This window comes from Ipomoea nil, unplaced genomic scaffold (assembly GCF_001879475.1).
Source record: "Ipomoea nil cultivar Tokyo-kokei standard unplaced genomic scaffold, Asagao_1.1 scaffold1179, whole genome shotgun sequence".
Classification (NCBI taxonomy): domain Eukaryota; kingdom Viridiplantae; phylum Streptophyta; class Magnoliopsida; order Solanales; family Convolvulaceae; genus Ipomoea; species Ipomoea nil.
In genome coordinates this window covers 1,571,504-1,628,179 of record NW_017617607.1, presented here as the reverse complement: position 1 = coordinate 1,628,179, position 56,676 = coordinate 1,571,504, and the positions used below count along the sequence as shown (strand labels likewise).

At 39.1% G+C, this 56,676-nt stretch overlaps 5 protein-coding genes and 2 long non-coding RNA genes across 7 annotated transcripts; 3 read left to right on the top strand and 4 right to left on the bottom strand.

Moving 5' to 3' along the window:
* Positions 1–1,149: 1,149 nt before the first annotated feature.
* On the bottom strand, positions 1,150–2,000 carry LOC109183814 (uncharacterized oxidoreductase At4g09670-like). Its single transcript, XM_019333876.1, has 2 exons — positions 1,545–2,000; positions 1,150–1,209 (listed from the first exon to the last, which is right to left on the bottom strand). The coding sequence occupies exons 1-2, from the start codon at positions 1,998–2,000 to the stop codon at positions 1,150–1,152; spliced, it is 516 nt and encodes a 171-aa protein (XP_019189421.1).
* Positions 2,001–5,019: 3,019 nt separating this feature from the next.
* Positions 5,020–7,127, top strand: LOC109183841. The gene is made up of 3 exons (XR_002054639.1): positions 5,020–5,356; positions 5,784–5,785; positions 7,047–7,127. It is a non-coding gene; the product is annotated as an uncharacterized LOC109183841 (long non-coding RNA).
* A 12,279-nt stretch (positions 7,128–19,406) lies between these two features.
* On the top strand, positions 19,407–21,579 carry LOC109183839 (50S ribosomal protein L29, chloroplastic). Its single transcript, XM_019333896.1, has 2 exons — positions 19,407–19,807; positions 21,161–21,579. Exons 1-2 carry the CDS (start codon positions 19,490–19,492, stop codon positions 21,332–21,334), a joined length of 492 nt encoding a protein of 163 aa, XP_019189441.1. The 5' UTR covers positions 19,407–19,489; the 3' UTR covers positions 21,335–21,579.
* A 236-nt stretch (positions 21,580–21,815) lies between these two features.
* Positions 21,816–22,748, bottom strand: LOC109183813. The gene has a single exon (XM_019333875.1). It carries the CDS (start codon positions 22,746–22,748, stop codon positions 21,816–21,818), a length of 933 nt encoding a protein of 310 aa, XP_019189420.1.
* A 4,648-nt stretch (positions 22,749–27,396) lies between these two features.
* LOC109183844 lies at positions 27,397–33,411 on the bottom strand. The gene is made up of 3 exons (XR_002054642.1): positions 33,402–33,411; positions 32,695–32,697; positions 27,397–27,482 (listed from the first exon to the last, which is right to left on the bottom strand). It is a non-coding gene; the product is annotated as an uncharacterized LOC109183844 (long non-coding RNA).
* LOC109183840 lies at positions 29,712–35,819 on the top strand. The gene is made up of 6 exons (XM_019333898.1): positions 29,712–29,763; positions 33,645–33,692; positions 33,915–34,094; positions 34,206–34,288; positions 35,423–35,478; positions 35,569–35,819. Exons 3-6 carry the CDS (start codon positions 33,923–33,925, stop codon positions 35,645–35,647), a joined length of 390 nt encoding a protein of 129 aa, XP_019189443.1. The 5' UTR covers positions 29,712–29,763; positions 33,645–33,692; positions 33,915–33,922; the 3' UTR covers positions 35,648–35,819.
* Positions 35,820–49,788: 13,969 nt separating this feature from the next.
* Positions 49,789–52,066, bottom strand: LOC109183812 (vitellogenin-2-like). The gene is made up of 3 exons (XM_019333873.1): positions 51,820–52,066; positions 50,640–50,857; positions 49,789–50,253 (listed from the first exon to the last, which is right to left on the bottom strand). Exons 1-3 carry the CDS (start codon positions 52,064–52,066, stop codon positions 49,789–49,791), a joined length of 930 nt encoding a protein of 309 aa, XP_019189418.1.
* Positions 52,067–56,676: the final 4,610 nt, after the last annotated feature.

The window sequence follows — 56,676 nt, the reverse complement described above, 5'->3', positions numbered from 1 at the left end:
TATCTCTTCTCTCACTGGTCACTTGATGTGAAACTCTATGAATGTTTGTATACTTAGAAATTTTTCAAATTGACCAGCTCCTTCTTTTGTCTTGAATGAAGGTATTTATAGGCTTTTTAGAATTTTTTCTGTTGGTGGGAAAACCCAATTCAAACGTCTATTATCCAGTGAGTAAAGACTAGCGTATAATTCGAAAAAAAGATGACTTTAGCGTGTCAAATTTTTCAGCCGTTAGTTTCCTTGTTTTACGCTGAACATATCTTTTTGCTCTGCAAAAGTTGACTAACCTTTTTAGGGAAAATCTTTTTGGGATATGTACCTAGGACTCACTTTGTCTTGGTCACATTTTACCATAAGACACTAGCTAGTGTTTTAGGGTTTTGAACTGTTGGCTCTGAGAATGTCTCGAGCAATCCTTTTCGAGTGGTTAACTTCCACTATTCGAGTTAACGTTTCGAACATTAACACTTTTAAAGGCTTTCGGTTATGAATGGTTGACTTTACCATTCGTTCATTTCTACACATCGAAATGTAGGCCCTTCCACCATTCGGCCTTTGCAACCTTTTGGTCTTGTAGTCTTGAACTCTTCGACTCTTCTGATCTTCTATCTTTCGAAGCTTCTTCCTGGTTGTCCAAGATGTAACCATTCGGGTTACTACTTTAACTGAATCTGACTATCCGAGACATAACGACTCGGATCACTCATTCGGACCATTAGAAGGAGAAAAAAAATAAAGATCCTAAGTCTACGAAATAAAAAATAATTGGGGGTCTAAAATTCCTATTCTTTTGATATCATCAAAATCTAAATACAAATGTTCCTAAAAATTCCCCCCATTTTTGATGATGTCAAAACTTATACCCAAATTATAAGGCTGTTTTGAAACTTGAATTGATTTTTCATTACAATTCAGCCCATAATTGAGTTTGACAAATATGAGTAAAAGACATTTTTGGTCCTAGACTTATAGTGGCACGGACAATTTTAGTCCTTTATAAAAAAATCAGACAATTTGTAGACACTCTTATTGTGATGAAGACAATTTTGGTCCTCCGTCACTTTTCACGTTAGATGTCCCGTTAAGGAGGGGGTATTTGCATCTTTTCGTCATACCTCCTCTTTATTCCCTCACTGAGTTCTGTGTTCTTCATTGCAGATTGACGAAGAAGAAATTGAAGTCGGCGTTTAGAGAACTTATAATAAGGGCCTGAAAGAACATGGGTATTAAATTAGCTAGCATATCAGATATGGGTTCAAGTTCATCTAAAATTGCACACGATTTCTTCCCCTTTGTAGGTCTGAAGATTAGAACAGGTTTAATTTTCACCTTGAAAATTTTGTTTTGGGTGAAATCTCAATACAAATATATTTTTGCTTTCTGGTGGGAATCTGAGAGTTTGAATAATTGTGAGAGAGAGAGAGAGAGAGAGAGAGAGATCTTTTTAAGGATTGATTGAAAAATGAAATAATCAAGTGAAGTTTAAACCACTACATGTCTACATGAGACAAGTAGTACAAAGTTCGTTTTTTTAATCTCTGTACCGATATGAGTTCACCGAACAGGTCCGGGTTGGAGATGAATTCCTTCATCTTAGCGGCGCGAGGGTGGTGCATCAACATGGTAGCGTCCATAAGTTGCAACCCATTGGATTCGAATGCTTCCAAAATTGTATCGAATTCCTTGGAATTCAGCGCCACAAGCTTCTCGAGCAACAAGTGTTTCTGCTTCTGGGCAGCCAAGACAGCCCACTTGGAGTGCAGAGCCGTCGGGAGGGGCATATAGACGGCGTCGACATCCGGACCATCAAGAACGGCTTCGTAACTGCCGTAGACCTTAGCGGAAGCCGGGAAACCATCATCGGCGGCAAATTTCTTGGCCTTTTCGAGACTGCGACTGCCGACGGCGTGAAGGATGGCACTCTGTGATAGACTGCGGCTGCCGACGGCGATTTCGACACACCCGATGATTCCGATTTGGATCAGCGGCGAAACCAACATTTTCTATGCGAGTGGTTTAAGGTGCTCAGTGAGTGGAGTGCTCGAGATTCGAGAAACGGAGCAGGATTGAAATTGTGAAGACCACTGCCTAATTTTACTGCAATTGCAACAACTATAGTGGTGTGGGGTATGTGGTATTAGCAGTGTGGTCGGCAACTTCAATTTCTTCTTCGTCAATCTGCAATGGAAGAACACAAAACTCAGTGAGGGAATAAAGAGGAGGTATGACGAAAAGATGCAAATACCCTCTCCTTAACGGGACATCTAACGTGAAAAGTGACGGAGGACCAAAATTGTCCTCGTCACAATAAGAGTGTCTACAAATTGTCTGATTTTTTTATAAAGGACTAAAATTGTCGTGCCACTATAAGTCTAGGACCAAAAATGTCTTTTACTCGACAAATATTGTTCTAGAAATTTAAAACACTACGCAACACACATACTGAAAATATTTCATTAATAGTTCAAAAATATTACAGATTACAGTCAGTGAGTGCAAAAGCGAAAAGTAAATAAATATTACAAAATATCATTCATTACGCAACTTCAATCCTTGCTCTTCTTGTTGTTCCTTGCTTTCTCCGCTGCTTTGTCTAACACGCTATTTATTTGCCTTCGAGTGGTCACAATGTTGCCTTGTACCACTAAGTGATCATACATGTACGAGATCCCTGAGGCTGTGATAGTTGTTGAAGGTTTCATAAATATTTCTCCCCTTCAATCACACTGCAACGCCACCATATGATCAACTCTTAAGTGTTCATTCCATCAGCAAAGGAAATTGAATTGTCTCTCATCATATCGAACACTATGCTGGTAAGAGTTGCATCGGATTCATTCCATGTGATCCTTCAGAATGAATCGAGGCGTTCCTTCATGCGCCTCTCGACTTATTCAGCATTTGTCTTCCTTCTCTTCTTCTCGCATTCATTCTTTTCATCCAATTTACGTTGACGCTCAATGGCTTGACTGCGAGAAAAGATGTAATCTATCTTTCGTTGTTTGTCCAATTTCCTAGTCTAGATAGGTAGATTTTTTCCTCGGAACCTCTTACCACTTATTTCTTGGTAAGGTATATAAGGTACTACTTCACCACTCTGGGTTATGGTAGTTCTTCCTTTACGCTTTTGGCCTCTACTGGAACTAGCTATACCAAGCAGTCATTGTCCTCCTCCTTTGTTTGTTTCTCCCTTTTTAGCATCATCACCATCAGCGCCATAGCATCTAAGGGAGGAAATGCCATGATTGGAGACATCTACCTTGGTATGGAAATCACCGAGGCTCTGATGAATAGTCTTCATATCGCCTTTGAGCTCTTTGGTGACATTTTTGATGGCACGTTGATTGACCAGAAGCTGTCCTTGGTTACTATATAGTTGATGTAGACCTCCAAGGACAATCTTCAAGAATTTTGCACATTTTGTCCATCATCATGTCGTTGTGAGTCAAGGACTCCACAACCGAATCTTTGAAGTCGTCATCCAGGTCCGTTGATGGCATGGTTGGAGGACCTTGTGAGTGGATGACCTCCCTTGTGGCAGCAGCTTCAATGATCACAACACCCTTGATTGATCACCCTTGATCTCAACATTTTCTCTCCTTGTTTTCTTCACCACCTTCTTCACATTTCGGAATAAGGACTTTTGCTCCTTAGCCAGGCCAGGCCCAGGGGCATGGGCAGCCTGGGCACCTGCCCAGGGCCCAAGTCTATAGGGGGGCCCATAGATAATATATTTAACATATTATATATATTATAATACTTCGTACTTAATAGTTAATATATATTGAAAAATGAATAACAGAGGAAAAAAGTGGAAGACGGAAGACGAAAATACGGGAATATGAAGAAGAGACGCCGCCCTCTGCCTCGCCAGTCGCACCTACACCACAGTCCACAGCAACCCTTCAATTCTTCTCAACGGTAATAATGGAGTTATTAAAAGCACAAAAACCAACTAAGTGGTTTGTGTTTCATTGGTATCCGGTCCCTCCCTTATGTGGGAGGTTTAGGGTTTGAGCCTCGATGTAGGCGTAGATTGAATATGAAAAAAACTCAGAAACTAAATAACAGAAGAATTTTTTTTTGAATGTAATCTGAATTTAGGAATTGTTAGATTACATTCTAAATTAGGAATTGTTATTTGAGAAAGATTTTTTTTTTTTGAATGTAATCTGAATTTAGGAATTGTTATTTGTGAATGAAATTAGAAAGTGAAGATTACATTCTAAAAAAAATGAAATTAATTTGTCGGGCCTGCTACTACTTGTCCTCATAAATTATCAAGCTTCAGTTCAATCTGGTTGTCTCAAACTCCTTTGATCTCATCTCCGCATTCTCCACTGTGGCACTGTAGACATAGCTAGACTACTATAGTTTGTTTGTTTAGTAGAAAAAATAAATGTAATGTTCATCTTACAGGCCCGACATTACATATTATAGCAGATTACATTTTGAAATTGATTTGAATATTACATTTTGAATAGCAAATTACATTAAAAAAAAGTAAAAAAAAAATGAAATTGATAAATGAATTGCAGATTACATTTTGAAATTAGGAATTATTGATTTGTTGTTTAAGAGTTGGGAATTAGGAATTTTATTTGTCTTTTAATTCTATTTCTTAGGATTCCTATGTATAATGAAATTGTAAGTTTATTATATGAAGACTGCTTTTATTTTATTTTATTTTATTTTGTAAGTTGTGTAATGTGTTTATTCATTTATTTATGTAGGGATTGAAGATACATGTTTACCCGTTGGTAGAAATAAAGATTGTTGATTGTCTATTTCAGTATTCACAAGTGCCATGTGCTTTTGTTCCTTTTTTTTTTTTTTTTTTTTTTTTTTTTTTTTTTTTTTTTTGTTAAGATCAATTTTATTTGTAATAATTTTTTGTTTTTATATATAAGCTTGCCTAATAAACATTTATCTGGAAGTGAAAAGAGAAAAAAAAAATGAACAGTTAATAGACTCACAAAGAGGAGCTATGAATAAATTTATTAAAATAGTAGGATCATCTAATGAAAATTTGGAGAGACCAAACGTAGATAATCTTGAACCATCTAATGAAAATTTGAGGAATCAAGATCATATTGATGAGGATATTGGTAATTTGAATGGACAAGATAACGTAACAAATAATAGTCCTTTGGGTGAACATGATAATTTATCAAATGAGTATAATGTTGAAAATATATTGATTGATGAACAAATTACTCCTTATTTTGATATTTATAACCCTATAAATTGGTCTAATCTTGATAATAAATCAAAATATATTTTGGTTGAAAAGGGACCTATTAGGGAATTAAATAATGTGTTTCCTTTGGATAATAACTCTAGGCATTTTTCATATGTTCACTATATTAGGAAGTTGAGTAATAGAGAAACTAGTGATCAAAAATGTTTAGTTTACTCAAAACATGTGGATAAAGTGTATTGTTTTTGTTGTAAGTTGTTCAAATCTAATAACAATACAAGTCCTTTAGCGAATGATGGATTTAGATATTGGAAGCATCTTAGTGAGAGACTCAAACATGAGAATAGCATTGAACATATGACAAATTGGAATGAACTAAAAATAAGATTAAATAATAATCAAACTATTGATAAACATCTACAATATGAAATTTCAAAAGAAAAAGAACGTTGGAGACAAGTTTTGAGGATAGTTTGGCTTTTCGAGGATCCAATGAAAAAATTTACTGTGATAATAATGGTAATTTTTTGGGATTGATTGAGATGATTGCAGAATTTGATTTGATAATGCAAGATCACATTAGACGTATTCACAACCATGAAATTCAGCATCATTATCTTGTTCATAAAATTCAAAATGAGTTAATTTCTATTTTGGCCCAAAGTGTTAAAAGTTCCATCATAAATATTATTAAAGAGGCTAAATATTTTTCTATAATTCTTGATTGTACCCCTGATGTGAGTCATCAAGAACAAATGAGTTTAGTAGTACGATGTGTTAATATGTTTAGTAATAAAATAAAAATAGAAGAATACTTTTTAGAGTTTTTGAAAGTGGACGATACATCTAGTTTATGACTTTTTAATGAATTGTTAGATGCAATTAAAACTTTAGGTCTTAAAATTGATGATGTGAGAGGTCAAAGTTATGATAATGGTCGAATATGAAAGGAAAACATCAATGTGTTTAAAAATAATTACTTGAAATAAATTCGAGAGCATTGTATATGTCATGTGCTTGTCATAGCCTTAATTTTACTGTTAGTGATATGACACATTCTTGTATTAAAGTAGTTTCATTTTTTGGAGCTATGCAAGGTATATATGCTTTATTTTCAAGTTCAACAAAAAGGTGAAAAATTTTTCACTTGATAATGTTCCAAACTTGACTGTAAAATATTTATCAAATATTTACTTGGAATTGTTATTTGGTATGATATTTTATTTGCTATTAATATGGTAAGTAAAAAGTTGCAATCAAAATCTATGTGCATTGAAACTACAATGACCCAATTAGAAGGTGTAATGAATTTTTTTTTTTTTTTTTTTTTAGAAATATAGAAATGAAGGGTTTGCTACTAGTATGAATATTGCCAAAAATATTGCATGTGATATGGACATAGAGCCTACATTTCCAATTAGACGACGTATTATTAGGAAAAAGCAATTTGATGAAAATGATAATGAAGAGGAAATTCAATCACATAAGGAGTCTTTTAGAGTCAATTATTTTTTAACTGTTGTGGATGTGACAATTACTTCATTGAATAATAGATTTGAACAACTAAAGATATTTGAAAATATTTTTAGATTTTTATATAATTCAAAAATATTGAAGTCATTGGATAATAATAAACTAAGAGAATGTTGCAATAATTCTGATGATCTTTTCTCTGAATTAAAAATGTTACAGATGAATTTGCTAGACACATTAATGTCAGCGATTGAGATTCTTGAGTTTGTCAAAGTCACGGATTGCTACCCAATGATTTCTCTTGCTTATCGAATATAATTGACAATACCCATGATTGTAGCATCAGGCGGAGAGAAGTTTTTCAAAATTGAAGTTATTGAAAACCTACTTGAGATTTTCAATGCCACAAGAAAGATTGAATGGTTTGGCGATTTTGTGTATTGAGAAAGATATGCTAGAGAATATTAATATTGATGCAATTATCGATGATTTTGCATCGAGTAAAGCACGTAGAAATTTGTTGTCATGATTATTTTTGTATTTAAAAAATTGTTAAAAATTTGCTAATCTTATTTCTTTTTATTTGATATTCTAATTTTTTTTAGTATTATTAAATTTAAATTTAAAATTTTCATATAGGGACCCTTTTTAAAAATTTCGCCTTGGGCCTATAAAATGTTTGGACCGTCCTTGTCTTTAGGGCTCAAAAGATCAACCATCTAGATTTCTAGAAAACAAGTTGTTAGGGCTCATACCATGTGGCGCTTCCTTGTTCCACTAGAACTGGTTGAGCCGGAAGCTAATTCGAAAATGAATCTTTCGTTGGCAACAACAAGTGGTTGGTCGAATGGTTCCTGCCCACAAGTGGTCAGTTGCTCAGCCTCACCACTCGGTTCTACATCCTCTCGAGTGATTGGCAAAAGAGGCAAGCTAATAGGAACTTCAACTCCTCGAGGTAGTTCACTACTTGATTCCACTGCCTCTCAAGTAGTTGGAGAACTACTCAATATTTTAGTGTGCTCAGCAGCCTCTCTGCTAGGTTCTGCAACCTCTCGAGCAAGTTTGTATGTAATAGGTGACAACCTGGCTACTTCTACCACTCGGACAAAGATGTCACCAACCATTTAGTGCATAACCTCTTCAGCCTCTCGAGGTATCGCCTCGGCTTCAACTCGTGTTGCTTCCTCGGCCTATGGAGCTGGAACTTCTGTTGATAGTTCGGCCTCAGCAGTTGCGGTTGAAAACACGGCTTCGGCTATTCGGTCAATGCCATCTCAAGTTGTTTCATCTCCGACCTCTCTTGCTGGACTATTCGGTTGATCAAGAGCTCTTGTGTTTGGCCCAGCTTGAGGATTCGGATCCACAAACTCTGTTTCAATGCAAATTATGCTGTGCAACCGTGTGCACCAAGGTTGCAAAAACGATGTCATTTTGACTAAAAACGCGCGTCCCACTTTTAAAAAAAAAAAAAAATTCAGGTTCAATTCACGGCAATAGCATTTTTTGTGCATAATTTGAATTATATATCCACAAATTCATAACTATATATCCAGAGTGAATGAATAACACAAAATCCAGAATGAATGAACTAAATATCCACAATGAATAAACTAAATATCCATAAAATCATAACTATATATCCACAAATTCATAACTAAATATACACAAATTCATAACTATATATCCACAATAATGCTGTTGAGTGGAATCGAAACTGAATTTTTTTTAAATGGGACACGCGTTTTTAATTAAAACGACATCGTTTTACAACCGTGTGTACCATGCATGGTGTACACGGTTGCACAGCATAATTATTGTTGTTTCAAATCGAGAGAAGGCTTGGGCTCTTCTCATTTCTTTGGTAAAGGCCTTTCCTTACTGCCTTTGAGGTGGTGCTTGCACTTCTTCCTCAGTTAGTTTGGCCTTTCGCTTGGCAGCTTCTCTCTTAGCCATTTACTTTGTGTAGATGCGGTGGATCTTATATGTGTTGGTGGCGAGAGGAATGGAGGAGGTTCTTTGCCATTCTAGAGAGAAGTTTTTTTCTGGCCGAATGCGTTGCAAACCTTCCTCAATGATATCTAGGTTTGACATGTGTCCCTTCTGCCAGGTAGTTATTCTAATCAGCTCGGCCAGTAGGTCTTCATCTATTGAAATGATATTGTCCTCTCCAGCATATACGGCCTCAACTATGTCTTCATCGGCCATTTGTTGAGCCAATTGGGCACCAACATTAATTTCTTATTGAGCTTCTAGGTCCCCGGCAATAGCCTCTGTAACATCCCCGATTTTCACAATTTTCAAAAACATTTAAAGCTTAGTAAAGAGACAAAGTCTACTCATCGAGATTAAAGTAACGCGGAAGCAAAAGACATAATACGGGAGATGTTATGCCACACCTATACATCTATAGGTGCACAGGCTAAATCTAAACGAACATACAAGTCATGATCATAACAATCCATGACTCACAGGCCCAAAACTATAACTAAAACAGTCAAGGGAGCTACACTATCTAACAACAGCTAGCGCGCACTCCAAAAGCTACTCAACTCCAATGTTTTGATTTCTAGTGGCAATACACCGTGGGCCTATGTATATATCAAAGACCTGTAAAGCAACATAAAGAAAGGGGATGATGCCCGGTCAGCGAACATTGCTGGTAACCCATCAATACGTGTTAAATAACATATATAGATAGTATAAATCAAAACCATTTTCGAAACGGAATACAATATATATCAGTTCAAAAGTCATAGAGGAAAGTCAACTGCAAAGACTCAATTTCACTCTCAAAGGAACAAGGAAAATCAACATCCCAAGACAACAACAAGACAAGAATACCAAAAGTACAATACAACTCAAGATGTATTCTACTGATCACAAAGTAGAATACATCAAGACATGCTCTATAGCAAAGAAACACATACACACATTGGCAACTACATGCCATAGTGACAACTACATGTCACAAGAACACAATTCCAAGTTCCAACCTTATGCCATGTTCCAACCTTATGGCTACCCCCGACCTTATTACAGTTCCAACCTTTACCTCCTAGTGCCACGCTGTACTTCCGAGTCTAACCTTTTGCCTCCGAGGGCCGTCCCCCTCCCCCCCCCCCCCCCCCCCCCCCCCCCCCCGCCCCCCAACACCGCCAACATTTCCACCGATCTCTCAGTACACGAGGGTACCATTCAATATCATAACACAAACCACCAATCTCATGAGCGCGCAAAGCTCAAATAGCAAACCACCAATCTCAATCTTGGCCACACGAGGACTGCATCAGTACCTTGGAGATTAAGGCCCCATAAACCATAATCGTGCAATCAAGGTACATCAAGTACATACATTTACATCACAGGAATCAATTAATGGATCACAACAAAGATATGAAACCATACTCAACAAGAAAGGATTACAATCCGACACCAACGATGGTCAACACAAGTTGTCAATCTCAATAGGAAAGTACAAACCTCACACACTAGCATTTCAACATCAAACGAGCATGCTTATCAAACGGGTAAACCAAAGATAGTTCCATAGAACATACAAGACTCACCATAGTCCAACAAATCACAAAGTTGGACACTTAGCACGATTCAAGACACCAAATCCTATATGGAATCCTAACATACCATTCTAGACATACGAAACATCAAGAAGACACTCAAAAAGCCCAATTAAAACAACATCGGGAGGTCAAAACATCAATACCGAGTCAAAAGGATCACGGGGTACAAATTCCCGACCTACATCAATATTGTACCCCGTGGGTGGGGCCACGGGTGGACCTCCACCCGTGGTTCCGCCCGCGGGTAACCCCTGTACCTCAAAATAATCCATTCGGGGATTTTCAACAAGAAGTCCAAATTCAAGTCCAAAACATCCAAAATCTTACACAATATAACAATATGACTTGAACCCAAGAAATAGCCAAGCAATGGCATACAAGAACCCTAATAACAAGCTCTAGACATGCATCACCACAAGATAATGCATCAAATCTCACATTTCATCACAAAAATCACAAGTAGAAACCAAGAAATCATCATATAGGTAAGAAAATAGGTTTTGTAAAGCATGGGTTACCTTTGTAGCCTAACACTTCACTTTTCTCACCCTTAAAAGCTTCTCCTAAAGCTCTTCTTCAACTCCAACTTCACAAACAACCCAAAAGACAACAAAGATTCAATTTTTATGAAAAGACATCTAAAAAGATATTAAAAACACCAAGAGATCAAGGATCTTACCCTCCCCTATGCTCAAGGTTAGGAAAGTATGAATCTTGGAGGCCAACTTGTAGGATTTAGGATACCCAAAATTTGGCTTGGAGAAGAAACTATCAATTTCCTAGAGTGAAGGTATAGGTTTTGTGTTTAGAGTGTTGGTGGATGAAATGAAAGGATGATGTTAGGTTAGCTTGGAGCACAAACTTTAGATAGAAAGACTTCTTTGCCCTTACTAAAGTTGGAAGAATAAGGAGACAAGGGAACAACTCATAAGGCATAGGGTACAACTCTTTGACTTGGATTGACTAGTCCAATTTCTAGTCCTCCGACTATTGAATTTTCAGGATTTTAGGAATAAACTACCAAATAAGCTAGGATTAATTATCTAATTAATCCTTAAATAGAGTTTGGATTTACGGGGTGTCACAGCCTCACTATCATCTGCAGCAGTTGCACCCACCTCTTGTGCAATCTCGATAACTACATCAGTCACATTCTCACTCACCACATATTTTACTTGTGTAAGTTCTAGTGGGATGGGTTGAGTCCGAATGGTGACAGGTATGTTGGTCTCGCGGGGTGCCTTAGCTTGAGACTCAGCCTCTCGAACAGTTTCTACATCTTCAGCTATTTGGGGTATCTCTATTGTGTTTTGAATAGTAGACTCGGTATCCACAACCTCTTGTGCATCTACTATTCGATTGTGTTCCCCCTCGATTGGTGACGTCTCGGCCACCGCCTCTTGTACCGTCTCGGCTGGCTGTGATGGCTCGATTGGCTTACCTTTTGGCTTCTTAGGAACTAGAGCCTTAGGGGCTTTGGACTTCTTCTTCTCAAGAGCAGGAGCATCAGCAGCCAACTTCCTCTTTGCCTTGGACTACTTTGCCTTCTCGATCCGAGTAACACTTAGCCTAGTGGACCTTTTGGAATTGCACTGTTCCTTTTCAGTGCTAGAGGTTTAGTGCGCATGTAGTACACATTACGATGAGCTAGGACATCGTCTCTAAGCTTGACTCCCTTTGAGATCAACAACTCAGTCACTAAGAGCCCAAAACCCACACCCTTGACTAAGGTTTTGTTCTTTGTGTCCACTACTTTCTCAATAAATTGTTTGAGAAAGTCTTAAACTACCCTTGACCAATCCACAAGGTAGTTATTGAGGATGGCGCTTAGCATAGTGAATTTTTCCTCTGTGACATCGTCTGTCCCAACCACACGGTTCTCAACGATTCGGCTGAGGATGTCAATCGCCCTTTCGTATTTCGGCTTAAGGGTCTTCTTCTTCAGAGAAAATCTCAACTCTTCAAGAGCCTAACCACCCTTGATATCCTTCCACAGGGCGTCTTGGTTGTACACGTGGCCGGAGTAGTCAACTTTCTCACCCTCCCTTACTGGGAAATCAAAGAGAGCTCGAATATCTCCGTGCACTATCACCACATCCGTGTCGTTCACCATCGAACGAATCTCGTCCACATTCTTGCTCAGGCGAGCATTTACAAAGAACTATGTGGCGTCCATCCGGTGAACCGTCTTGTAGTCGTGGGTCACGTACTTCATCAGTCCGACGTCGTCCAGACAGTTTAGAATTTTCTCCGTTGTTGCTCTATCAGTTGTGTGCTTCAAATAGCCGTCCTTATCCAACATGAGACCGCTTTTGACCTTACTGCTTAGTTCGGTCAGAACTGACTAGTTGTTAATGCGGCTGAAAGTGTTGGATGCGCTTGAGGAACTAGAGGTCGCCAGTAATGGTGATTGAAGTTTTGAAAGGTTTGGGAGGTAGAGAATTTTTTGAGAGAAAGAAGGTTCTTTACTTCTTGCAACTCGCGAAAAAGTAAGAGTGAAGGCCGGGTTTAGGGTTTAAATTCATTTTGAAAAAGAAATCGGGTTGAGAAATTCAAATTTGGGCATAATAAATTATAATTGTCCAAAGGTCATAAATGTCTCTCAACACTTGATTTGTCAAAGGTATTTTGGTGCTTTTGGGTTATAATAAGTACGGTAGGTATGATAAGATAAGGAAAGAGAAAGCTTAAAAAGTGAAACTAGCATTAAATATGAGAGATGCATTTCTCATCATGTCTGTCGTGCGCTAGTGGGAAGACGTTTTTCTCGCTAATGTCGATAAGAAATAATATTCCCCCTATCTCCTTAACTTCTGCACCTTTCACTTTTCTCTTGGTCATTCAAGTCCTTTGATCATTCAGTAATCATTCGAACCCAATTACTTGTGAACCATTCAGCTATTCATAATTCGATTTTCCTGAATCATTCGGTTGAATTCAAATGTCTATTCAGCCATCTTAACTCCTCGAACCTGATCAATTACTCATTCAGATATACCTATTCGTCTATTCAATCAATTTTGTCATCTCAGACTCTCTTCGGACTATCTTGACCATTCGACCTTGACTTGTTTGTCCATTCAGCCTACTTGATATCTCAAACCCACTTCTCAACATTTCGAATTGTTAACGATTCAAACCACCATTTGAAGGTACTTCATAACCTCTCGAATCTTCTATATTTAGATGAATTTTGACTTCAATTCATCTCAACCATTCCCAACTCAAGTCTGAGTGTTGAGAATTTGCTTTCACTCAAGGGCTTAGTCAAAATGTCAGCCAGTTGATTTTCAGTGTTGACATATTCAAGCATAATACCTTTCTTCTCAATATGATCTCGGATAAAATGATACTTAATATCAATGTGCTTAGTCCTTGAGTGTAACACCGAATTGTGTGTTATAGCAATTGCACTAGTGTTGTCACACTTGATGCTAATCTCCTTTGCTTCAATCCTATAGTCCTTAAGTTGTTGCTTCATCCAAAGAATTTGAGCACAACAACTTCCTGCAGCTATATACTCGACTTCTGCGATACTTATTGCAACGGAGTTTTGCTTCTTGCTGAACCACAAGACGAGCCTTTCTCCTAGAAATTGACATGTTCATGGGGGTGCTCTTTCGGTCTATTTTACATCCGGCGCAATCAACATCCGAATAGACAATCAATTCGAATGATCCACCTTTCGGATAACAAATTCCAACACTTTGCTTACCTTTAAGGTATCTTAGGATCTTCTTGGCAGCTGTGAGGTGACTCTCCTTTGGATTAGACTGGAATCTTGCACACGCTCCTACGACAAATGAGATATCCGGTCTACTTGTGGTTAAGTACAATTGAGAGCCAATAGTTCCTCTATACTTAGCTTGATCCAATTCCTTTCCTTCGTTATCAATGTCCATTCGTAACGAATGTTCATAGGGATCTTTACGGATGATTTTTCAGCTCGTCAAGCGCATACATACAAGAATTGAAAATTTGGCATAAACAAGAGTCGAAAATTTATATTCAAACTCAGCTCGTAGGCATATATACAAATAATCATTATACATAAACAATGTCATAGTTTTTTGAAAATAAAATGCACTGAAAAAAGGAACCAAGTGTACCGTTCATGGAGATTTTGATGACAAGTTGTGTTAATAACGTGTTAAAATTCGATGTCCCTTAACTCAATCTTCCGGGATAATTCTAACGTAATCATATGCCAAGAATAGTACAGATAAAAGAGAGAGAGAAAAGTAAAAGGAAAAAAATCTGAAATTGCAAAAATCCTCTGATCTGTTCATTAATAACTGTTTTGTATATATACAAAGGGCCTAAACCGTATACAAACAATACTAAAAAAAAAATAGAAAATAAATGGGATAATGACCATACATAAAATAAATATTTATAACAAATTGTCAATTTTTTACTGTATTTCTTTTATACCACTCCATACTGTAAGTTTTTATTATATTTGTTTGACACTTTGAGATTTTACACCTCAAAAAAAAAAAAAAATACTTTAATCCCGTTTCAACTTAATAACGAAACAGAAAATAGAGACATCAACAACTAAAGGATTTTATAATGTTTAAGGTAAAAATATCATTGTTTTCCATTAACTTTAATATCTAGCTAATTAACTTTAATTTTTGAATTCACAATAAACTAGCTTGGACGACTTATTATAAACCAAGTCAATCATGATCGCGGGAAGAAATAATTATTGGAGGGGCTTTTGAGACGACTTCTAGAGGTGGGCATAAATGGATTAGTTGAACAATAACCAAGTAAATTGAAAAGGACAGGATAGAAGAAAGATGAGCATCACAATAATAAATCAATAATAGAGACAGGAGTAATGAAAGTTGGGCATGCCTATTGATGCATGAATGTTGGCACAAGCAGGCAGGCATGACAAATTATTCTGTGAACCATGATTCACACAATGTGACGTGAATCATAATAAATAAAATATATATTTTTAATATACTAAAAATATATTATTTGTATATTGAATATTTATTATATAAAATAGTGTATTTTAATATTCAAATAATATATTTTTTTTAATACAATGTACCTTTTTAATATATTAAAAATATATTATTTAAGTATTGAATATACATTATTTGATAGTATATTACACAAAGTTACATAAATTATGATTTATACAATAATGATTGGGTAGGAACTGCACCCCTTTTACTTTTTGGGTTCTAGCTAGGCGCCAAGTACATTTCTATCAGTCTCAAAGCAGCTAATCAACAAGTTGCCTAATAATCAATATTGTCACGCCACTTGTTCATTCAAGTGGGTGTGCCCCATTTTTACAAGAAAACACACACACACACACAAAGTTGATAACTACGTATGCAACTTCATAATTATCCTCTGAAAATATTTAAATACATTTTTAATCTATGAGTAATGCAACTCTACTCCTTTTAATTACTTCATATCTTTTAGTCATTACATAATATACTCATAATTTTGTTGAAAATTGGTGAATAAATTGATACCCAAAATATATATAAAAGAGAAAAGGTACAAATAAGTCATTGAACTATTTTGAGGATAGCAATTGCCACCGAACTCAAATAAGCTACAAATTCATCCATGAACCTGAAAAAAAGAACAATTCAGCATTTTTAGCAGTTTAACCAGAGGTTTGCGCGTATTGGGATGCCATGTGTATTTATATTTTTTTCTTATTATTCTTCTTCCAAACTTTCACCTCTATGACCAGTTGAGCTGCTCATGCGGGCTTTTCACGAATTAAGAATCAATTAACTAATTTTTTTTTTCAGCAAGCAAGTGAACCCTGCAAAACATGACAATTTCATCACTAAATTTAATCAAAAACCTGCTATGTATTTAAATTAAATCAAGAACATACTGAGCTCAAAATTAATCACACAAGTTGCTACTGCCACGAAGAATTTGCTGCCCAAAAGATTTAGCTGCTGCGTCGAAGAAATTTTGCTCCGGGAAATTAAATTGCTTGCTGGAAATTTGGCAATTACCCAAAAGGTTTAACCGAGTGAAGACGCTCGGAGAAGAAAATAGAAGAGAGAAGAAATTAGGGTTTATTTTCAAAAAATAAAAAAAAAAAAAATTAGGGTTTTTTTTTTTTTGAAAAAAAAAAAATTAGGGTTTAAATTTTGACTTCAAATAGTTAAATGCTTACATGTAGTCTAAATAGGATAATAAGAAAAAATATATAATATACATGGCGTCTCAATCAAGCGCAAACCTGTTGTTAACTTACTAAAAATATTTCTTTTTTTCCGAGTTCATCGATGAATTTGGAGCTTATTCGAGTTCGGTGGCTTAATTGCTAATCCCCAAATAGTTCAATGACATATTTGTACATTTTCTCTATATAAAATAAAATATATATTTATATGAAAATGGAATTTAATTTGTAGGAAATTAATTCCAACCAATTTTGGAACAAAATCAAAATTAGGTATATATACGAAGTATATATATAAACAAAATAGGGATTTATTTTATCAAAATAATTCCACCACAACTAGTACGAAACTAGTACAAGGGATTTAATTTCTACGTACGAAATTAATCTAACTACACTTAGTATGAAACCAAGAACAAATATATAAATGAATATATATATATATATATATATATATATATATATATATATATATTGAAAGGTTCCCGTGCGGATGTGCGGTAGATTAATGTGCGTGAGATTTGTACTCAATGTGCGTGAGTGTTGTGCTTAATGTGCCTGAGATTTGTACTTAATTAGTGTGCGTGAATGTGTAAAATGCAGCAGAAAATATTAATGTCAGCTTCTTCCCCATCCCCAGTAACCATTTGCCCCCTCCCTGATGATGATGATGCGGAAGCGAGCTATGGTGGTTAAGAATTATGGGAATAATAAAACAGAAATCCACACTTAGCTGCTGTGCAAATTTTACTGTACGTGCGTCATTTATATAAACATTCATCTGCATTGAAGGTAGCTGATAATCCAGAATCCATGGCCAAATTGAAGGAAGAAGTAACAAGAAGCTTGGGTGTTAATGTGCGTGAGTTTCTGTTCTGCTTCCTTCTGAGCTCGTAATTCTGAAATAATCACGCACATTAAGCACAAATCTCACGCACATTAAGCACAATACTCAGGCACATTAAGTACAAAACTCACGCATATTAACATGACGCACATTAAGTACAAATCTCAGGCACATTGAGTACAAATCTCATGCACATTAAGTATAAACCTCACGCACATTAATCCACCGCACATCCGCACGGGAAGCCACAAATGCACCTGATCCCTTCCCTATATATATATATATATATATATATATATATATATATATATATATATATATATATATATATATATATATATATATATATATATATATCACAATAATCAGGCACATTAAGTACAAAACTCACGCATATTAACATGACGCACATTAAGTACAAATCTCAGGCACATTGAGTACAAATCTCACGCACATTAAGTATAAACCTCACGCACATTAATCCACCGCACATCCGCACGGGAAGCCACAAATGCACCTGATCCCTTCCCTATATATATATATATATATATGAAACGAGAAAGTGTTTCTAGCCTGAGGTTTTGACCCAACGAGAAGAAAAAGGAAGTCCGAGTCGTGTGTACACACACTTTCCTTAAAACCGATTCGCCACCTCCCGATGGTGCTAGAATAATGTACATCTTAGGGGGGTGGGGGTGGGGGGAGGGGGGGAGAGATCATGTATTTTATGAGTTAGAATAATGTACTTTATGTGTTAGAATAATGTACTTTGTGTTAGAATAATGTACTTTGTGTTAGAAACTTAGAATAATAAAAATTTTCGGATAAAATAATATATTTTATGAGTTAGGATAATATACTTTGTGTTAGAATAATGTATTTTATGAGTTAGAATAATGTATAATGTATTTTATGTGTTAAAAAATAATGAAATTTATAGGGTAAGATAATGTATTTTATGAGTTAGAATAATGTGTTTATGTGTTAGAATAATGTATTTTATGAGTTAGAATAATGTACTTTATTGTTTTTGGATAAAATGATGTCGTTTTGATGTTAAAAATAAAAATCTTTGCTTTGCGCGCGCGTTAGTATAATGAACATTTTGGGGTAAGATAATGTATTTTATGAGTTAAAATAATATACTTTATATGTGTTAGAATAATTAATGAAATTTCTGAGGTAAGATAATATATTTTATAAGTTTGAATAATGTACTTTATGTGTTAGAATAATGAAATTTCTGGAGTACGATAATGCATTTTATGTGTTAGATCAGAATAATAGTATATTTTATGAGTTAGAATAATGTAATTTATATGTTTTTGAACCGTGACCACTAACCACTATCCACGCAATAATGATTGAACTTTTATTTTTTTTTTGGAAGAATGATTGAATTATTCTTTCCAAAAGGTTGAATTATATCGGAGCGTTATGCTATGCATCCGTATGCACCATGCATGGTGCATCCGGATGCAAAAACGACGTCATTTTGATGTCAAACTTAAAAAAAAATAAAAAAAATTCAGAATTGCATAACTACACATCCATAATTTCATAACTATACATCCAGAATACATAACTACATATCCATAATTTCATCACATCCATAATTTCATAACTATACATCCAGAATTACATAACTACACATCCATAATTTCATAACTATAAATCCAGAATTGCATAACTACACATCCATAACTTCATAACTATACATCCAGAATTGCATAACTACACATCCACAACTTCATAACTACACATCCAGAATTGCATAACTATACGTCCAGAATTTCATAACTAAAAATCCATAATGAATGAACTAAAAAATGAATAACATAATGTTGTTGCTGGGAATCGAACATGATTTTTTTTAAGTAGGACGCGCGTTTTGATGCAAAACGACGTCATTTTTTCATCCGTATGCATCATGCACCATGCATGGTGCATACGGATGCACAGCATAATTTGCCGAATTATACCCTCATGGGCCTAAATTTGGGCTTACTGGGCACAAACAACAATTTACAAATTTCCTTTTAAAAACCATTTTGTTGCTTAACTAAGCCCATTTAATCGGCCCATTTGTCAATTAATCTCATAAGTCATACCCCTCTAGTCCTCTACAGCGCGTGGTTTTGTGGCATTTCTGCACTTTTCCACACTCAACAGTTGACACTACCCTTATCCTCAGAGCAGCAAAGATGATGAGCCTCTCCGTCGCGTCGCCTCCGAGCCTGACCTTTGCTCCGCCGAGGAACCTCTCTAAATCCCTATTTCACGGCGTTCGGATTGCCCACGTATGCCCTGCGTCGTCGCTTCGAACATCGCATTCATCCTCTTCTTCTTTGGTCGTGCGAATGGCTAAGAAAGAAGAGGAATTGAAGGAAATCAGAGCGAAAACTACTGACGAAATCAACGAGGAGATATTGAACCTCAAGGGAGAGCTGTTAATGCTTCGCCTCCAGGCGTCTGTCCGCAATGAATTCAAGTCCAGCGAGTTCGGCCGGATGCGTAAACGGGTACTTTCTTTTCCGGCATTTATTAATGAATTTCTAAATGTGCATGTGTTATGGTTTAATTAGCTTAGAATGTGAGTTTTTTTTTTTTTTTTTTTTTTTTTTTTTTTTTTTTGGCTGAATTTGCAAATTGGAGGTTGAACTTTTCAATTATTGGGATAAAGGGAAGGAGTAGAGCCAATTTAGAACCATGGTTAACGGTGCATAGGAGTAGTCTTGAAGGAACTTTGAGGAAAGAATCATAATTGAAGTTGTTTGTATTTGTAGCATATACTCTATTAGTAACAATGTTTGTATTTGGACCATATGGCAGTTCTTGTCCAAATCATGACATTCATGACTGCATTCAATCTAGATTACCATAATTTATTAATTCTAGGTATAAAATGTTACTTCTGGATTATATTTGGTCAGACGCCTGCTTTGTTGTGCAGTCATTCATGCAATCAAGTATCATAGTCTGAAAAGATGTGTTGTGACCTTGCTTAATCAAAGTTAAATTGCTAACAGGGAAAAAAAATTTAACTGAAAGCTGATTTACAATACCAATTTTTTGATTTTATATCTTCCTCTTCTAAAGTGAATTAGAAATTTAGAACTATTAGACATTTAGATATAAAGCATGATTTGGGTGATAAATTCTATTATGCGTGTCCCTTTGCATGGGATTTCAGTTTCAGCAGAGTGTATTAGGTAAATCAAAATTTCTGTACCTTTTATTCCTTTAATCTATAAACACTTGTTTATTAGTTGTGTTCATCTTTTTTTTTTTTTTTTTTTTAAACAGTTCCATACTTTGATTTGTTCTCTCTTCTGAATGCTTTATTTTTTCCTAGTTTGATTAAATGCAATACGGCAAGATTAGTCCTGTACTAAAGAAAAGGACATCCTTTATTGGAATATATTATTTTTATTCTATGCAAGCCAAAGTTTGCTTGTAGATGCAGATATGGCCCTTTTAGAAGGTATTATTTTCCAGAGGACAAAACTATTGTGTCTGAAAAGCTTTTTCTTTTGAGGTCTATTACCAAGATCTGTCCTGGCATTTCCATTTTATTTTGCCATTTCATAATCCCTACTGCCTTTGTTCGTAGAACAATGTATGGACAATGTGAGATTGTGAGGTTATGAACTTCCAATTTTATTTGATCTATGGAATGACAGTTTTGAGTTGCTGAATACATGATGAGTAAAGTTGTCGTTTAACCATTGTCCCTTATCAGGGTTGTTATACCCTGTTCCTCTGCTTTCTATCTAGTAGCCTATTATACCTTAACATGAATTTTTTTTTTTTAAATGCAATTTTGCAGTCTCATTTGAAACATTGCTTTGACATGGTTTTTCTTGATTAATTAGGTTGCTCGAATGATGACTGTTAAACGGGAGAGAGAGCTTGAGGAGGGAATTAACAAGAGGTTGTCAAGGAAGCTAGACAAGAAGTGGATGAAAAGCGTTGTTCCGAGACCACCTCCATCTTTATTGAAATTACAAGAGGAGGCAGAGGAAGAAGCTAAGAAGTCATCTGCTTGAGTTTAGAGACCTTTCTGTATGTAGGTAATATGATGTCATCTTCATTGGTTTATGTGTAGGTATGTTGTATTAGTTTTTTCCAATTTACCCATTGCACTGCTAATTGTGGTTCCAAATATATTCTGTCAATCTGGATTAAGGCATTCTCTTTTGTTCCTCAAACTGTTACCACAATTGTATTGCTTCCTTGTATTCTCTTATTAAGTTACTCTCAAGTATCTTCCAGTTCTTGTTTCTTAAACTAATGAATGCTCCATATTAGTGTTGTAAATGAGTATTAAGATAGATTGTGTCCGTGAGTCTTAAAGGAAGATGAGTATAGCAATTGTAAAACACTTATCAAGCTTTGATCAATTGGGTGATCATTGATAGTTGTCAATGTTTTATGAAAGAAGAAAAACTCTTTTAGCTAGCCTTGAAAAGGGAAATCAAGAAATAGATGGACAACTAACTCTTCTTGTTCAGTGAATCTCTAAAATTGCTAGGCATTGCCACTGTCATCAGTGCCACGGCCTAAGATACTTCCCATGATGGTCTGCCCTACCTGCTGAGTCGCCCCTTCCATGAGGCCTTGAATTGCAGCATTCAACAAGCCACTACTCCCCATTGCGGTGTTTGTCATTGCAGGCTGCTGCTGGGCGTGTTGGGTAAGGGTTGGTCTTGTGTATCCGCCCGCCTGGACTGCAATTGCAGGTGCAGGAGTTTGCACAAACTGGTTTGGTCTGATGAATGACCCACCCTGTGCTACAGGCACCTGCTGGTATTGGGAATGAGAAGTTGATGCCAGAAATGAGTGATGGTGCCTGATGGGCGGCACCACGGGCTGTGGGTGAAGTAGCAGCGGTTTGGGGGCAGAAGCGGTAGAGCAATCCAAGTGAACATCAAACTCGCAACTACTGCACCTATAAAGCCACTGCTTGATCCCGATTCTCTTGCAGACGTCACAGGAGAAGCCCTTGACATCATCATAGGGGTTGTTGAAGACGAGGTGAAGTGGGCACTTGTGCATGTGGTGGGCGATCCTGAGGGGCTTGGAAGCGCAGAAAACATGGAGATCAAACTCACAGTGCTCACAGTGGTAGTTGAAGCCATCTCCACGGCGGTTGCAGGCATCACAGTTGAAGAGGCCACCGGGGTACGAGGAGGCGGGGAGGAGGGTGAGGGGGTGGTGTGGATGGCAAGGGTGGGAGATGAGCTCCGGGAACTGGGTGCAGCTGAGATGGAGGGTGAAGTTGCAAGGCCTACACATGTACATTTGGCCACAGGATTCCTGTAGTTTGCAAGCTGAACAAATACTGGGAATGGGATTGGGATTGTGGAGGTTAAGGTTAAGGTTAACTAGCTCTAGTTCATGAGGATGGGCGAAATGTCTAAGCTTTGGGTACTGAGCATTCATGGAGTTGAGCCTCCCCATCTTTGATCTTTCTTCTCTGATTCGATTATGAAATGGAGGTGATGAAGATAAACAAATAAATAAATGAATAAATAAAGATAAAGCCTAAGAAAGAAGGAAGAAAATAAGGTTGTTGACTTGGAAAAAGTCAACTGCATTGTAATCTGGAGGAGGATATGATGCGGGCATATTAATTGTCTTGTTGTTTGACTAAAAACTTTTGACGCTTTCTTCGGATGTCTTTCGGTATTTCCGTACACACTGAAATTAAGGAAAGGAGATTAGGGGTGTTGGATAGTTTTGTACGGTTTTTTTTTTTTTTACCCAAATTACAACACATTTTGCCTCTTTCATTTTATTATTATTATCACACAAGAAAATGTGAACTTATACAATTTACACAATAAACTAAATATGCTACAAATCTACAAAATACTAGCTAATTAAATATTTAAAAATAATATTAACATTAATTGTGGATCATAATTTTTTTTAATAAAATTCCTATAATTATATGTCTATGTTGACTTTAAAAAAAATTCATATTAAATTATCTTTATATAGTTAAATATAAATAGTGAATGGTAAAATAACATTTTTAGTTTCTCAATTGTGTTTGTAATTATATTTACATCGCAAACAACTAAAAAATTACATTAATTTTTAAAAAAGCTTCCTTATCCAACCACACATGTCCAATTTATTGTAATTTTTAAAAAGAATAAGGGTTAAATAAGTCTTTCAACTATAGATCAAAGTGTAATTAGTTCTTTAAATTTTTTTTACAAAAAATTAATTAATTTTTCATTTTTATGCAATTAAGTTAATTAATAGGTTACCTTTAGGTAACCAGTAATTATTTTTAATTTAAAAAATAATTAAAATAAAAAAATATAGAGTGAAAGATATTATGCATCAATTATCACTCTATCGCTCTTTCTAACTTTATAAACTAGTATCTGCACTTGTGCGATGCACGAAATATATTTGTTATAATATATGAATTATAATTTGCTTCATATTCGATAGTGTAAATATTGACGTTGAATTAAGGTTTGTATGAATGTTTCGAAATTGAATTAATTGGTCTCATTATCTTTATGTGTAGTAATTTAGTTATAGAAATTTTTGTAACGGAATATATACGTAATATGTAGATCAATTTTATTATATTGGTGCACACAGAATAGATAATATAACTGTTTAGAATTACACATTATTGAAAACCTCTTTATAGACGACATTAGTAGTAGTACCAGAAGTTTGTCCATCATCGTCTAGAGCTAAAACCTTAAGGCGATCAGGATGAGTGACTCAGGAAAAAATCACTTACAATTGACCGTGATTAAAGACTGATTTTTTCAACAATAAGCCAACTAAATTAATTTTTAAAAAAGCTTCCTTATCCAACCATACATGTCCAATTTATTGTAATTTTTAAAAAGAATAAGGATCAAATAAGTCTTTCAACTATAGATCAAAGTGTAATTAGTCCTTTAAATTTTTTTAAAAATTCTAATTAGACACTTTAACTTTTCATTTTTATGCAATTAAGTTAATTAATAAGTTACCTTTAGGTAACCAATAATTATTTTTAATTTAAAAATTAATTAAAATAAAAAAAAACATATTTTTTAGATTGAAATATATTATGCATCAATTATCTCTCTATCGCTCTTTCTATTCTTATAAATATATTACTTTCTGATTTTTTTAAAAAAGTATTTCTTTCGAAGCTGCCAATGTATAATGCATTTGTTATTAGGATCAAATTGTAAATTATTTTAAATTGTTGTCTCTTTTTTGTCCTTTTTTCTTTTAATTTTTATTCTAATTCTAACATTATACATATATATCCAATCAACAATTTCAGTAGTGATTTTGATTCTAACTTACAATCAAATGGACAAACTACTTTTATTAAAACATATTCTAATTAATAAACATTTGATTCCATTTTCAATTCTAATTCCATATAGAACCAAACCCTATATTAAAATAACAAATTTCGATAGTTCAAATATTATTGACAAAAAAAAAAAAAAAAAAAAAAAAAAAAAAGAGGAGAAAAATGGATCATTCTTAAAATTAATAATTAATTAACGCATTATAAATTTAGCAATAAATTAAAAATATAATTTGAATGGTTTGAAAAGAAGTGTATTTAATAAAACGAGATTGTAATAATAAGTACGGAGTAATAAATTAGCTTACGGAATTAAAGACGAAAGAACCTGCATGGTTTCTTTCTCTAACCGCCAACTCCAACTTATATTACTCCTTTACCGTCTTATCGATTTACATCACCATTCAACCGTCCCAGTTTATCCATTTTAATGAATTCTAAAGTCAACATTCATGATTCTATCAATCTCTTTAGTCTGTCCATCCACACAAAAGTTGTCACCAATGGGAAGATTACATGAATTCAAATATAATTTAATTAACTACTCCGTATTTTTTTTTTTTTTTTTTTTTTTACAGTTGCTCTTTATAAAGTGCATAATATCCCTTTCTAGTCTAGATAATATAATTACCTTCAAATTTTGCCACCCCATTAATATTTAATGTGAAAAGAAAATACAGTACATATTATTTGTTAGGATAATAGATAATTTTAATTGGCCCAATGGCTAATAGATCCAAGGCTGACAAGCCCAGTAGACAAGTCTGCAATTGTTATACTATGATTCAGGACCCATCTTGCCAATCGTTATATCGTGGATCATGATACACAAAGCTTTGTGGACCATAGTTCAAAACGACGTCGTTTCTTTAAGTAAAGAAATGGCTGTCGTTACATATTAAATTATTAACGTAGTCAGTATTTTTGGTGTGTTAATTACAAAATGAAACTACAATATATCTAAAATGAAACTGTCTTACATATTGTTTTTATATTATGAAATGAAACTGTAATTGAATTAAAATGAAACTGTAGTTGTATAGAAATAAAACTGCAGTGTATATAAAATAAATTGAACCCGAACAACAATTTCACATATTTGAGTGTATATTATCCAATAAAACTAGTTATACCGAAATGATCGATATTGTAGTTGTGTTATAATGAAACTATAGTGTATGTAAAATGTAATTGAATAACATTTTCACATATTTGAGTGTATAATGTCGAATGAAACTGTAGTTATATCGAAATGAAACTGTAGTTGTGTTGAAATGAAACTGCAGTGTATATTGTCAAATGAAACTGTAGTTATATCGAAATGATATTGTAGTTGTGTTGTAATGAAACTATAGTGTATATAAAATGAAACTGAATAACAGTTTCACATATTTGTGTATATAATGTTGAATTAAACTGTACTTATATCGAAATAATACTGCAGTTATGTTGAAATGAAACTGTAGTTTATATAAAATGAAACTGAATATGTTATACAAATAGAGCTATTTTATACGGAACGGCACGGAAAGGGTGTCATTTCTTTTCATTAAAATAACGACGCCGTTTTGGACCATGGTCCACGGTATCATTTGCCCCATCTTAATTGCATTGTGGACATGGTCCAAAATCATATTCAAATTATGTGTTTGCAATTAACATATTAAAAGTAAACCATGGTCCATAGTATAATTTGCCAATTACGAGTTTACCACAAGTCTATGATTGCTGAAGCCAATTGAGCTTGCTTGCTAGTTGCTAGTGGAGTAGTAGTTGAAAATATTTAGGGGGCGTTTGGTTCAAGTAATCTGAGTCTGGTAATGTTATATTATCTTGTTTCAAGTTGTGAGATTACTTAGACTAAATGCTGTAATAGAAATCTTTTCTAAGTTTGAAATCCTTAGATACTTTCAAGCCTAATACCTCACAATCCGGGGCATTAAACAGTGAGTTTGTCATGCTTGAGTACAAATCAACACGCGTTTCTTCAAGAAGTGGATAGATGTATGAACTGAGGTAATGATATATGGACAAGAAAGTATTTGAGATTTCCTTAACCTAAAACATCATAACCCAAGTGGATTATATCATACAAGAAAAAAGATTCATTTCATTACATGCAGCATGAGCAAATTGTAAGTATTGACATATAAATTTATCAACATGAAACATAGTAGAAAAACACAGAATTTTAAATTAGCAAGAAGTGAGTATATTCCAAGTATTTAGACATATGAATGGAATGCAATCTGACAAGCTCATCTGCAACCATGCAAGACTTAAACCTTGTCCTTGTACAAATTTTTGTTTATCACGTCGTCAAAACACCACGAAAACACTGTATCGATCAGGCCATTTGTCTTCTTTTCAGTTTCCATCATTCCTGGAAGATGAGATAGATCAAATGTTGAGAAATATGTAGCTAACCACGATGCAAAAAGTTTTTTATGTTCTTTTCAGTTTCCAGTCCCTGGAAGATGGAATATGTTTGGCATTTCAGACGGGTTTGAGGGTTCTTGAAAAGGCAGCAAGACTTGATTTTCTCGTCCAGGCCCGTTTGCATCTCCGCGGATCTTATCAGCAACGGATACTTGTCGTCCATCTTTTTCTCCACCGGCGATCAATGGGCGAAAATGCGAAGAGTTCTCCACTCCCACGTGCTTTCGCCGGCGAGGGACATAGCAACAAATGTGTAGATTTAATATGAATGAGACAAAAATGTGTTGATTCAAAATCCTAGACAAAAATGTGTAAAGTAATGTCATTATCTTCTTTTCAAAACTCTATTTAAAAAGAAGGTAATTGGACTACCTTCTTTTTTTTTTTTCTTTGACCAAAAATGCCACAAACTTTTCACATTCTTTTTTGAGTAAATATCCAAATTGGTCCCTCGACTATAGCTAAATTCACAAATTAGTCCTCGACTTTCAATTTCAACCAATTAAGTCCTTAACTTTGTAATTTTAACACAATTTGGTCCTCTGTCTATATGACCGTTTGTTGACTGTGATTTTTGAGGATATATATGTAATTTCATGGTCCATCGTCGGTTTTTTAAGGTTCTAGTTGCATTTCTAGACCGCACTGTTACATTTGAATCCACTGCCGAAAGCAATCTACCAAATCCGGTTGCCTTTCTTCATTCTCCCTTTGGATTCAATGTAGTTGAGTTCGTACCAGAGCGAAGAAGACGACGTGTTTCCGAACCAGTGGAGCGTAATCCTGGAGGCCTCCACGTGCTCCGACGAGAGCTGAAGGTTCTTCTGGAGATCATCGATCACGGTCAACAAACGGTCAAATAGATGGAGGACCAAATCGTGTCAAAATTACAAAGTTAAGGACTTAATTGGTTGAAATTGAAAGTCGAGGACCAATTTGTGAATTTAGCAATAGTCGAGGGACCATTTTGGGTATTTACTCTTCTTTTTTTAAAAGTTTTTTTTACTATTTTGCCCTTGCTTCTTTTTATAATTCTAAATGTATCATTTATTTGTTTTGTATGTGATTTTTTATTTTGTTAAATACTTATATTTAATGTTTGTATTATTAAATATAAATTATACCATATTAAATATCTCATTGAGACGATCGAAAAAAGACTAATATTGAATATATATTAATTAAAATTTCAAATACATCAAACATAACTAGAATATAATAAAAATTAAAATACTTACTACATAGTATTGATATTAGAAAATACAACACAATTTTCAAAAATAGTGTGATTCATTTTCAAAAATAATTAATGTTATAAATAATTAATTAATGTTAATAAGCCTTCGTCCGACGAAGAAAGCTTCTGTCTCCTTCCGGGACAACCCTGTAAAGCAAAGAGACTTCGACTTGGCAATGAACAATATACAAGAGTTGTTTCCAGATGCATATCTGTACTAAATAATTTGATTTCTCAATTATTAGTTCGAATTTAATTAGTTTAATATAATTTAGTTCAAACTCAATTAGTTTAATATAAAATATAACTTGTGATATAAATATTGAGTAATTTTTATTAACATTAATTAATTTTTGTATAACATTAATTATTTTAAAAAAATGAATTTCACAATATTTTTGAAAATTGTGTTGTATTTTCTAATATCAATATTATGTTCTATATATATGTGATGTATTTGAAATTTTAATTAATATATATAAATATATTCAATATTAGTCTTGTTTCGATCGTCCCAATGAGATATTTAAAATGGTATAATTTTAATTAGAAAATATAAATTTTAAATATAATTATTTAACAAAATAAAAAAAATTACATATAATTGAGGAGAGAGAAGAAGGTATTCTTAATACCTTCTTCTCTTTCTTTTACACTTGTCAGCTTTTCTACTTTTTATTTTTTGTTTTTTTTTATTATTATTTTTTTTGGTTAAAGAAGGTAACCTAATTACCTTCTTCTCATAAACCCTAATAAGAAGAAGGTCAACAACACCTCTGGTGACTTTTGCACTTTTGGTCTCACGAGTATGGTGTCACTAACAATTTTGACCCATGACTTTTAAAACTTGTAAAATTGATCCACGACTATGACTTTCTTAGCAAATTTGGTCCTTCCGGTGTATTTTCCGTTCAATTTTTACAAGAAAATTTTACTCCCCATTTTAACATGGATAATATTGACTTTTCCATCTCACAAACTAATGACATAATTCAATAAATAAATAAATAAATAAATAATGTTGTTAGTGACAACCATTATATTGTCTAACGGAAAATGGGGAGGATGATGAATTTGCCCATATTAACCGGAAAATGTGAGATGAAAATGACAATATTACCCATGTTAAAATGGAGAGTAAAATTTTTCGACAAAACTTGAACTGAAAATGTACTGGAAAGATCAAATTTGCTAAGAAAGTCATAGTTGTGGACTAATTTTACAAGCTTTAAAAGTCGTGAATCAAAATTGTTAGTGACACCATAGTCGTGGGACCAAAAGTGCAAAAAACCCTATAGAAGAAGTATAGATTCCCTCCTCATCCCAAAAAAAAAAAAATTAAAAAATCTGAATTTTTAATTACCAAATTGAATGTGTAACAATCATAATTGCATTTCCGATATAAACCTTGGCTATTAAGAAAATGGTTTTTTTTATTGAAGGCGTGAAGGCAGGTGGATGAGAACTGATTGTATTATATTTTCTGAACTTGATTACAATGAGATCAGATGATGTGAATATATAGAATAGAGAGTCATAGTGTGACAATGATAAGAAGTAGAGAGTCACAGTGTGACAAGGATAAGAAGTTCTAAACAGACTCATATACATAGAGTCCTAATACTCCCCCTCAAGCACAGTGTATACTAGTAACCTGTAGCTTGTCCCTTAAGGAAGAAAATCTAGGTCCAGGCAGAGCTTTGGTGAAGATATCAGCAAGTTGATTCTTTGTGGAGATGAAGTTGACTTGGATATCGCCCGAAGCTACTCGATCACGAACAAAATGATAGTCAATCTCCACATGCTTGGTGCGGGCATGAAAGATTGGATTGGCACTCATATATGTAGCTCCTAGATTATCACACCATAATTTTGGAATGGAAACACCCAGAATCTGTATCTCACGCAATAATGACATAATCCATAGAACCTCAGCACAAACATCTGCAAGAGCTTTGTATTCAGCCTCAGTGGATGACCTGGCAACAGTTCTCTGTTTCTTGCAAACCCATGATATAAGATTACTCCCCAAGAAAACAGCAAAGCCACTCGTGGATTTTCGATCGTCAGGACAACCAGCCCAATCAGAATCAGAGAAAGCATGAATGTCTCTAGATGAGCACCGTTGTATGCGTAAACCATGATCAACTGTTCCCTTAACATACCTGAGTACCCGTTTGAGCTGCTCCCAGTGTGATATGGTGGGAGCATGCATATGCTGGCATAACTGATTAACTGCAAAGGATAGGTCAGGTCGTGTGACAGTGAGATATTGCAGTGCTCCAGCTAGACTCCTGTACTGTGTGGGATCATCATATAGATCTGAATTGAAGGGGATAGTTTTCGAGACAGAGATAGGTGTAGAAAGGGGTTTGCATTCAGACATTCCAGCCCGTTTTAAAATATCATTCATATACTGTTGTTGAGATAAAATAATCCCATTGTCACTCTTAACTGTTTCAATACCCAGAAAAAAATTTGGTTCACCAAGATCTCTGATTTTGAATGTAGCAGACAGTTTGGACAAGAGCTGAGACATAATACCCTGATCACTTCCCATTACAAGAATGTCATCCACGTACACCAATAGATAAACCAAAGCAGAGTCTTTAGAGTAATAGAACAGAGAGACATCTGTCTTGGATGCTTAAAAGCCAACCGATAGTAAGAACGTATGTAGTCGATTAAACCAAGCTCTGGGAGCTTGTTTTAACCCATACAGAGATCTTTTTAACAAACAAACATGATTCGGGAAGTTAGCATCAATATAACCAGGGGGTTGCTTCATATAAACTGTTTCAGCCAGATTACCATTCAGAAAAGCATTATGAACATCTAGCTGTTTGATAGACCACCCAGATGATAAAGCTAGAGATAGAAGGAGTCTTACAGTCGTAGGCTTTACCACTGGACTAAAAGTGCCGAAGAAGTCCTGACCTGGAACCTGATTAAAACCTTTCGCAACCAGCCTGGCTTTATGCCTTTCAATAGCACCATCAGCCTTTCTCTTCGTACGAAACACCCATTTACAGCTAATAATATTCATACCTGCAGTGGGTGGAACTAGAGACCATGTGTGGTTATGCAGGAGAGCATTGAATTCTTGGTCCATGGCTTCACGCCACTCAGGATATTTGACAGCTTGAGAGTAACATGTGGGTTCCGTGGGATGCACTTGAGCTGCTAGAGCAAAAAGAGGAGCATCTGCGTTGCTGCGAGTGGCCATAGAGTGAGTACGAACATTGGGCCTGATGGACCGCCCACGTGGACAGCCTCGCCGGCGAGCAACAGGCTCCACAGGATCACCCGACGAGGCAGCCTGTCCGGGATCCACGGCTGGTTCGAATGAAGCAGGTAGCGGCGGTTCTGGCAGCTCATCATTGGACACGGCAGGAATAGGTGTGCTGTGACTGAGAACAGATTCCGCCCAAGGTCCAGAAAACGGAGTAGATAGATCCTGTAAAGAAATTTTAGTAGCAAAGGGGAAAACTTCTTCATCAAATCTGACATGCCTGCATGTGTAAATCTTATTAGTATGTAAGTCCATGCATCTGTACCCCCTAAAGGACTCAGGATAACCTAGGAAGACACATGGAGAAGACCTGTATGACATCTTATGACGATTATATGGCCGAAGATGAGGGTAGCATAAACACCCAAAGACACGAAGAAAAAGATAGGAAGGAGGGGATTTATGTAACAGGAGATGAGGACTGGAGTTATTTAATATAGAAGATGGCATTCTGTTAATTAAATAGACAGCAGTCGCAAAGGCAAAATCCCAAAATTTCAAAGGAACAGAGGCATGAGCTAGAAGAGCCAGACCAGTTTCAACAATGTGACGATGTTTTCGTTCAACACGACCATTCTGTTCATGTGTATAGGCACAGGATTGTCTATGTTGAATTCCTAATTGAACAAACAAAGAATGCAACTTTTTGTACTCAGCACCTAAATCAGACTGAATGGCCTTTATTTTGCAATTAAAGGACCGTTCAACAAGAGTACGAAATTTATCAAAGATGACATAAAGATCAGACTTTAATTTCATAGGGAAGAACCATGTATAACGGGAATAGTCATTCACAAAGATCACAAAATAACGGAAGCCAGAAGTAGATAAAGTGGGCGCAGGACCCCAAATGTCTGTGTAAATAAGATCTAGGACTTGAGAACTAGAGGAAGCAACACGAGGGAGGGGAAAACGGGCAGATTTGCCTAATTGACACGCATTGCATAAAGAATTATGACAACGAATATTATCACGAGACCCACTAACCAAACAAGAACGAAGTATATGGCTAAGAACACGGTTATGAGGATGACCCAGACGATTGTGCCAAGTGGAAGCCGAGGCACGAGCGGAAATAAACGCTGACGGAGACGAACTAGGTAATGAAAGTGTGTATAGTCCCCCCGAACTATTGCCCCGAAGAAGTATTTCCTTGGTATTGATATCTTTCACAACAAAAAAGGAGGGGTGAAACTCAAAAAAGACTTTATTATCGGATGCAAACTTCTGAACAGATAATAAAGAATTAGACAAACGCGGAACGTGAAGTATATCAGACAATGTAAATGATCTAGAAGGGGTATTAAAAGAGGCATGGCCAACATGACTAATAGATAAACCCATACCGTCACCGACACGTAAAGTGTCATTACCAGTGTACTTCTTCGTTGTAGAAAGGGCACGATGTTCGGAGTTGCATGATTTGTGGCTCCAGTGTCCGAAACCCAAGTATGAGAATTTGACGAGGTTTTAGCAACTAAACCATTCTGAAACACCAAATTAGCCTGAGAACCCGGAGCCCCTGAATATCGCCGAAAACAGTTGACTCCCGTGTGACCGAAACTTTTGCAAATTTGACACGGATCATTATAGCGCCAAAAACAATTGGCTCCCGTGTGACCAAACGTTTACAAATTTGACACGGATCATCATAGCGCCAAAAACAATTGGCTCCCGTGTGACCAAAACGTTTACAAATTTGACACGGATCATCATAGCGCAAAAAACAATTGACTCCTGTGTGGCCGAAACCTTTACAGATTTGACACGGATCATCGAAGCCACGTTGCTGACCTCCACGGTAATTAAGGTTGCCATCGCAGCGCTGCATCTTCTTGATTTTAAGAATCACAAAACCCTAGCTAACTGATACCAGATGAGAACTGATTGTATTATATTTTCTGAACTTGATTACAATGAGATCAGATGATGTGAATATATAGAATAGAGAGTCATAGTGTGACAATGATAAGAAGTAGAGAGTCACAATGTGACAAGGATAAGAAGTTCTAAACAGACTCATATACATAGAGTCCTAATAAGGTGAAGACTGAAGAAATAGAAGCGCATAGCATAGCCGAGAGACAGAAGACAAGGCAAATGTAACAACCCAGAGACTCAAACGCAGCGTTTAATTGTTAAGTGGTTAGTGGTTAAAGAAGTTAGAACAGGAAATGTCTGTTATACCCTTGGTTAGTTGAAACTTCTTGTAACTACTTAAGCCTTGGAAATACAGGTGTAATGGATGTTGTTGAATAATACATTTACTTCTTTTTCACTCTCTTCTTCTCTTAGCAATTGTAACAGCAAAGCACTTAACAATGGCGTTGCAGTGGATGATACTAGCGTACGTTGTGGCGGCGGAGGTGGCCGTCGCTATTCTCATAACGCTGCCTTCTCCCAAGGCTCTCAAATCGCGTATCGTCTCTCTAATCTCGCTCGCCCTTCAACCTTCATTCTTCGTAGTTCCCTTTGCCGCTTTCCAGCTCCTCGGTATCGCTATTCCTCTTATTTTTTTTCTTTTTACTGCTTGTATCATCATTGTGATCTTCCGACTTCGACCGCGCTTCATTAATTTTTTTTTTCTGATGTTTAATTTGTCAGATATCTATTGGAAAAATGAGCATCGATTGATGTGCACGGGCGAGATCTGCACTGCTTTGGAGAGGGATCGCTATGAGAAATCGGTATTAGCATTTTCTTCTTCACGTTTTCCGTAAAATTCTGGAAATAGTTTTGTGATTCTCAATGTTATCACTCAGAATGAGGAAAATTTGGAAACATTGCAATGAGAAATTTACACTTATTATTTCATATATATGGATATCTGCCGAAAAGAAAACGCCAATTAGAATAGACACTCCAATTTCGTGCTAAACTGTAGTGTTGGATATACTGCTGAGTTATGAGCATAAATAATTATACCATTTTGTTTGAATTCCATGATATTTCATAGTCCTTGATCTCAATTACTAGTAAAAACACTTGGGGATTTGCAATCTAAGATACTCATGAGTTTGCTCTATTTCCTGTACTACCCTTTTACTCTGTCTTCCTCAATTAGGCATGTTTCGGAGCTGCTTACTTTCATTTTTCCCTTTGTGTGAATATGTTTTCTACTTGAGAGAGCTAAATGGAGAAGAATTTTTTGGGACAAAATCAGAAGTGTGGAAAGATCTATTAAGTTTATTTTTCTTAACATCCTTTTGTTGGTAGTTTAGTATTGTCATTCATTGCTGGTTTCCAAAAAGATTGTTTATGGTTGCTTCCCTTTTGGTCCCTAATTTTGACAAGGTTTCTGATTCCTGGAATCCTAAAAGGCCAAGTGGTCAATTGATTCTGATGGAAAGAAATGCAGGCACAAGTAGAATGGATTATGAGGCAGCACTAAAAAGGATTTTATTATTTATTATTCTTTTAAAGTTTTACTTCTTCGGCGATTGTTAGTCTTACTTATCATAAAAAGGGATAAGAGTTTTCAACAAATCCACTGATAGGTTAGAAATCCCTTGTAACTGGTCATACTTTACTAGATATCTCCTTACCGGCTTACCCTAGGTTTAGCTTTGACTAGCAGCATCCTCACCTAAAATCCTTCCATGGACAACATACAAAACAAGATATGCTGGAATTAGAATATTCAGATAACAACCGAGAAAGGTTTAGCGTTATGGTAATGTTCAATAATTGGTTTCTTATTTGCTCCCCTACCCCTTGCCTGCTCTGGAACTTGTGCATGTACATGAGATAGGAGCAAATGTATATATGGTCTGATTCAGATTCATTTATTTCAAGATATCCTTTCTATCTGTTTTATCCAGATCTACAAGGCTCAGAGGAATGCAATTCTTTGCATGGTAGCATGCCTTCTCTACTGGTAAATATCCCTCGTGTTCCAATGTTAATTTTCAATTACTAGCTCTGTGTTTTCGTGCCGGTAATACAATAGATTTTGATATGGATGTAGGTGTATATATCGCGTTTGCAAGTACTACAAAGAGATTCAGAGTATGGAAGAAGTAGAAAAGAGATACAAGAACCACTAGCTTCTCTTTTTCATTACTACATAGTATGTTTTTCTTGTAACTGTAAGGACAGAAATAAGGAGAAAGGAGATGAAAACTAGTCTGTTATGTAGCTTAGTAAACAAATCAATTGATAGTTCTCTGCATACATTTGAGGTAGAAATTAATTGTTGTTAAATCTTCTCTTGTAAAACAGATTGGATTGTTTGAACTGTCAATGACTACTTGATTGAGACATCTTAACCTAGATATATGGTGGAATCATCCTAAAGCTAATTTCTCCCCACAAATATATTTAAATATCATGATATTTAGATTTTGCATTTCAAAAATGGCACTTTTATTAGTTCTTTAGCATGATATTTAGATTTTGTATTGAAAAAATGATACTTTTGATTTTAGCAGGATATAGCTTTTGTCATGAAAAAAACAAACGACACTTATGGTTCATCTCATTATATTTAGGTTTTGTATTGAAAAAAGAGCAAATTACACTTTTGGTCCTGTGACTATTAGGGGTGTGTTAATTTGAGTACGTGACTTTTAAAACTAACAATTTAGTCCTTTAACTATCATTTTTTTAGCAGATTTGGTCCTCCAGGCCAAATTGCCGGTGGAATTTGGCCGGAAAGACGTTCGAATTTTTAAATCAAACGCTATTTTTTTTACAATTAAAAAGACCGAATTACCCCCACTAATATTTGATTTAAAAATTCGAATGTCTTTCCGGCCAAATTCCACCGGCAATTTGGCCAGGAGGACCAAATCTGCTAAAAAAATGATAGTTAAAGGACTAAATTGTTAGTTTTAAAAGTCACGTACCCAAATTAACACACCCCTAATAGTCACAGGACCAAAAGTGTAATTTGCTCTTGAAAAAATTACACATTTGATTCTTCCAATGATAGTGTAGTGAATTGTCCCTATTTATGTATGCAAACCCTGGTATTGAATGATGCTTTAAGTCTTGTGGGTACAGTAAGAATTTTTTTTTTCTTGGCATATAATTTTAAAAATTAGAATTGGTACTTGATTATCATGGCTATACTAATTCTATTCATCTGTTAACCCCTTTCTTTTTGGTCATATCAACGTCATTAGTGTGAGAAAAAAAAAAATCATAAATCTCTTTTCGAATTACCAATCCCATTGAAAGGCTAAATTAAGCACTTTGAAAGTATAGGATTAATTCTTTTGAAACAGTATGAGTGCTAAGTAATATGATAATTTTTAATTTTTAATTACAAGTTATTTAATTTTTAAATAGTTGTAATAATTATAGATTAATTGGGTATAAATTTAAAGATAGAAAGTATAGACTCAATTCTTTTGAAATAGTACAGGTGATTATAAAGCAGTGCAATAAGTTTGTTGCAAAACTCTAAACTATATACACCGTCCTCATTTACAAGTCATTTAATATTAAAGTAGGTGTAATAACTATAGATTAATTGTGTTATGTGTATACATTTAAAGCTAGAGAGTATAGAGGAGCGTTATGCTGTGGACTCGTGTCCACCGTGTGCATGGTGGACACGCTGTACATTCATAACTTCTATATTGTAGATTTATAATTTTTATACTGTAGATTCATAATTTCTATACTGTAAATTCATAAAATTTATAATGTAGATTCATAATTTCTATACTGAACATTTATAATTTCTGTACTGTAGATTCATAATTTTGATTCTTTAGATTCATAAAATTTATAATGTAGATTCATATAATACAAAAATTATGAATGTGCAGTATAGAAATTATGAATCTACAGTATAGATTTTATAAATCTATAGTATATAAATTATGGATCTATAGTTTAGAAATTATGAATCTACAGTATAAAAATTATGAATTTATAGTATAGAATGAACACGGGTTCACAGCATAATTTGCCGAGTATAGACTCAATTCTTTTGACACAGTATGAGGACTCATAAAGCAATACGATAAGTTTGTTGCAACACTCTAAACTATATATACCGTCCTCATTTACAAGTCATTTAGTATTGAAGTAGGTGTAATAATTATATATTAATTGTGCATACATTTAAAGCTAGAAAGTATAGGCACAGATTGGGAAATGTTGAGAAAACTAGTGCAGAAAAGAATAGGAAAAAAGTTTTAATTAGTCACTGAACTACACACGAATGTATGATTGGACAATCTAACTATTAAAAAAAAAAGGATAAAGTATAAATAAATCACTGAACTATTTGGAAAACAGCAATTAAGCCATCAATCTCAAATAACCCCCAAATAAGTCATTGAACTCGAAAAAAAGAGCAAATAAGCTATTGAACTCAGAAAAAGAGCAAATAACATTTTTAACAGATTAACTCTCAGTTTTTTGTTGAGTAGATTGTCAAATGTTTATTTTATTTATGTTTCTCTTATTATAATCTACCTACATAGTAATATATTTTGAAATAATTATAACCAAAATAGTTTTGTCTTGTCGAGATTTGATTTATTTATTTATTTATTTATTTATTATTATTATTATTATTATTATTATTATTATTATTATTATTATTATTATTATTATTATTTTACTAGATCTTCTATTTAAATAATAATAATAAATAAATAATTTAGATCTATACAAGACAAAACTATTTTAATTATAATTACTTTAAAATATATTACTATGTAGGTGGATTATAATAAAAAAATGTAAATAAAATAAACATTTGGAAATTCAGTCAGAAAAAACTGGAGTTAACATATTAAAAATGTTAATTGCTAATTTTTTTCGGGTTCAATGGCTTATTTGGGGGTTATTTGAGTTCGGTGACTTAATTGCTATTTCTCAAATAGTTCAGTGGCTTATTGATGAATATTATTCTTACTGTTATTTTAAATAATATTTTTATAGTTAATTTGAAATAAGTAATTAATTTTATATCTATTTTTATTTATTATTGTTATGTTTAGCTTTATTACTATTGTTTAATTTTAAGGTTGATTTTATTATTAAATTAATTTTGTTATTAAAGTTTGTGAGCCCAATAATTTCTTAATCTCAATTTAATAAAGGTAATAATAATAGTTGTAATGGTATATGGTCAGTAGGAGTTTTAATAAACATAGACTAATTATAATTGGTTTCTAATTTATTTAAGTAAAAGAATAATTAATAATTTTATTATATTATTTTTAATAAACTTTATTATATTATAATTAATATGTTAATATTTAGTCCATTTTTGTACTTTTCTTTATTAATTGATTGTGTTAAATAATGGTTGGGTTTTGTTCTTATTATTATTATTATTATTATTATTATTATTATTATTATTATTATTATTATTATTATTATTATTATTATTATTATTATTATTATTATTGTTATTATTGTTATTATTATTATTATTATTATTATTACTATTATTCCAAAAGGTTGAACTCCAACCCTAAGGGCCCCCCACACCTCGGCCCGACAGAGCATTTGGGAGGATGTAAATCATGGTGAAACTTTGGAATAATGACCAGGGATCGAGTCTCACTAGCGGCAGTGTGGGAGCAACCTCTCAAAGTGAGGGGGGTTCCTTGTGCGCAATGAGCACCGGTCTTATTATTACTATTACTATTACTATTGTTGGGTTTTTCCTGCACTGTGGACGAAAGCTTGGGAACGAAAAAGACAAAGACTCGGTTCTGTATCGTGTGTAACACACTGCCTTAAAAACATTCACGACCAGGGATTGAGTCGTATGCTTTCGACCGGCAAAACAGAACAAACTCTCAGGCAGATATATATAAGGTGGTGTTTTCGAACTGGAAGCAAATGCGCAGTACTATTTTCGGACTTACAGGCACACGCGACATGCAGTGTTCTATTCGAACAGCTCTTCTATTGCGTTTAACAACATATGAACATCACCTTTATATAGCAAAGCATGTGCAACAGCCAACCATTCACTACCCATAAGAATAGGACTATAAATCAGCGAAGACCACCCCTGTACGCACATTTACTATGTTGTGCGGACAAGGTCACTAACTGATCCATAAAAATAGGGTAGAAAGAAGGTTTTGGGAGCAAAACGTTGACCCCGCCACACCGCGCGTCGTGACGAGCCGGACAGGCGGGCGGCGACGGCGCGCGCGCGCGCAGTTTACCTCCTTTCCCTTCTCATAACACTTCAAACCATCTCAAAAGGCTTGGAGTATATAATGAGGGAAAAGAGAGGTTAAACTATCAATGTGGGACAACTTGGTTAAGCTAAAACAAGCCTTTCCCTTTAAATGCCCCCAACAATCCCCCACCATGAAAAGGGATTAGGCTGGTACTAACATTGCCTGAATGCGACCAAAGCAAATTTTCATGCCAGTGTATAGAACTTGAACTGTCATATAGTAACATTAAGTACTTCTCTACGCGGGAGTGAATTAGATCTTGAACTCACCGGATAGAAAAAGTTTGAACTTAGATGCACTTAATTTGCTCTAGTCGCCATGAATGGTCATGCTCTTGACCCTGAAATATCCCCTGTTAGGTCTATTCTAGTATAGACCTTCAACTCTGTCACGTCTGCCTCAACGCAGACCACCATGATTGGCTACAGAGTATCTATGGGTCCTAAACCCATTTCCCTTGATGTATTAAGGACAGCCTTTCTGTTTAGGCCCTTTGTGAAAGGATCTGCAATATTCCTTTCAGATCTCATAAAAACCATAGTGATTACCCCATTTATTATTAACTGCCGTACAGACTCATGTCTGACTCTTATGTGTCTACGTTTCCCATTGTAGACACTGTTTTGCGCAACACAAATGGCAGTCTGGGAATCACAATGTATGGGAACAGCAGGTGCTGGGCACCCCCACAATGGCACGTCTGCCAAAAGATTTCTCAGCCATTCGGCTTCCTGACTTGCTAGATCTAGTGCTATGAACTCTTATTCCATAGTTGATATGGCTATACAGGATTGTTTGGTCGACTTCCATGATATCGCGGCTCCACACATAGTGAACACGTATCCACTAGTTGAGCTTACATCATCAGCGTCGTTTACCCAGTTTGCATCACAGAACCCCTCGAGCACAGCTGGGTCTCCCTTATAATTAAGGCCCCAGTCTATTGTGCCTCTTAGATACCGAAGTACCCTTCTCAGTGCATCCCAATGTGAGATACCAGGGTTGTGAGTATACCGACTGAGTTTATTCACAGCAAATGCAAGATCTGGTCTAGTATAGTTCATCAAGAACATTAGACTCCCAACTATCTTTGCATATTCTTCTTGAGACACACTGGCCTCTATGTTCTTTGATAATTTGATGCTGGGATCATAGGGGGTTTTAACTGGAGTTACATCATAACTCTCAAACCTCTTCAGGAGTTTCTCCGTGTAATGACTTTGGGATAAAAGGTAACCTTTCTCAGTTTTTGTAACCTTTATCCCGAGTATTACATCAGCCTCCCCTATATCCTTCATATCAAACTTGTCACATAGAGTTCTTTTAGTCTCTTTTATAGCTCCTATACTTGAGCTAAAGATAAGCATGTCATCTACATAGAGACAGATTATTACGATGCTAGACTCTACCTCTTTTGTGTATAAGCAGGCATCTGAGCGGTTAGTGGAAAAACCTAGCTCTAACAAAGTTTTGTGAAACTTTTCATACCACTGCTTAGGGGCTTGTTTCAAGCCATAAAGAGATCTTTTAAGTCTGCATACCTTCCCTTCTTGTCCTGGATCAACACATCCGGGGGGTTGTTCCATGTAGATCTCCTCTTCTAATTCACCATTTAGAAAAGCTGTTTTTACATTAATCTAATGTACTATCAACCTGTGTAAAGATGCTAAAGCAAATAGAACACGTATAGTAGCTATCTTTGTTACTGGTGAATAGGTATAGAAGTAATCCTCACCGAATTTTTGTGTGAAACCTTTGGCTACCAGCCTGGCTTTAAATCTTTCAATTGAACCATCTGGTCTCAATTTCCTCTTGAAAATCCATTTACAGCCTATGGGTTTACAACCCTTGGGCAAATCCACTATTTCCCACGTATGATTAGACTGTATGGAGTCTAACTCACTTTTGACTGCTTCTCTCCATAGAGTAGCGTGACTAGCGTCTACAGATCGCATGGCTTCTTGAATGGATTTGGTTCTTCTTCTAACACAAGTTGACATATAAAACGATCACACAGTTCATTTGGATCTTTCAATTCAGTCATATACGTTATGAAGTCAGAGCCAATGTTTTTCTGAATTCTAGGCCTTTTTCTTCTTCTAGGCTCTTCTGAATTACACGAGAAATCAGGGAAAGATAGATTATGTTGAACTTTATTCATATCTAGTTCAAGAGCACCCTTCAAGGGAAACACATGTTCAAAGAAAACTGCATCTCTAGATTCACATATTGTACGGTTTTCTAAACACATAAACCTGTAAGCTGCACTATTTTCAGCATATCCAATAAAACGGCATCTAAGGTTTTAGGTCCCAAGTTGGGCCTTTTAAAGGACGGAAGTCCTACCTTTGCCAAGCAGCCCCATACTTTAAAGTATTTAAGATTTGGCGCATGCCCTTTTCACAGTTCATAAGGGGTTTTTTCAAACCCTTTGTGTATGACCCGGTTTAGAATGTGTTTAGTTGTTAGAACAGCTTCTCCCCACAACGAATCAGAGGCACCTGAACTGATTAGCATGGCGTTGATAATCTCTTTGAGAGTTCTATTTTTCCTTTCTGCTATGCCGTTTTGTTGAGGTGTGTAGGGTGCAGTTACTTCGTGTATAATGCCAGAAGATTCACACAGATCTTTCAAAAAAGTTGATTCATATTCTCCTCCTCTATCGGATCTAAGTCTTTTGATCCTTTTTTCCAACTGATATTCTACTTCATTTTTAAAAGCAACAAATTTTTGTTCAGCTTCACTTTTTGTTCTCAACAAGTATAATTTTGTATAACGAGAAAAGTCATCAATAAAAGTTATATAATAACGCTTACCACCTCGACTTTCAGTGGTTTTAAAATCTGCTAAATCAGTGTGAACCAATTCTAGCAATGATGAAGAACGATGCTGGTAGGGAATATCCCGACCGACATAAGCTCCACCATGACCGACTTGCCTTTGTCTATGTCTTTTTGTCTTTGCAGGTAGCAGGTCGGGCTTTCCATGAAGACCCCGGTCGGGAAGCGACCGGGAATTGCCCGAGCGCTGGTGTCGACCACCGAGCGGTAGCCCTTTGGCGAGAGAGCTGGCAAAAGGACACGTGGCAGCTCTTTACGACGACAGACAGGGCACCCGGGAGGATGACACGTGGTGGCTACGTGGAGGACATGCCGAACGACTGGAATCCTGTCCCCGGCATAGCGGCTATAAATACCCACAGTAGCTACAGTGTAAGGGACTTTTGGACGATCGATAGGTTGTTATTAGAGCATCCCGACCGCAGTCAGTCGGCACTCAGAGCAACCAAGTAGATTGTACTTAGGGCCTTTACCGTGATCAATAAAGTCTTTTATTTGCTTTACTCGATCTCGGGTTATTTTATATTGCTTACGTATAATTAGCAGTATCATTTTGGCGCCGTCTGTGAGGACCAGTGCAACAAAGCTACGTCTTGACGAGCACTCGGCCTCTTTGCAACAATGTATTCGTGGGCATACAACAATTTCGCCGATGACCAAGCAGATGCGGCGAGCTCATCTGACCATCACGCTACCCAACAGCAAGGTCAGACGGTCGATCTAAACCTCAACCTCTCGCCACCGCATCCATCAAACGCATACCCGGCCGCCCAACAGCCGGTGAACTACATACAACCGGGATTTCAGACGCCCGGTCAGCAATACCCGCAACCGATGATGTATCCCGGTCAGTATCCGTACCCGGTCCCACCTCAACCGTATGGGTATTGGCCAGGCCAACCGATGTATTACACTCCTCCGGTTGGATACCCACCGTTCACGCCTGCGTACACGGCTCCAGCCCCCGCCCCTCCAGTATACCCGGCCGCTCAGGTAGAGCCGCAGCATCAGCCCACTTCCCGGGCTCGACGCTCGGCTCGTTCGCGGTTGGGGTCGGGGGGTGCTGTTGCGATGGAGGCACCACGGCAGGCCCAGCAAGCAGAAGAGGTTCCCGCCCAATCGGAGGACCCTGAAGAAGTTGCCCGAGCGGTAGCTTTTGACCGTCTTCGACCGGAAATGCGGCAAAGATTGGGACCCCAAGATCCGAATCGCCAACCGGAAGACGTGCACATGCAGGACGCTAGTCAGGAGGCTTCATCCGGGCATAGCGGGTCGAGATCACACCGACGGCGACGCGCTCGGGAAACAGCCCAAGCCGTCCAAACCGCCGAGCTCAACGAAACCCGAGGATTGCTCTATAACCTCCAGGCGGAAGTTGCGCAGCTCAGGAATGCGTACCTTGCAACACCCCCGGTCAACCAATCGACTCTGCACCAGACGCCTTTCACAGCAGCGGTAATGGCCCAGCCTTACCGGCTCGACTTGAAGGTCTCTGGAGAGAAGAGTTATGACGGACGGGCAGACCCTGAAGCCCATGTGAATGATTTTTACAGCAACATGATGATGAAGGGCGTTTCAGACGCCGTAATATGTAGGGCATTCTACTCTACGCTCACCGGTCGAGCAGCAGAATGGTTTCGGACCTTACAACCGGGCTCGATCGACAAATTTGACACGTTGGCGATCAAGTTTGTGAGGAAGTTCATTACTTCCAAAGTGGTGAGAAAGTCCTATATGTATCTTGAGAAGGCCAAGCAGCTAGAAGGGGAAAGCTTGACCGATTTCCTCGTCAAGTGGAAGGCAGCGGTCGGGGAGGTCGAGCCTATGGACGATGCGACCGCCACCCATATGCTTCACATATCTCTTCGGGCGAGACATTTGTATCAAGACTTCATCCTACACCCCCCGACCAGTTATGAGGAGGCCCTTCGGAGGGTCACAGACTATGCCAACGCCGGCGAGGCGAACGCCGTAAAGCGCTTGCAGGAGGTCGGCTCTTCGTCCCGTAAACCGGCCGGCCGGGCGGAACATCGGTCGGGAGATGACAATCCCCGATCCCGCACCAGGCCTAGCGAGTTTACGGCCTTGAACCGATCCGCAGCGGAGGCCATGCAGTACGCCCAGTCCTGCAATCTCATCAAACTCCCCCATCCCGATCGAGACGGCCCTGACAAGAGTAAGCATTGTGCTTACCATCGATGCGCCGGGCATGACACCGAGGAGTGTACCCACTTGCGCCAATTGTTGGAAGATCTGCTTAACATGGGAAAATTGGACAAGTGCGTGGGGAAGAGAGAAGGCAATAAGAGGAATACCGATCGGAGAGATCACAGGCGTTCTCACCACCGCTCTGATCGATCAGGTCAGGACCGAAGAGACGATCGAAGGGACGATCGTCATGATGACCGACGGGACCCTGACCCTCTGTCTGGTAGCCGCCCGTCCGGAAAGCCTACCATCCATGTCATTTTTGGTGGGCTGGAAGATGCTTCCCGACCGCGGACCAATTGCCCAGTCGCTATAGTGGATTCCCGGGAGACCGGGAAGAGGCAGAAGATGGAGCCCATAACCTTCACCCTTGAAGACCAACCTAGCAGCAGTGACCACGGCATGGAGGCGCTCGTGGTCACGATTGATGTTAAGGGGACAGACGTCCAGAGGGTTATGGTCGATACGGGCAGCAGTGTGAACGTCCTATACTTGGACGTCTTTGAGAAGCTTGGCCTCGACAGGAAGGAGCTGACTCCGGTCGGTGTACCACTGTCAGGATTTACCGGGGCTCTTATTTACCCCGAGGGAAAAATAACGCTCCCGGTCGAGATCGGCGCACCTCCAAAGTCGATCAAAACGGAGCTGGAATTTGTTGTGGTCAACCTCCATTGCGTCCACAACATAATCTTGGGCCGACCCGCCATTATGAAGATCGGTGGGATAATTTCTATGCCCCACCTGTGCATGAAATTCCCCACCCCCAATGAGGTCGGTGTGGTCCGTGGCGATGTCCAATCCGCCCGGAAATGTTACACCCGAGCGGTTAATAGACGCGATTCCGGTCCATCTTCCCGGGTGAACACCATAGCCAAGGAGGAGGCTAAGGATCGGAAGGAACAACCTGAGCCTTCCGAAGAAATAGAAGAGGTTCCCCTGTCCGAGGACCGCCCGGATAGGAAAATCAAGATTGGCCGAGCCCTCACCCCCGAGCTTCGAGCGGAAGTTTTGGCCATACTCCGGGAGTATGCTGATATCTTTGCGTGGGGGCCTGAAGACATGCCCGGGATCGATCGATCGGTCATCTGTCACAAATTGGCCGTCGATCCCACAGCCAATTTGTTAGAGAAGAAGTCAAAAAGATGGCGGCGATCGAGCACATCCGTCCGGTGGTCTATCCCGAGTGGGTGGCAAATATCGTTCTTGTTCCTAAGCCCCCAGCATGGAGGATGTGCATCGATTTTACGGACCTCAACAAGGCCTGTCCGCTCGACCCGTATCCTCTACCGAGCATTCACCAGATGGTCGACGAGACGGCCGGGGCCGAATTAATGAGCTTCATGGATGCCTTCAAGGGGTACCATCAGATCATGATGCACCATGAAGACGAGAGCAAGACAGCCTTCGTGACCCCGGACGGGCTGTATTGTTACCGAGTGATGCCGTTCGGCCTCCGGAACGCAGGAGCGACCTATCAGAGGATGGTCAACATGCTCTTCGCCGACCTATTGGGCCGAACGATGGAAGCTTACATCGATGACATGCTGGTCAAGAGTCGGGACCGGTCCGACCACACTCGGGACCTCCGGGAGTGCTTCCAGATCATGAGGAAGTACCAGTTGCGGCTGAACCCGACCAAGTGCACATTCGCGGTTCAGACCGGCAAGTTCCTCGGCTATATGATGACCAAGAGAGGAATTGAGCCCAACCCGGCCAAAGTAAAAGCGATTTTGGACATGCAACCACCTTCCACCGTTCGGGAAGTCCAGCAATTGACCGGTCGGTTGGCAGCCCTCAGCCGGTTCCTCTCCAAGCTAGCCGAGCGCGCTTTACCTTTCTTCAAGGTATTGCGGAAGGTTAATGGATTCGTCTGGGACGAAGAATGCCGAGCGGCTTTTGAAGAGCTGAAGGAATATCACATGTCACCGATCGTGCTCTCAAAGCCTGAGCTCGGAGAAGAGCTAGACGTGTACCTCGCCGTGTCCGATCGTGCAGTAAGCGCAGTGTTGTGCCGAACCGATCCGGAAGGGGTCCAGCGACCGGTGTACTATGTAAGCCACGCGCTACATGGTCCCGAGCTCCGGTACTCCCGGCTAGAGAAGGTCGTCTACGCCTTATACATTGCCGCGAAGAAGTTGGCTCCCTATTTCCAAGGTCGAGCAATTCGCGTGTTGACCGATCAGCCGATCGGCCCAGTCCTCCGAACCGCTTCATCATCCGGCCGCCTAGTTAAGTGGGCGTTAATGTTGACACAGTGTACGCGATCGAATACCGACCAAGACCAGCTATCAAAGGTCAGGCCCTTGCTGATTTCTTGGTCGAGTGCACCGCCCGGGATACCCGACCTCCTGAGGTTGCGGATCCCGAGGCTGAGTGGTGGTCGTTGGCTACTGACGGGTCGAGTAGCAAGAAAGGAGCAGGAGGAGGAGTGGTGGTCACGAGCCCGGAAGGATTCAAGGTTTATTTTGCTCTCATGTACCAGTTCCACCCGACCAATAATGAAGCCGAATACGAAGCATTTGTTAATGGCTTACAGTGCGCTCGGGACTTGGGGGCTGAATACATCCGGGCACAAACGGATTTCGCGCTCGTGGTCGGGCAAGTTCTCGGGGATTATGAAGTCAATGGAGAGCGCCTGCAACTCTACCGAGACCTTGCCATGGAGAAGCTTGCTCAGTTCCGGGGGTATACCGTCCGACATATACCCCGATTGGATAATGCCGACGCAGATATCTTATCTAAATTGGCTCGAGACGCCCCGGAACACATGTCGAAGATAGCTCAGATTTTGGTGATCCCGAGACACAGCATCCATCGTCTACCGGTCAATCCAATCCAACCGGCAGAAGACGATTGGATCACCGATCTGAAGGAGTTCCTCGAGCACGGTCGACTTCCAGACGACCCCCAGTGTGCTCGAAAAGCCAAGCTGAGAGCCCCGAGGTTCCAAGTTTTGGACGGCCGTCTTTATAGGCGATCGTATGGAGGCCCTCTCATGCGTTGCTTGACCGCATTTGAGGCCGATTTAGTCATGAAGGAACTTCACTCGGGAATTTGCTCCTCACATCAAGGAGGCCGATCCCTGGCTCGTCGTATCATGCTAATCGGGTACTACTGGCCGTCCCTCCAGCTAGACTGTGAAAAGTTAGCTCGGGAATGTGAGACGTGCCAACTGTTCGCCCGGATGTCTGGACGACCGGCAACCTTCTACCAGCCAGTCACGACCGCCATTCCTTTCGCTAGGTGGGGGGTGGACATTTTGGGCCCCTTCCCTCAGCTCTCTGGTCGGAGAAAGTTCGTGATTGTTGCCATTGATTATTTCTCCAAGTGGATAGAAGCCGAGCCCTTATCCACGATCACCTCTCAGCAATGTGCTCGTTTTCTTTGGCGCAATGTAGTTTCCCGCTTTGGCGTGCCCGTACATCTCATCAGCGATAATGGTCGCCAATTCGTAAGCCAATATTTCCAGAACTTCTTGGCCACGATCGGGACGACTCACGTCCGATCGTCGGTGGCTTACCCGCAGGGAAACGGTCAAGTGGAGAATGCCAACCGGACGATTTTGGAAGGTCTTAAAAAGAAGTTACACTCGGCTGGTCGTAGTTGGGCCGATGAGTTGCCATATGTCTTGTGGACTTATCGGACGACCCCGAGGGAAGCTACTTTGGAGACCCCTTTCGCCCTGGTTTATGGAGCTGAAGCCCGACTCCCGATCGAGGCTTGGATCCCGACCGATCGAGAGAGAACCTACAATGCGGAGGAGAATGAACATGCGATGGCCGTGGATCTCGATGCGGTCGAAGAAAAAAGAGAGCTAGCCGCTCGGCGTATAGCCGAGTACCAAAAGCGTGTTAAGAGTTCGAAAGACGTTCGGGTCAACCCTCGTTACTTCCAAGTTGGAGATTACGTTCTACGACGAAGGGAGGCCAGTCAACCTTTAGAGGGCGGAAAGCTAGCTCAAAACTGGGAAGGGCTGTACATCATCAGCGCGATCATACGGCCGGGTACATACTGACTGGAGACGACAACCGGTCGGGTAATCGAGGGGACTTGGAATTCCGAGCACCTCGTTATGTTTAGGCATTAAGCCTATTTTTTGTAATCTTTGGACGAAGAGGGGGCTTGACCTGTGTGTAGGTCCCGGTCGTCGTTTGTAATTAAATTCCTATGTTTGTAGATATTAACCGCCTGCGAGCGGGAAGGTTTTAATGTATATACGATCGGTGATTAATTGACCGCTTGCATGCGGCGGCCCGGTCGGTTATTTTCTTTACCTTCAGTGCACGCAGATCAATTCATCTTCAAGTTGCAACGACCGGGCAAATCTATCGACCGGTCAAATGCGCTCCACATCGGCGGACATGCGAGTCACGCCACTGATCGGGGAAGCCAGGAGCACACAGCATAATTGCCCGATCTAATCAACTCCTGTCCACTATCGCACTCACTCGTGCCTCGAGAGCACAATAGTGTGAGGGCTGGGATAAGGGAGTGTCCGTAGGCTCATCGCTCGGGAAAACTCGACTATCGGGGGCTTACACATTTTCAAAACTTCGTCAAGGCCTGAAGATCGGGTAAACCTGATCGGGTTGGCCAAAGAGGACGTTGACATAAGTCCGTTGTTCGGAGATATCCTGAACATGGAGGCTTGGTTAATCTCGAAATTTCGACAAGGCTTGGAGATCGGGTAAACCCGATCAGGTTGGCCAGTAGGACGTCGAAATCTCGAACGCACGACCGGGCCATAAGGCCATAAGGTCGGGCGTCGAACGGATCGAGTAGTGCAGGACTGGGCCAAAAGGCCATGAGGTCGAGCATTAAGGGTCGGCATGTGCATGACTAAAAGTAAAAAGCAGAAATAAAGACGAACGACAACAAAGAACGAGTTTCATTGATTGGAAAAGAGTGCCCGGTACAAATTCGGGACCGGGCTCCCGATCAGTGGTCCTTTGCAAAAAGAAGAAGCCTATTCTACTTCTTCACTTCCTGAGCTCTAGCAGCCGCTTCCTTCCCGCTCGGAGTGGCCGCAGACGATCCACCAGGCTCGGCCGCCCTTTCTTTCGGAGCGAAGGGAGAGGGACCGGGGTCAGCTAGGTCTGGGGGCAAGGTCGATAGGACCAGCTGGAGGTCGTCTCCTTCAAGAGCTTGCTCCATCCGGGTACGAGCCCGCTCGAGCATTTTGCGTTGCCCGGCTTTGAAGGCCCATCGTCCAAAAGAGAGGATTAGGTCTTCTCCGACCTTTGTTCCCCGGGCCGCTGTGAGAAACGCCGAGCCCGACTCGCTGTCCTTGAAGACAGACTGCACCAACTCGCTCGGATTGTCGAGTCGGGCCTTCAGCTCCTTGGCTTCCCCGATCGCCCGTTGAGCGACCTTCTCTGCGAGAACCCGGTCTTCCTCGCTCTTCTTTAGGCCCTTTTGGGCCTTCTCCAGCTCGGCCTGGATGTCCTTGATTTCCTTCAAGCGACGAGCGGCCGTCTTCTTGTGATGGTCGGCTTCCTCGGCCAGCATGGCCCGACCTTGTAGGAGCTGGGCCGCTCGGGAAATCTGCGGTACAAAAAGATATGTGGGATTAGCCCGGATGAAGATACTTGTACAAAAGAGAAAGGCAGTGGGAGAAAGCTTACCTCGGCCAAGTCGTGGCCAATCCTCTCGGCCACTTGGGTCGGGGTCATCTTCCCCAAATCCTCCCTAGCTGGCCCGGCGTTGCCAATCCGGGCCAGTATGGAAGCGTCGTCCTTCCCTCGCCCGACCGAGGGGCTCGGACTGCGTTGTTATCGACGGCGTTTCATGCCGCCCACCTCGGTTACGCCCCGGTCGGAGACCTTCTCCTTACCACGGGCGACTTCCACCCGGGTGACCAGGACGTCTGAGGGCTCGACGACGAAGCCCTCGGCCGTCGTCACGGTCGAGGCGCTTAGCGGTCGGGACGAGGGGATCTCCTTTTCCCCGGCTGGCTTCACCTTCGCCTTCTTCTTGCCGCCAAGGGAGATCTTGGCGGGCGGGGGAAGGGGGGCATCCTCGTCTCCGAATTCTGCCATGGCTGCAAATAAAGAAGCAGAGTTAGATTGATCGGGATATTAAGTTAGATCGGGAAGAGAAGCTCGGGTTAAACCTTTCTTCTTCCGCCTCGACGGCTTAGCGACCGTCACGCCCATCGGCACGGGCAGATATTTCTCCCGTAGTTCGTATGTAGGGGGCGGGAGTTTAGCCGCCTCGAGACTCTCGGCCGTTCGAAAGATTGTGTATTCGTGAAGCTCGCTCGAGATCCGAGCGACCGTCTCCTTGAGCGCTTGTGTCTCGTCCGGCACCACTTGTTTCCGGAAGTGGGTGCTCCAAGCACGGTCGACCGGGAGAATCCAAGGGTCGTACTTGATGGAGAAGATCCTATTCTTCCACCCCTTGTTGTTCCCGGGCAGGCCTCTGATCGCGCACATATCCGCTCGAGACTGCAACATTAGGAACCCGCCTCCATAGCTGCCCGGGAGAACTTTGACTTGGTAGATGTAGTTGAATAACTCCATCGTACAAGCGGCCTCGTGCCGGGAGCATATCTGAGGGAAGCAGGCGATGATCCGGTGTGAGTTGGGGCAGATCTGGGCCGGGACGACCCGGTAGTAGGCCAAGAAGGCGTTCAAGAGGGGGGGGGGGGGGGGGGGAAGGGAATGGCGATCGGGGCCATCAGGGAATCATAGTGCATCCCGATCCATTTGCCCCGATGCTGATCGATGACATTCCCTAGCTTCCGGCTCGTGTCGAATTCTACCCGACCCCTGAGCCTCTCGGCGATCTTAGCCGCTTCAACTTTGGTCAGTCGGCTAATTTGTTGTTCGACATTCTCGCTGTTCAAGAATTCGAACTCTATGACTGCTGGCGCGCTCGGCCCAGCTGTATCTTCCTCGGCCGGCTCGGGAGTATTTTCCCGGTCGCCTCGTCGAGGAGCAGTTTCCGGGTGGTCCCCAACCACCCGGGTAGGCGTTTCCCTAACGCCTTCGGTCGGGGAACCTTGTCTGTCTGATGAGGCTCCTTCTTCTTCCTCTTCGCTGGAACTCCCCGATCCGCTTGAGCTGGAGCTCGATGACCCGGAGGAGCTTGACGCGTTGTTTTGTTCGGAAATCCGCTCGGGGGCTGGCGCCGGTCGGTGGATGTCCTCGGGTGAGTAGGACATGATGTCCACCTCCTCGTCGCTGAGATACTCGACCTCCTCATCATAGTCCCCAATCGAGGCATTTTGACTGTCAGAATCCGTCATTTCGATCTACCTAAAGGTCGGTCGGGGTTAGTAAGGGACTTGAGACGTCCGGGACAGTTAGTTGGCCTATCAGCTCTACTCATGAATGAAAACGCAAAGTAAAAGGAGGGGTTGAGAGCTTACCGAGTGGAGGAACTTTGCGGATGAAAGCTTGAAGTTTTTAGCTCGACTGCCTTGCTAAGGTGCTCTGCTCGGAGCTCTCTGAGAGTACCGACTGAAGCAAAAGAGTGAGGAAAGTTCAAATGAGAGCCTCAAGGGCCTATTTATAGGAGAGCATTTAGGCGGGAAACGAGCCCACTTGCTTGACGCGACCCGCGCTGATTCCGAGGCAACCGTTGCAGTCGTCGAGGCCAGCAGTGGCCGACACGTGGCGAGGGAGGGAATGACAGCTGGCCGATCAATTTGGTAGCTGACGGTTGGGCTTCTTCATCCCGTCCCGTTTTTTCCCGGATGATCAAAAAGGCCCGGGCTGGGGGGCTTTTGGTAGGGAATATCCCGACCGACATAAGCTCCACCACGACCGACTTGCCTTTGTCTATGTCTTTTTGTCTTTGCAGGTAGCAGGTCGGGCTTTCCATGAAGACCCCGGTCGGGAAGCGACCGGGAATTGCCCGAGCGCTGGTGTCGACCACCGAGCGGTAGCCCTTTGGCGAGAGAGCTGGCAAAAGGACACGTGGCAGCTCTTTACGACGACAGACAGGGCACCCGGGAGGATGACACGTGGTGGCTACGTGGAGGACATGCCGAACGGCTGGAATCCTGTCCCCGGCATAGCGGCTATAAATACCCACAGTAGCTACAGTGTAAGGGACTTTTGGACGATCGATAGGTTGTTATTAGAGCATCCCGACCGCAGTCAGTCGGCACTCAGAGCAACCAAGTAGATTGTACTTAGGGCCTTTACCGTGATCAATAAAGTCTTTTATTTGCTTTACTCGATCTCGGGTTATTTTATATTGCTTACGTATAATTAGCAGTATCAGATGCTTTACAGTTAAAAAGGATGTTCTAGCAAATTTTTCCTCAGCGCATGTTTCACATTGTTCACATGTATCATTAGACAGGTTTGGTAGCATATTCACGTTTTTCAGTCTATTTAAACATTTTTCACCAACATGTTCTAATCTAACATGCCAAGCATTAACTGATACAGCAGTATAAGCAAAAGAAGCATTCTTATTATCGCGAGCATTCAGAGAAGAACCAGATACATCAGAGTGATTGTTAACTATAGAGACATCTAGTACAAAAAGACCTCCACGCAGATATCCCTTCCCAATGAACTTCTCACAACGAGTCATAACCAGACGGTCAGACTCAAAAACCATCTTAATTCCAGCCTTATTAGGAAGGCCTCCGAAAATCAGGTTTCTTCGAAGGGAAGGGACATAAAGCACATTTTGCAACAGTAAATATTTTCTAAAACAAAGCAGTAATTCTACTTTTCCTCTACCACTTACCTCGGAAACGCTGGAGTTTCCCATGAAGACTTGTTCTCCACCAGTGATAGGCTCAAAGGTTTTGAATGAAGCTTTGTTGTTGCAAAAATGTCGTGAGGCTCCAGTGTCCACAACCCACTCGTCTGGATTTTCCACCATGTTGGCTTCAGTTACTACTGCAGCTACTAAATCAGCATCTTCTGTGTTCTCCGTCAGATTAACTTGGTTCTCAACAACGGGTCACTTACACGTTGAAGAATGGTTGTCCGGGCAGTCTTGTTATCTTTTTCGTATTTGATGCGAGCTGCCTCGGCCACAGATGTATCTTGAACTGATGATGACTTCAGGTCCGTGGAAGCATCTGCAGTAGCCGTACCATCTGTAGGCTTCGGGTCTGTCGCAGCAGTTGAAGTCCTGGTCTGCAGTGCAAGTTGCGTAGTAGGCACATTGAACTTCGCAGGGTCTGCAAAAAGGACATAGTCCACATCCTTTGATTCCAGAAGCATGATTAATTTTGCAGCCCATCTCTTGTAGTTCAAACCACCAATGAGTGGTTGAATAGGAGCAATATCAGACACAGTGTTTGTAGCACACATTTTTCGACTCAAACTTGATATATGAATGTTTTTAACTGTTGGGTTTTTCCTGCACTGTGGACGAAAGCTTGGGAACGAAAAAGACAAAGACTCGGTTCTATATCGTGTGTAACACACTGCCTTAAAAACATTCACGACCAGGGATTGAGTCGTATGCTTTCGACCGGCAAAACAGAACAAACTCTCAGGCAGATATATATAAGGTGGTGTTTTCGAACTGGAAGCAAATGCGCAGTACTGTTTTCGGACTTACAGGCACACGCGACATGCAGTGTTCTATTCGAACAGCTCTTCTATTGCATTTAACAACATATGAACATCACCTTTATATAGCAAAGCATGTGCAACAGCCAACCATTCACTACCCATAAGAATAGGACTATAAATTAGCGAAGACCACCCCTGTACGCACATTTACTATGTTGTGCGGACAAGGTCACTAACTGATCCATAAAAATAGGGTAGAAAGAAGGTTTTGGGAGCAAACCGTTGACCCTACCACACCGCGCGTCGTGACGAGCCGGACGGGCGGGCGGCGGTGCGCGCGCGGTTTACCTCCTTTCCCTTCTCATAACACTTCAAACCATCTCAAAGGGCTTGGAGTATATAAGGAGGGAAAAGAGAGGTTAAACTATCAATGTGGGACAACTTGGTTAAGCTAAAACAAGCCTTTCCCTTTAAATGCCCCCAACAACTATTACTATTACTATTATTATTATTACTATAATAATAATAATAATAATAATAATAATAATAATAATAATAATAATAATAATTATTATTATTATTATTATTATATTATTATTATTATTATTATTATTATTATTATTATTATTATTATTATTATTATTATTATTATTATTATTATATTTTGTTAGCTAGTCACATTCCTACGAGATAAAAGCATAGAGCTCCTAGAAGATTTATCTCAAATCGAACCAAAGGAAGTGGACAAAGCTTTAAACGATCCAAGTTGGATTGACGCCATGCAAGAGGAACTTGATCAATTCAAAAGAAATGGCGTTTGGGAACTCATTCCAAGACCAAGTGATCATAATGTTGTAGGAACAAAATGGGTATTCCAGAACAAAGCAAACGAAGACGGCGTAATTGTTAGGAATAAAGCAAGGCTCGTTGCAAAGGGATATTCCAAGAGGAAGGAATAGATTTTGATGAAACCTTTGCACCCGTAGCAAGACTCAAAGTAATAGGAATTTTCCTAGCTTATGCCGCACACAAGGACTTCACCGTCTACCAAATGGACGTCAAGAGCGGATTCTTGAACGGATTACTTGAAGAAGAAGTTTATGTTGAACAACCCCTAGGTTTTGAGGTAAGAGGCGAAGGTGACAAAGTCTACAAACTTAAAAAGGCATTGTATGGATTAAAACAAGCACCAAGAGCTTGGTATGATACCTTGTCAATGTTCTTGATAAGCTGTGGATTCACCAAAGGCCAAGTTGATAAAACTTTATTTAGAATTCAAGATGGTGAACATATTTTATTAGTGCAAATATATGTTGATGATATTATATTTGGAAGCACTAACAATTCTTTGTGTGAGAAGTTTTCAAAGCTTATGCAGAAAAGATTTGAAATGAGCATGATGGGTGAACTAAATTACTTCTTGGGCTTAAAAGTTAAACAAATGAAAGAAGGAATTTTCATCAATCAAGCCAAGTACACCCGCAACTTGATCAAGAAGTTTGGCCTTGATGGAAAATCGTCAATTAAGATTCCAATGAGTACATCATTAAGGCTAGACAAAGACGAAGATGGAAAGGATGTCGATCAAACAAAATATAGAGGAATGATTGGTTCACTTCTACATCTCACTGCAAGCCGGCCAGACATATCTTATGATGTGGGAGTGTGTGCGAGATTCCAAGCAAATCCAAAAGAAAGTCATCTCACCGCAACCAAGAAAATCATAAGATACTTGAAAGGGACGATCAACATAGGATTATGGTATCCTAAAGGTACAGATTTTACTCTAATGGGTTTTTCAAATGTGGATTTTGCAGGTTGTAAAATAGACAGAAAAAGCACTTTCGGGACATGCCAATTCTTGGGGGAAGGCTTGTTTCTTGGTTTAGCAAAAAGCAAAATTCCATCGCAACTAGTACCGCCGAGACCGAATACATTGCTGCAGGGAGTTGTTGTGCACAAATATTGTGGATGAAGCAACAATTGAAAGATTATGGAGTAAATTGTTATGACGTTAGTATTTATTGTGATAATACTAGTGCAATTGCGATTACTAACAATCCGGTGCTTCACTCAAGAACCAAACACATCGACATTCGACATCACTTCATAAGGGATCATGTTGAAAAGAAAGATCTAAAAATCGAGTATATCCCTACGGAGAATCAAGTTGCAGACATTCTCACAAAGCCTTTATGCGAAACAATATGTGTTACCTTAAGGCACGAATTGGGAATGATCGAACTGAGCTAAGTATCACTGGACTTAATTTCCTTATTTTAATTGATACACGTGCTCAATTTAATTTATTTAGCACTTTTTGTTCATGTTTTTAATTGAAAATTACGTGAATAATTTTACAATATGT

Excerpts from the sequence above, each read along its gene's own strand:
- LOC109183813 (XM_019333875.1), bottom strand. The coding sequence starts at position 22,748 with ATGGGGAGGCTCAACTCCATGAATGCTCAGTACCCAAAGCTTAGACAT.
- LOC109183812 (XM_019333873.1), bottom strand. The coding sequence starts at position 52,066 with ATGACGGATTCTGACAGTCAAAATGCCTCGATTGGGGACTATGATGAG. Across the intron at positions 50,858-51,819 it reads AGCCTCATCAGACAGACAAG|CCATGGCAGAATTCGGAGAC; the intron begins GTTCCCCGACCG and ends CTTTATTTGCAG. Across the intron at positions 50,254-50,639 it reads TCGCCCGTGGTAAGGAGAAG|GCCGAGCTGGAGAAGGCCCA; the intron begins GTCTCCGACCGG and ends AAGGACATCCAG.
- LOC109183814 (XM_019333876.1), bottom strand. The coding sequence starts at position 2,000 with ATGTTGGTTTCGCCGCTGATCCAAATCGGAATCATCGGGTGTGTCGAA. Across the intron at positions 1,210-1,544 it reads TGTTCGGTGAACTCATATCG|GCCCTTATTATAAGTTCTCT; the intron begins GTACAGAGATTA and ends ATGTTCTTTCAG.
- LOC109183839 (XM_019333896.1), top strand. The coding sequence starts at position 19,490 with ATGATGAGCCTCTCCGTCGCGTCGCCTCCGAGCCTGACCTTTGCTCCG. Across the intron at positions 19,808-21,160 it reads TCGGCCGGATGCGTAAACGG|GTTGCTCGAATGATGACTGT; the intron begins GTACTTTCTTTT and ends TTGATTAATTAG.
- LOC109183840 (XM_019333898.1), top strand. The coding sequence starts at position 33,923 with ATGGCGTTGCAGTGGATGATACTAGCGTACGTTGTGGCGGCGGAGGTG. Across the intron at positions 34,095-34,205 it reads TGCCGCTTTCCAGCTCCTCG|ATATCTATTGGAAAAATGAG; the intron begins GTATCGCTATTC and ends TTAATTTGTCAG. Across the intron at positions 35,479-35,568 it reads GTAGCATGCCTTCTCTACTG|GTGTATATATCGCGTTTGCA; the intron begins GTAAATATCCCT and ends ATATGGATGTAG.